Source organism: Equus asinus, chromosome 4 (assembly GCF_041296235.1).
Source record: "Equus asinus isolate D_3611 breed Donkey chromosome 4, EquAss-T2T_v2, whole genome shotgun sequence".
Lineage (NCBI taxonomy): Eukaryota > Metazoa > Chordata > Mammalia > Perissodactyla > Equidae > Equus > Equus asinus.
This window is the reverse complement of record NC_091793.1, coordinates 112,618,678-112,679,625: the sequence shown is the minus strand read 5'-3', so window position 1 is coordinate 112,679,625 and position 60,948 is coordinate 112,618,678. Positions and strand designations below refer to the sequence as shown.

Genomic DNA, 60,948 nt, shown 5'->3' with positions numbered 1-60,948 from the left:
TTAACAAAAGTTAATACTTTGTTCTGTTAATCTGTCTTTTGTTGGTGTAAGTCACAGGCCCTAGGCACTGAACCTAAGTGGGTACAAGAAAATTTTTTCTCCCCAACATGGTACATGTGATTCAGTTCATGGTCCCCAGGAAAATCTTCTCCTGCTTTGGTAGCACCTGTCTTCTCTCTCCCCTGCCCCTGCCACTGCCTTAACCCAGACTCTCACCAGCTCATTCAACTATAAATGCAGGAGTTTCCCAATGGCTCAGTGTCCCCGCCCTCAGGCCCTTTTCCTTTGATCCACTCTCCACACTGCTGCCAGGGAGCTTGCCAGAAGGCAGGTCTGAGCGTGCTGAGCCGCCAGTCTCCTCTGTGAAGCCCTTCAGCGGCTCTTCCCATCAATGGGAGAAAGTCCCCATACCTGTCCCACTCTTACCAGACTTCCTTTCTCGGAACGTTCTGGGCTCCTTTGACACATGCTTTCTCTCCTGTCCAGATTTTCCTCTCTCAAACTTGGCCATCTTCACAGATGATCTATTGAACTCACCTTTCCAGGCTCGTGTTGAACAGTACTTCTTCTGTGAGACGTCTCCCAGGGTGAGTTAGTCACTTCCTGCCCTGTGCTCCTTGTCTGTGACTCTCCCAGAGCCCTTGCGACATTGCATTTTAATGATCTGTTTACACGCCTGTCTCTCCCGGCACCCCAGCCTGTGTGCTTCTTGAGGACAAGGACCACAATGTACTCATCTGTGCCCCTGACACCCAGCCCAGAGGGCGGGAAGGAGCCATGCAAACATTTAATAAACAAGAGGCTGACAACTGGCTTTACTCTAAGTGATAAAAATATTGGCTCTTTTTGTCCCAATCCAGCTAACTTATTTTCTCTTAGAATTATAATATTTTAGAACTGGAAAACACCTTAAAGTTTATTTACCCCAATCCTATCATTTTTATAGCCAAGGAAAGGAAGGCCCAGAGGAGTGAAGTCACTCGCCTGAGGTCATGGCTATCCTCCAGCTCCTCTGGGTCTGTGTCATTTGGTTGTGGTGTCCAACACTGAATGGAAGAGCCCTTTATACTGGCTCCTGGTATTGCCCAATGATGTCTGTGTGATGAAGGAAATAGCCATTTCCACTAATAACACGTTTACGGTACTTTCATTTAGTGCCTGGGCACTGCTGACATTGCTGAATTAGAACAATTCTAGAGCATTTATTTTTATGTGGGAAGGTCATTAACGGCTCTCTAAAATTATTAACGTAGCCTATTATAAATGACGAGAAAAAGAACCCTTCAATGTTTTGTTTTACTTCCAGAAAGACCTACTTGAATATCAAAGAATGCTAGAAATGGAAAAAAAAGTCACGTGATGTCACTATAGAAGTATTCCTTTTTAATTGGGAAAAGCTAAAAATGTACTATATCAATTTATTTTTTCAAGATTTATTGAGGTATAATTGACAAATAAAAACTGTATATATTTAATGTGTACAACATGATGTTTTGATATACGTATACATTGTGAAATGATTACCACAACCAAGCTAATTAACATGTCCATCCCCTCACATGGTTACCTTTTTTTTTTTTTGTGGTGAGGACATTTAACAACATTTAGCAAATTTCAAGTATAGAATGCAATATTATTAACTAGTCACCATGCCGCACCTTAGATCTCCAGCACTTAGTCGTAATTGAAACTGCATAATTAAAACTTTGTATCCGTTGACCAACATCTCCTTATTCCCCCTGCGCCCCAGCATTATTCCTTTTCATGTTACATCACTATTAATGATTCATACGATTACAATTTTATTTTGGAGGAAACAAGGGCTTTGATATAAAATAATTTACCTTGATCTCTGGCACTTTAAATGTCAACCAAGGCAAAAATCTTACCTGGCAAAGACTGTGGAGTCTTTACCATAATTGCCCCCTAAATGGGGTGAGCAGTTATTATTTTTTTGCTTAGTACTCCTTCTTCCTTCTGAGACTGTATTTCGGGAAGGTGCTGGTCTAATAAATGATTCGAAAGGGAGTTGCATTTTTTTTATTTGACCTCAACTCCCTGGCATTGTGCTTGTCACTGGGCGAGAAGTTGGCACGAGCTGGGCGAACGAACCGCAGTGCCATATTCCCTGGCAACAATGATTGGTCTGAGAATGGGCGTGTCCTAAATTAGACCAATCAGCATCTTTCCTGGGCATTTACAAAAACAGAGGTTAGGAGGAGAGAAGGAGAGTTTCTTTACTCTCTTGCCTTGATGCTGGGAAGATGCAAATAGATGAACCGTAAGTAGCTCTGGTTATAGCCGGTAGATAAAGGCGATCTTCGAGAATAAAGCCCGCCGGCAGAGAGGAGAGAGGAGGAGAGGGGAAAGAGAGGGAGGAGAGAGAGGCGTGACAGCGTTAAAGCCCTGGTTCAGTTGGGCATGAGGCGCCCCTCTTCCTGTGGTCTGGTATCAGCCAATGATAAATATTTTTTTCTTTTTTTTGCTGGTTTGTATTTTGAAGCTTTGCAACGAATCATTCAAAAACTTCGAAGACATGCAGATTTTGTTTTGCTTTGTTAGATGAACAAGTTAAGCAAATATGCCTCTCTTGCCTAGAATGCAGATCATATCATCTGTATGAGACAGACATTTACAAGCATGCTATCGTATTTTTTCCTAAGTTCTCTCCTACTTCAACATCTACTCTATATCCTTTATGTAATAGGAAATGAGAAAAATAAAGTTCCAGAAATGTGTCTAGCCACCTGGCTAAGCTCATCGAACTGCCAGGTGGACTTTAATCTGAAAAATTTCTTTTCAAATTAATCAGTTTGATACAAAACTTTTTCTTGCAATGCTTTATAGATCAGAGAAGAGCTGGCTGTCTTGAGAAGCAGCCTATTTATAGCAGTTAATGCCTTTGAAAAAAGTTTGTCTAGAGCATATGCTCAAAAGTGGTAATAAAACACTTGATAGGTACATTAATCAAATAAAATATTTTACATTTTGTATTAAGTTCCAGAAATTTGAAAGTAGGACAGATGAAATGGGTTTCACTCAGCATGGTGTAAATCATAGGGTTCTTGATGCGGGGGGATTAAAAATAAAATCTCCATGGCTTTGTTTTCTTTGGGATTTTTCTGCAGGGAGAGTCAGGGCCTGGTGAATGGGCAAAAGAAAATGAAAAGAAAAAAAGTCATTGCAAGAGTCACACGCTGGCACAATGTGCATGGACACCTGAGAAGGAGAGGGGCAAGGAAAACCACTCTTTCTCAAAAAACTGTCTACCAGCTTTTGAATTTCTTCTTGCCTGAAGTGTTCTTTCTTTCTTTCTTTTTTTGGTGAGGAAGACTGGTCCTGAGCTAACATCTGTTGCCAATCCTCCTCTTTTTGCTTGAGGAAGATTGTCGCTGAGCTAATATCCGTGCCAGTCTTCCTCCATTTTTTTATATGTGGGACACCGCCACAGCATGGCTTGACGAGCAGTGCGTAGGTCTGAACCCAGGAACCCCCCGCAGCTGACTTGGAATGTGCAGTCTTAACTACTACACTGCTGGGCTGGCCCCCTGTAGTCTTCTTCCTATAGGCAAAAGGAAAAACAGCAGAAAATGAGACACTTTCTATCAAGTTCTGCAGAGCCAAGGACAAACCAGTACTTAGATCCCCTGACTCTCACACATAAGACTTTGTTCCGAATGCATTAGTGTTTAGAAAGTTTATACAGTTTGGAAGGTAAACAGGGGTGGAGACGTACACTGAATTTAAACTCTCCTGTTGGCAACCCTTCCCTCGCCTGGAATCCAACAGATGCCTGATGGGATCGCTGGCAGGAGGCTTGGATGAAGTCACTGGGGGAGCTGTTTGGCTAGTGACTCATGATTTAAGCTTGTTTAATTGTTTTGGCAAAGTCCATATGTTGCTCATGTGTAGAAATAAAAATAATGAGGATAATTGGGTTGATGCCATTTCTGATTTTCTGAAGGAGCTGCAGGAGGATTTTTGGTCTTAAATAAATCGAACGGAGGTTGGGACCCAGTGAAAGAAGACCCTGCGTGACGACATCCGTTGCTTAACTGGAGGTTTTAATAAAACTGGAGTCCTCCGGGAAAAGAAATGGAATCCCCTGGAAAACAATCTTGTAGGGGAAAGGGCAGGCTTTTTGATAACTGTTTCATTTGTGAATATTAAAACTACTTTGTAACAGGACATTGTTTTGTGAATAGAAAGATAATTTTCTTGATAACAATTCCTATTTATATATGTGTGTGTCTCTGTTCATGGTGACACTAGTTTACCAATATTTCTCATTATCTACAACTTCACCGAGACCCAAAAAAGTGAGGAAAAAATGGCTGAACTAAATGCCCCCAAGTCCATTAACTTGTACTTTATCCATAGCTGTTGTGGTGTTTTTCTTCTAGTGTTTTCTCTCTTGAGTGAAACAACGAGAGCTTCACTGTCCACCCTCTTGCATCAATCAGACTCCTAGGAACCATCCTAGGCACCTTCCTTCATCCTAGCACACTCATCTAGGTCAAGCCGCATTGACCTTCTAAATAGTTCTCTTTTTCACCCCCAGGGATGCTTAACTTACTTTGTGCAGTGGAAAACTTTGGCAGTCTGGTCAAGCCTATGGGCCCCTTTTCAGAAGAAGACTCAAATTTATTAAATAAAATACATAGGATTACAAAGGAAACCAATTATGTTAAGACACAGTTATCAAAATATTTAAAAAATTGAGTTATAACAATATATGTGCTTCTTTATTAACACATTGTGTAGTTTGATACAGTGGCAGGCCTAACGATAGTAATTTTCAAGCCGTGATGAACATCAGTGATCTTGATGTACCTGCAGCTACTGTAATGTCAGCTGAAGACTCTTGTGACTCCTCTTGGTTGCAAAGTTGCAGGTGCCGCAGATACTACTGTGGTTTGTTACATTCATCATGGAAGGAAATACTAAATTTCAATCAGAAGTTGGTGAAAATAAAGACGTGCTTGTTTTTCCACCCAAGTTCTGTGAGTTGGGAACTCCTACCTTAGCCCAAGACACCCTCATTTCTTGCTGGATTTATCACCACACTCTCCTATTGGATGTACACACTTGCCATGTCCAAACCATCCTCCATCTTGCATCCAAGATGATGTTTTCAAAGTGCAAAATTTGTCGTCACCTCTCCCCCACCCACTCATACTTCAACCTTCTTCCATTGCTCTTAGAATAGAGACCAAAAGGCCTGGGTCTCAGCCGTGGGAGTCCTATGTCACGGGTTCTCTTCTCTCTCTTCAACCACAGGGCATTTGCACGTGTGTTTCCCTCTCCTGTGAATACTCTCCATGCCCCTCCTCACCGAGTTACCTCTTTAGGATTTCAACTCAACCACCACTTGCTCAAGGAAGCCTTCTCTGGCCTCTCCAGTCAGTTCCAGGTTCTCGATTGCGCTGTAGTGTCTCATTTGTCAGAGCTGATGCGACATTTCTTTGTGTGATTCTTTGACTAAGATCTACCTGCACCCACTGACTGTGGGTTCCACGAGAACAGGTTGTATGCTATCCCCAGGACAGTGTCTGGCACATAGGAGTGGCTTATTAGATACTTGTAGAGTGAGTAAATGAGTGACCGAATAGTTCTAATGAGCCCTTTAGAAGCAGAAAATCCAGATGTGGTGGGGGTTTGGCGTGGAGGAAAGAAGAGCGTTAGAGGCAGACCCGTGACAGCAGGGAGAAGTGATAATCTCTCGTTCTCTTGTTTGAGGAGACAGACATTCTCCAACAAGCCAAGAAGTAATCAAAAACAGACACCTTCTCTCCCCCCAAATTGAAGTCTTTCAGTCTAAGTAGAAAGAGAGTTCTACGCACAATGACAGGCCCCAAGGGCATTGCTGTATTTCAGGAGAGGACATTAACTTGCATTTCTAAGGTCAACCCTAAATATTAAGAAAAGGTTATTGTATTCACATATTGAAAAAGAAGTGTCATAAAAATGATGAAAATCAGAATTTGCTCTTGAAGAGAAATGATTATTTGGAAAATAAACTAATATATGAGGTCAGATGACTATACCGTATCTATCTATGTGTGTATGACATCTCTCTATCTATAGGTATGCGTATACATATATATTGATTTATTTTTTTGGAAATATATACTTTGATGCTACATTTAGATGTTTAATTTCCTTGTTAGATCTAAAACATATTCTTTCAACAAAATAACTGAGAAGTAGAATATTCAGTGCTTTGATGATACCAGTGGAGAATGGTATCAATGAGGCCAAATTATGCGTAATTTTCTCACAAACTGAGTGATGATATTTGTGTTTTGGAACGTAATTTTCACTCCCACTTCCAGCTAGATGTGGTGTAACTGCAGGCCTAGGGGATTGGATAAAGTGCGTGGATGGATGGTGTAGATCCGCCCTCGATAGTTAACCCAAGGTTGACTTAAGTAACATAATTTTGAGTATCCACCATGTTCAAGGCTTGACAGTAGGTACTGGGATGTGTGGCGATACCATAATAGCATTGGGTCTATTTTCCTATATGAATGGATGCATTATTACCGAAGCTGACTGTTGTATGGGAAAAGATGAACAAATATTAGTCCTTGGCTGGCAAAAGGCAGAACATTTTTCTTCTGAACCCCCACAGCACCTGCACACCTTGGCCATGTGAGCAAAGCTTGGAGCAGTAACTCCTGAGACGCTGCTCCCTCTATGCTGTTGCAGGGAGACTTCCTGTCCTTTGGGGAGCATCTCACAAACATTGCCTGGGATTTGGATTCAAACAAAAAGTTAACTGGTAGGCTTGTTTCCCTATCAGTGGCTCATCATTTACTTAAAGCAAAGCTACATAAAATCCTTCGTCTTGTGGATGAGGTTGGTGAGCCCAATCTGGAGAAGTGATGGACTGTGGCGGCTGGAGCAAAGGGCCTGGGCTACAGCCATCAGTAACTCCTTGGGCCTATATGGTTCCCTCTCTTCCGGTGAGTTTGGACTCAGCAGTCTGAAACAATGCCTATGAAGCTGTCACACTCTATTGTGTCAAAGCGACTCAAGTACCTTTGGGCTGGGACCATTGAAATGATGGACTGTTATGGTCTTCCCTCTTAATGCCCGTTTAATGCCTATTCAGGGAGCACTTCATTTACGAATCATTTACATGCTAGACTTATGCAATTTTGGGTGAAAATTCTGTATTGTTCTTGCACGGAAGCCATGTTTTTATTTAAGTAAGATGAGTCACTGGTACCCTAAGCGCACCCCTGCACATGTATTTCTAAACTATTTGCAGTAAGACATATCATGGAATTATGTTACATTTTTTAATGAAAATAGTTCTCAGGTTTTAAAGGGGGAGAAATAGGTTGAAACAAGAAAACATTCCTATTTTGCTTATGGTAATTCTTAAGAAGAAATCAGAAGAATTACATTCTTGTGTAATCAGCTTTAGCCTAGAGCTTTATTACCTTATCTATGTCTTAGGTTTGATGGATGGTAGGAATACAAATGCCAATATGATACAAACCTTGGAGCAGTCAATCACGTCATTACGTACTGTACTTACTGGGCAACTTCAGAGGTTATTTATAAATATTATTTCTGATTTCTGTGTCGGAGAATTGAAAAGCTTAGAAGATGGCTTTATGCATATACAAGAATAATCCAAATTTAAGATAAAAAAATATAGAAAAGAATAATAATGGTCCATGGAGATCTCATCATACTGAAGTATTGAAACAGAAGAAAATTCTTTTTCAAGTCAGAGTTCTATTATGTTGAAGAAATGATTAGGGAATGAACCAGGTCTCTTTCCTTAGGAGTTAAATAAATAGAGACACATATTTCACTTATTTATGGTGATTATAAATGACCAGGAGAGAATTTTAAAAGTCATTACCACAAGGATAATATTAATCACTTTTAGTCCATTTCTGCTTTTTAATGGGTGTGTAAAGCAACAGAACATGCAATTCTTAGACAGTTCTTTAATTAAAATTGGAAATGAAAGAGTTATTTGGGAGATGTTTCTCTGAATGAAGAATATTGATATTTTTAATTGAATTCTGGATTGAGTTTCCAATAAATTGAAATGCAGGGATTTCTCTCCAACTACGTGGAATATTTTGGCAGATTAATGACTGAACGTTTCAAGAGTCAAAAGGACTTGAACCAGCTTTTGATCTAAGAAAATGCACGACTCTGTTTCCATTTTAAGAGTTTATTCAGCTGTGGTTTGAGATACATTAACAACAAATAGATAAATTTCGAAATTAGAGTGTTGCTATTACTAATTTATAATGGATGCTGTGGTTGGCGATTATTTAGCCTGTGTCACAGCTCCTCCGTCCTATGCCAACCTCAGTTCCACTTCTACGGTTTAGTATCGCTGTTTCCCCTCTGTAATTACAAAGCTGGAAATGACTCTTTGCACCTGGTTCACAGCTTTTTTACCTTTCACAGTCTTCCATGAATATAAAGCCCTGGGGTTTGGACGATTCAAGTGAGTGTTTTATTTCTGGTCTACACATCTCAAGATAGCAGGTGGAAATGGGCCTCCATTTTATAAAGATGACTGAAGCTGTGAGGGATTTGTGGTCCCTGTAGAAAAGGTATTATAAAGCAGCAGAAGAAAAATGGAAAATACGAAAACCAAAAGAAAATTCCCCAAACGGCACAACAAAAAGATTTTCTGTAGCCACGGAGAGCCCTTCAGCACCCCAATCCCACCTGAATGAGGGTGTTCATATGCCTCATGAATCGCGCGTACAGAGCTGGCTCTCATTGAAGTGATGACGCAGGTCTCTGACTTGTCTTTTCCTTGTTTAGCTCCCAGGTCAGCACTGTTTGTTTGTTTGTTTGTTTTTTCCAGGAGCATAACTTCCACTTCGGGCCTCAGCATCTCTTTTGCTCTTTTTATCCTCCTTTAGATAGCAAAGTCTGCTCTCTGGACCCAGGAGCACAGAACCCAGAGCCGTTATTGCTCAGCTGGGAGATGCAGCAGAATCTGTAGAATTTCAGCAGACTCTATAAGGTCACCTAGTCAGTTATGTACTTTCCTCCTTTAGGCTATAATTTCAAACACACCCTTTCACCTCACAGAAAGCAAAAGAAATGATGGCTGGAGTTTGGAGATATGCAGACTGAGGCCATGAAGAAGGAAGCAGAGATAAAACTCTCACTTGTATTTTCCTGCTTGCTCATCTTTTTAAAAAATTGATTTCACAAAGAGTTTCCTTGTTTAATCTTATCATAGAACCAAGCCTTGGCTTTGTTGATTGTCTCTATTTTATTGCTGTTTTCTATTTCATCCATTTCTGCATTTATATTTTTGTCATCTTTGTTTTTTTCTAACATCTTAAATTGGATGCTTAGCTCAATTTTTAGTTCTTCATAATCTAACGTACGCATTTAAGTATATACATTTCTCTCTATGTACTATTTTCACTACATCCACAAGGTTTGAGATGTGGTATTTTCATTATCACTAATTTCTGAGTATATCTAAATTTCTATGATTTTTTCTTTATTAGAAGTCTGTTTTTAAAATTTCTAAATATATGGGTTCCCCTATTTTTTTGTTATTGACTTCTAATCCTCCCCAGTTTAATTGTTTTGTGGTTAGAGGACAGATTCTATTTGACATGGATTTTAAAAAATTTGCTGAGACTTGCTTGGTGGCCTACAATTGTGGGGAGTTTTTGTAACTGTCCCATGTGTATGCTCGGGCAGAATGTATATTCTTTAATTGTTGGATCCAGGGTTCTACTTTCATCCAGAAAACTAAATCTGTAAAGGACGTTGCTCAGACCAGCTGCATCTGTGCTGGGTCTTCTCCTGTTGCCCCTCCCGATTTACTTTCTGAGTTTCCTCACCCTGCTTTGAACTTTGGGAGGCTGATTTGTACAAACTCTATCAAGGACTCCCTACCTCTGGCTTCCTTGAGCTCAGCCAGTGGGAAATATGGGTAGGAGATTGGAAAGAGGTAGAGAGAGAGAGGTCAGAGTATTGGCTCATCCAGCTCCCTTTTGCTGGGCCATTTTGGCAAAGACTGCAATCCTCTGTCAAAGGTGATAGAGCTTGTCAGCACCCTGAGAGAAAAGTATAATTATTGCTCCCGTTTTATACATGGGATAGCTAAGGCTAGAACTATCTTTCAAAGTACAGTGAACTGGAAGAAGCGTTGAAGCTAGAATTAGTTCATTACATACAACACCCGGGACAAATGTGATTATTTTTTATATTGTATAACGAAATGTGTCAACATTTAGAAGATCTGTATAGCTCAGTGAACCAATACTTTCCAAATGACCAATGAATAACATAAAATCATGATGAGTAAGAGATCCAGTCCAATTACAAGATAGATCAATGGATTTTAACATAAAAGAATATGAAAAGTTCATTGATCTGTTTTTAGATTTCATGTTATAACTAACCTTTAAGGAACCACCACTTGTTGAGTTTTAACATAATATCAGAGATGAATATCCATGATTATCTGAAAAGGCTATTACAATGCTGCTTCCTTTTTGAATTACATATCTGTGTGAAGCTGGATTTTTTCGTATACTTCAAGCTCACCCAAAACAACATTTCCCAACAGATTAGATGCAGAAACAGATATGAGAATCCAGTTGTCTTCCAATAAATCAAACAGTAAAGATTTACAAACATATTAAGCAATGCATTGGAAAGTATTGCTTCACTGAGCTATACAGATCTTCTAAATGTTGACACATTTCATTATACAATATAAAAAATAATCACATTTGTCCCGGGTGTTGTATGTAATGAACTAATTCTAGCTTCAACGCTTCTTCCAGTTCACTGTACTTTGAAAGATAGTTCTAGCCTTAGCTTTCCCATGTGTAAAATGGGAGAAATAATTATACTTTTCTCTCAGGGCATCTTGGAGGAAGAAATGAGATAATGGCGGTAAATGCATTTTGTGAATGCTCAGATGCAGTTTAAACAGGTGTAAGGATTGAAAGATTAGAAAATTGTGTCCTTATTGCCTCTTCTCAAAAATGTCCAGATATTAACATTTTACTAGAGTAAAAGCAATGTTTATATTATCATTCATGTTTCTATTAATAAAATAATTGACATAATATTCACTTTTTGCCATGGGGATCAATAAAGTAATTTTCATTTTGAGCGAACAAAGGAACGCATTTGGCCCATTGACATGTTTATTCTTCTTGAACTGACCCTTACCAAGAAAGGTTGCTTTCTCTGATCAGGTTTAACATTTTCATTGTATGGATATGGTAGCTGAGAACCAAAGAAGTTCCGTGACTTGCCCAAGGCCATATATCATGTGAAAGGCAGGCTCAAAGGAAGAGTCAGTCTTCATTTTCTGAAGCCAATCTTTGCTTCATCACACTCTTTCTCAATGCTTCATTGGTGACATTTTGAGTGTTTTCAGAGGGAGGAAGAGAATGTATACATATTACTTTGATTTTTTAATTTCCTTTTCTTTTTTTTTTGAGGAAGATTAGCCCTGAGCTAACATCTGCTGCCAATCCTCCTCTTTTTGCTGAGGAAGACTAGCCCTGAGCTAACATCCGTGCCCATCTTCCTCTACTTTATACGTGGGACACCTACCACAGCATGGCTTTTGCCAAGCAATGCCATGTCCGCAGCTGGGATCCGAACTGGCGAACCTCGGGCCCCCCAAGTGGAATGTGCACACTTAACCGCTGTGCCACTGGGTCAGCCCCAGATTTTTTAATTTCTAAGTTTCTCAAATCATATCATCTGTTTCACTGATTCTTTCTGAATTCATGGCAACCTTTTGAATATTTGAATTTTTTGGCAGCACATTTGAAAGTCAATACATCTTGAAAGGAAAAAAAGTAGGAAAACTGAAAAAAGTTTTCAACAGTCTTCACATTGCTGATTTGCTGACTGTTTCAGCACCAAATGCTGTGTGCAGAGAGTTGTTAACTGGCCTGGCTACACTATCTCGTAAATTCATAAGGGCAAAGGTCCAGTGAGTTGCACTGAACGTGGACCCTCTCTTCCAGGCTGGCTTGACATTACACTATACCTGTCTCCTTCTATTGGCAGGTACTTGGACCAGACCCCAGGTTGCACACTGTGACCCATTCAGCTCAAAATTTTATCTGGCAGACACTGCCAGTATGTGTTCTCAGTTATAGCAAAAATGCAGTTTACACATTGATCAAACTTTGATGGCATCCCAGGCGGGGTTCAAGGTTCGCCAGGGTACCATGCACACGGAGGAGAAAGAGCAGGATGCAAGCAGTTGCCGTAGTGAAAGCTCTAAGGATGTCAGGCCCTGCCTTGCGGCCTCTGCCTCCCCCAGCTTCTTTCTGAGGGATCATGAACTCCTTATAGAATCTGGCCTGCCCTATCTCCTGAACCAACCAGGAAATACAGCCAAGGTTCAATATCCCACCCCCCCTCACCCCCCTTGCCTATTCAGTGGAGCTTAGAATTAATTTGCTCCCTCCTTGTCCCAAGATCCAGTGGCTCAGATGCAATCAATCAGTCCCTCATTTGTTCTTAAGGCACATTCACTATCAGTCAATCCCGTGGCCCAAAGAAAGGGCCCCCAGGGATCTGAGTTGCTTTTGGACTATTTTCTCCCATACTCCTCCCCCACCTCCTCCCCAGCCCCTTTCCATGACTCTGTTGGCCTCCTCTGAACCCCAGTGTGTTATGTAAGGGCCTGAGTTCTGCCTTAATTTTGCTGATGCTCCTCTCTAGAGCTAGAATCTTCACCTTGACCACAGGGCGGGGCAAGGGCATGGGGTTGGGTGGGGTGGGGGGAATGGAATTGAGAACTTATCCTCAAATGTTGATTTATTTATAGAGAAGATGTTGAAACCCATATTTCAGGCCCAATGAAAAATTCTCTAGGGCTGGCCCGGTGGTGCAGCGGTTAAATGCGCATGTTCTGCTTCGCTGGTTCAGATCCTGGGTGCGGACATGGCACTACGTGGCAAGCCATGCTGTGGCAGACATCCCACATATAAAGTGGAGGAAGATGGGCATGGATGTTAGCTCAGGGCCAGTCTTCCTCAGCAAAAAGAGGAGGATTGGCAGCAGTTAGCCCAGGGCTAATCTTCCTCAAAAAAAAAAAAAAAAAAGAAAGAAAGAAAGAAAAATTCTCCAGAATCATTCCCAGGACACACACACACACACACACACATTGTTGAAGGGGCAGGCTCTTTAAAGGTATCAAGGTTATAACTTGGAGTAAAAGAACACATTCTAAACTCTACCCTTCAGGCTTTACCCAAAATTAACATCTCTTCCCCCTAAAAGAGTAAACAAACAAACAAAAAGTCCCCCCCAAACAACAAATCAACAAAACAGACTCACAAACAACACAACTAGACTCATTCTGCAGGTAATGATACAAATATCAGACAAATCTGACTGAATCTCGAGCCACCCACCTAGATGCAGGGTGCCATCTACAGTGTGAGAGAAACTGAAGATAAAATAGCCACCACATTATTCGGGGAGAAAATGAGCCAAATGGCCAATGAAACAAACAAAAAAATATGGATGGAAAAGAAATGGCCGAATACACTGAGTTATGTAAGAGTCTAAGAAAGAATTCAAAGGGTTTCTGAAAACACAATTTCATCAAGAGCTGAAGGAAAATGAAAAGGAAGACAGCAGGCGTAATTGCCGTGAGCAATCGTTTCCTGCTGAGACACAAGAGTTTTACCATCAGCTCCCTAAGAATACATCCAGGCAAATACAGAAAACATGGAAATAAATACTTCTCATAAAATCAGGATGGGAGGACAAAGGGGCACCCAGAGACGTGCCATGTGTAGCAGATAAGACAGTGGGCAAAGGCCAGATGAGGTGATAATAGAAAAAGAGAAGTGAGAAAATGACATCTCTGTGGGCACCATTAGGGTGAAGGAACGCAGGCAAATAGAGACGCTTAAAATGTAACAGAGCAAAGCATCCAGAACACCACAGGGCAAATCTCATTAGAGCAAACAGTGTCACAAAGAAAATCTCTTCATAACAAAAAGGGGAGGAGTGTAAGTGTAGGCGGAAAGTAGCAGCTGTAAGTCAAGAGAACTGGATCGTAATTCTGGTTCTTGACCACCTGGCTCTGTTTCCTTGGGTACACTTGCTAACTTTTCTGGGTCAGAACTTTCTGGTCTGTGACATCAAGGACTTAGCCCATGGTAGTGATCTGTAACTTTTTGGCAGCATGATCCTTTTAAGAATCTGATGAAATTTGTAAATCTTCTTCCCAGGAAAGTTTACATGGCTTATACTAGATTTTTCTTACCATTTCCAGAGGGTGATATATATTTTGAAAGGAGACATTGGACCTATTTAGATCTAGAACTGTCACCTTGACTGGTCTCTGATATCACTTCTAGCTTGGAAAACCTATGATTCTATGATTTTGAGGTGGTGAAGTGTCTATTATCTGAAATAATATTTAATTCAACACCACTCCAGTACAAGGCTACTTGTTGGAGCTTGTGTAAAAGGTGCTCTACTATTTAGTAGTGAAATGTATAAGAGAAAGGCGGTGAGGGGATTGTGAAACTGGTTCACAGTGCTTCCCCCTTTCTTTTCTGGCAGCACTGGGTTTTTTATCCACTCAATATTTCAGTGGAATTTAACCTAATCTGTGTCAGGTCCTGTCTTGGCTCAAGTCTTTTTATTTTGATTATCTCATGTTCTTTGCCTTGCCCCATCCTCTCTCTGATCTTCTCTCCTCTTCCTCCTTTCTCCTACTTTTTTATGAAGCGATGAAGGATAGTGCCTTAAAGGTGGATGACTTTAGAAAGAATTTCCACGTGCCACAGGTGGTACCAGGAGAGAGAGAACAATAAAGAAATATGAGACACAATCTCTGCTCTCAAGGAATTTATAATGTAGTTGGGAAGACAAGATATGAACACATGAAAAGTGAAATAATCATAAAGGATTAGATTAGAAGAGAAGATTATAGTAGAAGAAGTGTTTTCAAAGAGTATGTCTGTCATGTGGATGAACCTCATAGGTCATTAATGCTGTAGGTTTAAAGGAAGATGAGTCAGTAGCCTGGGAAGGCTTCGTGGAAGAGACGCATCTTGGTGCTGGGCAAGCTCCGGTCCTGGAAGAATGTCTAGGATGTGAATGGTTGGGAAAGTTCAAGGGAGAAGGAGGTGAGAGGACACTTGTCTGAGTCTGTTTGGGCTCCTATAACAGAATACCATAGACGGGGTGTCTCATAAACAACAGAAATTTATTTTTCACAGTTCTGGAGGCTGGGAAGTCCAAAATCATGGCCCCAGCAGATTCAGTGTCTGGTGAGAAGCTGCTTCCGGGTTCATAGACACTGTCTTTTTGCTGTGTCCTCACATAGTGGAAGGAGTGAGGTACTTCTCTGGGGTCTCTTTTATAATGCCATTAATCCCACTCATGAGGGCTTTGTTCTCATGACCTAATCACCTCCCAAAAGTCCAAATATCATCACATTGGTGATTAGGTTTCAACATATGAATTTTGAGGGGACACAAATATTCAGTCTATTGCAACATTCTTATTCAAATTCCTCTTGATTCTCCCCTTTCCCTACCTGGGCCCCGACAGAAGCACAGCCTCACAATCTGTAACTCAAATTACTATTTAGAAGACAATCAACATGGTGGCCCACATAAAATGGAGCCAATCTTTGGACTAAGGAAAAGAACACCTCTTCTCCATCTATCAGGAAATGAAAGAAACGTTGGAGTGCCTATATTTTAGGAAAACTCATTCACTCATTCATTTAATAAACACTTATTGGGCACCTACTATGTGTCAGGCACTGTGCTATACTGTGGGGATACAGCAGTAAACAAGACATAGGCGGCCTTGACCTCTTGGGGCTTAGTGAAGGAAAGCCAGACACCAACTTCCACTGAGCACCAAAGGATCCATACACAGAGGACGACTGACTGTAGCACTGTTGCCCTTCCTGATTTCAGGTTGGTTTAGAAGTCTGATACAACCCACCTTCATTCTATCAAGGCCTGTTCTATTATTCAGTTGGGGCCATCTATTATCATTTGGTGGGGGCCACCATGAGCAGCAACTTATCCAGGAGCAGAATCTCTGATTCTGGAAAATGACAAACACACTGAGAGAACATAGAAATCAAAACAGTAAGTGGGATTTCAGCATTCGGTTACAGATTAATGAAGCTAGCAGTGTGGCAAGAGCTCAAGGTAGAAATCTTCCCGAAGGTTTGGAGAGCTACATTATAGCGATTGACGGTTTTACCAAGAATACAAATAGCAGGTAGGAACAAGTAGGGCTTTTGAAAAAATGCCAAAAACTAGGCAGTACAACAGAGATAAATAAAATACACAGTAAAGAGGCAAAATAATAAAATACTGTAATTTGCCCTCCCAGCATGAAGGAGGGAAGCTGAGACAAGAAGAATGGATTAGAATTCATGAGTCATTTGTTTGGTTTTGAACTGATGGAGCCTGGCTGGTTGGAGAGGCTGGTGCAAGCCGGTTGTTCTTCCTTCCAACTCTGAGGTCCCTGGAGAATGGACTGCTCTCTCATTCTTTCTCCTGAGAGGCTAACCATTGTTTTAAGCAACAGTTTTGGGCCTGGCGCTGTGCTAGGTGTTAATGTGCATTACATTTCATCTTCACAAAGCCCTGCAAGGAGTATACGAGGAAACGGGCTCAGAGATGCGGCGTGACCTCCTCTAAGGTAACTCAGCAGTATGGAGGCCACAGCGAATCCCAGTCTTTCTGACTCTGTTATTGGTGCCCCTCCTACTATAGTCTAGTGTTTCTCGTGTCCTGGGGCTTCCTGTGCCCTTTGGCACTTGACAAATGACCTCCTTTGAGAAGCAAAGCAAAAGCCTCATGAAAGTGGGCACCAGGGAGCCGAACAGTTTAGAAATATCCCTTTCCACAGGTAAATGGCAGGGACATCCTTTTAATTACCCACTTCCGGGGCCACCTCAAATCAAGTTCTGCTAAGGGCACAATTCAAGAAACAGTTTGCATCTTGTAGTGCCAGAGAGTAGAAAAATGCTTAAAACCAAACAAAACCAAACCCTACATTGATTGGGTGTATGTCAAAGGGAGGGAGGAATCAAGTGAAAGGGCTCTCGATGGCCAAAGCTGGAGCAGCTGGAGCAAGAAAATAAAGCAGTGTTGTATTCTAACCCAAAGTATAAAATAGACATCCAAGAGTCCATACTGCTATAAATAGACGATGGAGTAAATAAATAAGTGGAGAAGAGACAAATATCCTGTGCAGAAGAATTCCAAATAATTTACGTGGATACCTCACCCTCAAGGAGGCGGGACATAACTCCTGACTCCTTAAATGTGGGCTGTGGAGAGTGACCTCGTTCCAAAGAGTACAATGTGGAAAGAGGGGAAAAACAAGTAATCTCAGAGTGGAGAAATCTGATGCATACTACCAAGGTCGACACCAACAGTGATAAGTCACGTTGATAGGATGTGCTCTTGATGTCATGTGATGAAAACGACACTTTGCCTCTCTGTGGTCTTCCTCCCAAACCCTCATAATCCCAGTAGAGGAGCAGTCTACAGAATAACTGCCCAGAACTCCTGAAAACTGCAAAAGTCATCGAAAACAAAGAAAGTCTGAAAAATTGCCACAGCCACGAGGAGACTAAGAAGACCTGATGACTAAATGTAATGTCGTGTCTTGGATGGGATCCTGGACCACAAAAGGGACATTGGGTTAAAGCTAAGGAAATCCAAATAAAATATGGACTTTAATTAAAAATACCCTATCGGGACTGGCCCCATGGCTTAGTGGTTAAGTGCAGCGCATTCTGCTTTGGTCACCCGGGTTCCATTCCCAGGCGCAGACCTACACCACGTGTCAGTGGCCACGCCGTGGTCGTGACCCACATACAAAATAAGGGAGGATTGGCACAGATGTTAGCTCAGGGTGAATCTTCCTCGGCAAAAACAACAACAAAAATCCAAAAACATATCAATGCTGGTTCGTTAATTGTAACAAACGTACCATATTTGTGTAAAATGTTAATAGGGAAAACTAGGTATGGGGTATATGGGAACTCTCTTATCAATTTTCTGTAAACCTGAAACTTCTAGAAAAAGTAAAGTCTATTAAAAAAAAGATTAAATTCTATTAGCAAGATATTTTGAACATGAATTTAAAATGCCTACTGTGGACAGGGGATGTTGCCCTCTGTGATGTTGTTTATTGCAACTCCAATCCTTCAGCTCATGCCAAGGGCTGTCTGGGCAGTCATTCTGGCCTTTGGAAAGGTTTGGTGGAGGGAGCTGGCCCCTGGGAAGCCAGTGGGCTCAGGGAACTAAGCCTTGTACCTTCTTTCTGCCTGAGATTCTTGCAGGTGAGGGGCATGTGCTATACGTAGAGGAGAAGAGTGTGGGGGCTTGAGAATTGGCTGGGGCAGGGCTAGGCTGGGAGAGGGGGCATTGAGAGCAGCCTCAGGACTCAGGCCGGGTTCCTGGCCCCCCACACACTCACAGGCCCACTTTCATGCCTGCAGTGTCCCTTCCTAGAATACCCTTGTGCATTTTTGCCAAAAATCCTATCTTTTGTTTCTCCCTTCACTCTTTTAAACACATTTTCATGGAGCACTAATTATGTGCCTTGCATTATGCTGGGTGCTGGGTCTGTAACACTTACATTCTGTAGGAAACACAGATGATAAAAGTAAACTGATGGATGATTACAAATTATGACAAGCCTTGAAGGAAACAGAGGGAAATGATAGACAATAAGGGGAGGGTCCTGATTTAGACAGGATAGTTAGCAAAGGCCTTACTGAAGGGAGGACATTCAAGCTGAGGCCTGAAAAAAAGATGTCATGCAAAATGTGGAGTTCTTCTAGAGGGAAGAGCACGTGTGAGGGCTCAGAGGTGGGAGTGACTTTTGCACGTGTGAGGAACTGAGAGAAGGCCAGAGTGGCTGAATGTGGTGAGAAAAATAGATGGGCATAGGATGAGAATGTGGAAATAAGCAATTATTTGATGGCTAATGAACACCTTGCCCTTAACCCATCTAGACAGACTTATTTGTTCTCTCACCGAGGCCTGGCCTATCTCAGTAAGTGGCACCACAATCCACAAATCTAGGGGTATCTTTGCTTCTTCTCTTTCTCTTGACTCCACATCTACTCCTTCAGTTCCTCCTATTGGCTCCACCCCAGAATACGTCCTTCTCACCATCTCCACGGCTACAGCCATCCGTGGCCTAAGCCACCGCCTTGTCTCAGCCCTTCTTCCCCACCCTGTCCCATTAGGCTTCAGCTTTCTCTGTCCCTCGACTGTGCCGAGCTGGTCTCCGTGACACCCTACGTCTTCCACGCTGACTCTCCTCATTGTTCAGGTCTTAATTCTCACCTCCTCAAGAGGCCCTCCTCCCTCACATCTTCAACCCTAGTTATTCTCTGCTACATTAGTCTATTTTATTCTTCGTACTGCTTATCAGAAATGGAAATTATCTGACTTCTTTGCCAGTTGATTGTCTATTTCCCCCATGAGAATGTTAACTGCGTGAGGGCAGATGCTCTGTCTGGTTTGGCTTCCAGTGTCTGCTATTGCCTCCCTCTCAGGTCTCAATAGACACCCGGCCCTGGTGGACTGGGGGCCCCATGAGGGCCACCTCCTACCTGTCAGTGACAGGCCTGGAAGGCTGGAGACCCCAGATGGCCATGAGGGTCTCCGTAAACTTGGACAACTTACTCCTTATGCCTCAATTTTCTTTTCCGTAAAACAACGAGTTTGAACTTGATGACTTCCAAGTGCAAAGAGGCTATGATTGATCACTACTTATGAATACCAGCTCGTATAAAAGATTTGCCTGAAGAAGTTAAAACTATTAAAAAAAAAAACACCCTGAATTGGGTTGCCTTTTATTTGTTTATGCCCGTGGCTGGTGGAAAAGAAAAAGCACAGAAGAGTATTCATTCCTTTAGGCTAAATAAACGCTTTCCCAGTGAGCCCATCCTTCTGTAAAACTCTAAAACTGGAAGGGTCTGAACTTGAGTTCTTGCCCAATTAAAGACCTGCCTATGGAGCTTATGCATCTCTTCTAAAATCAGGCTTTTAAAAAATTTAGAAAACAATTTTCACGTTTTATAAGTATATTTGCCCCTAGAATTTCCAATTATCTTAATGGTAAATAATGTTAATGCTTATATTTTCTTCCGCCAGAACACAGATTAAAGGAAATATAAATTATAATCTACACTTTGAGCAGCAACCCAAGTTGAAACCTCACTCTCTTTGGCTTTTTGACCCCTCAAGGAGAGAAAAGAATGGTTTATACATTCTTTTGAGTATTTCCAATCATACCTTCCCCGCTAATACAATCAAGATTGTTTTCCCATTCAACAGACATTTGGAGAACCTGCTATGTAAGAGCCACTGTGCTAAGTGCTGGGCCTGCCTTCTTGTAGCTGGAGGAGAGACACAGCAACAAAGAAATCACATAATTTATAATTTACACTGATAAGTGCTATGGAGGAAAGGAGGCAGGGAAAAGAGATGAGAGAGAATATCCATAAGAGGTCCTATTTTAGCTGGGAGGCTAAGGAAGACCTCTTGCTAGAGACCTGATAGTGAAGTGGAGCCAGCTATGCAGGGGTCCAGGCAGAGGGAGAGCAAGCAGAAAGGACCAGAAGCTGACTTGCTTCTTGAGACACAGTAAGGGGGGCCAGACAGGCTGAAGAATGAGGAGTGAAGAAGTCTTTGTGCAGTGGATGTAAGAAAAGGTGTCTACGTGGGACAGCCGTGTGGGGTAGCATATTAACAAATAAAAGTGATCGTAACAATAGCTACCAATTGTAGAACATTTATCATATTCTCTAATGGTTTCTGTCTTTAAGAAAAAGGTATCTTGTTCTTGTTTCATGGCTACAATATCTTCTTTCTTTCTGAGGATTAAAGAAAAAATCTTTTGGTTCCTGGTTTGTTTCTCCGTCTAACTCCTTTCCCCCATTTGTTTGCTTGGTTCTCTGTATTCCTGCTGGAGGCTGCATATTCCTGAGGTTTCTGGTGACCTTTGGTTCTCCATTCATATTAAAAGGTGAGGCACTAACAAGCTGGTAGGAACCTCTGAATGAATATATAGGCTTGACAACCGTTTCTTTTTTCTTCACTGCAGATTGATTGGGAGGCTAGCTGGCTTTTTTGTTGGGGAACCCCAAGGGTAGGATTCCCCTTTTTTCCCCAGTTTTGTCAAGATATAAATGACACACAGCACTGTATACGTTTAAAGTGTAGAGAGTAATGACTTGACATACATACATTGCAAGATGACAACCACAATACCTTTAGTTAACATCCATCTAATAGTAGTTGCAAAATAGCAGTTACATTCACCTCATATAGTTACAAAAAATTTTTTCCTTGTGGTGAGAACTCTTCGGATCTACTCTCTTAGCAACTTTCAAATGTACCATACAGCAGCGTTAACTATCGTCATCGTGTTGTCCATCATGTCTCCAGCACCTGTTTATTTTATAACTGGAAGTTTTTACCTTTTGATCACCTTCACTCATTTCCCCCACCCCTTGCCTCTGGTAACCACATATTTGATCTCTTTTCCGTGAGTTTGGTGTTTTAGATACCACATATAAGTGGGATCACACAATATCTGTCTTTGTCTGACTTATTTCACTGTAAGATTACTTGAAGCTCTTCTGTTTCTCTAAAAATGAGTCCTTCAGCCTTCTCTGGGGCAGGATTGGGGCTGGAGGAAGGCTGGCGGAAGTACGTGCCTGGCTGTCAGCATCTGGGAGCAGGCCAGGGGAACGAGCCAGGGGTCTCGTCATTCAGCAGGCAGACTTTCATGGAATCCCCATTTTTGGTCCAATAGCTCCCTCCCATCCTGCTTCATGCCTCCCTGCCTTAATTCTCCAGGGATCATAGCTTAGTACCCTCCGGAGATGAGAGAATGGTAGTTGGCTGCTGCTTGGGGTCAGGAGGGAATCTGGGGTCCACCCACTCTGCCTCCACTCACTTCCGCTGTTTCCCTCGCATGCCTCACCCACAGCTTCCTAGCTCCTGGGGCCTCAGCCCCTCAACCCCCTTTCTGAGGTTCCGTGGGAGCAATTCAGTTTGCTTCTCATTTTTATTCCTCTCTGAATAAACTCTGCTGAGTCAGTTACCCTCCCTCCCTCCACTTTCTATCTCCCTAAAATTTGTTGACATTTTTTGTCCATTATTGTTTCCTCACTCACACTCCTCATCCTCATGAGTTCATATCTAGGTTCATTTCTTTTATAAAGGAAACGGATAAGTGCATGTGTTCAGTCTGAGTGTCTCACTGACAGTCTCTAAGCATTAGCTCCAAGACTCTCTCTTATTTCTCATAGCGATCCTATGAAGTAGCTCACTTTATGGGCGAGGCATCTAAGGCAAGGGGAGAGCCAGCCTGAAGTCTGACATCTTGGAAGGAGAGCTAGAGTCCACAGGCGGAGTTTTCTGATCCGAAGCGTAGACCTTTTGTTAACCTTCTGTTAACCTGGGGTCCAGTTTGCTTTCAGCTTAGCCTAATGTGTTACGTTCTTTTTTTTTTTTTAAAGATTTTATTTCTTTTCCTTTTTCTCCCCAAAGCCCCCCAGTACATTGTTGTATATTCTTCATTGTGGGTCCTTCTAGTTGTGGCCTAATGTCTTACGTTCTTATATAGAAAACAATATGTTTCTTTCCCCAGGCAGGCTGATGGTGGTAAAGCTTTGTTTGTGGCTGGGTGGAGAAATACAGTCAACTTCAAAAATCATTTCCTGTAGAACATTAACAATTTTTCTGTTTGAGCCACGTTATTAAGATGGAAACTTATATAAGAATATGTTTATCATTAAAGAAACTTTCTGGTTAGAGTCAGCATAGAACTTTTTTCCTTTTTCCCCAAGAGGACAATCACTGCCCGGGGATGCTTTTTGCTTGGCCCAGAGTAGACCCTGGGTGTTTGTTGATTTGCTGTTTTGGTTTGCCTGGGCATGACTCTCAGGTTTGCACACAAGGTGTTACAGCCTCATCTTTGGTTGGTTTGGGGAAGGCCACCCAGCTCTCACTGAAACCTGTGCTTGTTCTGACGCTTTCACTATTTGATCAGGAAACTGGTCTCAAGCAAGTCAGTGTTAATAGAGAGAAATGGACAATTTTTTTTTTTTTTGCAGGGGAGGATTCGGGGGCAATGCTTTTTAACGTTTCTATTGCACCATAAGCATTTTGGAAATGTGAACTCAAAGTCACCCATAAAACAATTTTAAATGGCTGGTGTTTCTTACACAAAAACGATCACTTTTGATGCTAAACAAACACAACATATTTTATGTCTTATTTCATTTAGTCCTTTTTTTTTACATCTTGTTCCAGAGACTGAAATAGATAACTTTGGTACAATTGTCATTCTTTGTAAAACATTGCTTTTGACCTTTGCTGAATCAACAGAAGCCATAAAGGCTGACTTCAATGTGTCGTTTAGATGCAGCTGGACAGATTTTTCTTTTCTGTGTTTTCCTGTCTATCGTTTGGGATCCTCCTTATCTGGTGGGGGCAGAGTCTGTTCACCATCAGTCCTGCAGCCATGCTGTGGGAGGTGATTGGTATCAACAGTAGAGAAGTCTGTCTTGACGCTCCGCTCTGATGACCGTGACATCCTCGGCCTGCTTCTGCCGAGGGTTGCAAGGAGAACTAGGGGCCTCTACCCATAACCTCAGAGGTCTTGAACTGGGTCCATTTGCCCCCAGTGGGGATGTCTTGTCTCCTCACCTGTTCTTTAGCCTTCAGGTACCCTGAGGCGTCATGAGGGAGGTCGTCCCGGTGGTGCAGGCCAATGGGTCTGCACAAAGACATGGGCTCTGAGTCTCTCCCGAGGGAGGATCTGAGAATGGCAGGTTGATGCTGATCAAGTGCATGCTCGCTGGTGCTGAAGGAGCATTAACGGGCGTGAGCTCTGGTGCCAGACAGGGCGGGTCTTGCCCTGCCTGGTTGGGGGTGACCCATCCTCTGTGGGCTCCCCTTGTGGGTAGCTCTCCCAGGGTCAGCCCTCACACTCCTAGGTCATCCCCTCTTACCAGACCCCAGTTCCGATCTCTTAGTCTCGAAGAGACCAGAGATCCTCCTCATTTTCTTCATGTCTCCCTCAGAGGGACAGAAACAGAGAGAGGATGGAGACCCCCCACAGGTGACTCTGTAGACTATGAGCTGACTTGGTGGGAAGAGTGAAGAATGGATTTAGACCTCGCCCGGGGCTCCAGTGTGCTTGTGGTCAGCCAGTGGCACTCGGTTACTGTTGCTTTCTGGTGCTAAACTTTATCTGCAGGCCCTTCCAGGCCTTGCGATGTCACCAAGGGGTTACATTAAGAGTGTGGGAACACAAGCCCTTCTTCTAGCTACCCCACATCCATCTCTGCAGCCTCAACAGGCTCCCACATATTTCCTTCTTTTATCCTCTAGGCCCTTGGGATTTGGCCTGCTTGTCTGTCAGTGCCAAACGCTCCCCCTCCTGGAGCTGCCTTCAGAACAGGCTGCAACTTTTCCATCATCTTACTTTCTTGCTCTCACTGAAATAAGTGCACAACGTTTTTCTTTTTTGAGGGTTTTTTACTTTAGTCTCTCCAGGGAGATGACACAGTAACAAACATTCGGATAGGAACAGAGACTCCAGAAACAGCTGTTAAACACTGTTCTGAGTTTTACCCCGAGCTACAGATGGCCTGGGCTTCTTCTGATCTTCCCTTCTCTAAACCCTCCTTCTGGGTGGCTTTGTGACAATTCCTGTGGGATTCGCCTGTGCTGATCGTTCTGTCCGGCCTTCTCCGGGTTGGGTGCTGAACTAAACTTCTTAGGTTTTAGGGACTGTTAGGTCGGTGTCACTCCCAGGTTGCCAGTCACATTTTCTGACAGCAACAGGCTGTCAGAAGGCACCTCCTGGGGCTCCCTTAGGCCTCTTCCCTGGATCTGGCAGCCCCCGCTGGTGTCTCTTGGCGGTCCCTGTGGGGTCACCCTCTGGATGTCCTCCCCTGGTCCCCGGCCCTCTTCTATCCTCCCAGTTTGGTTTGCATCTAACTTAGCCATGGGCAGGTTGTTGGTGCTTGTTCCAGTCGCAGATGAATAAGGCCGGCTCCTTCAGCTATTGCTTTATAACATTTTTGGGGTCTTTTGAATAATCATTGTTGCCAAATGACCCCCAAACAGAAGAAAGAGGGCCTAATTAATGACTGGGCTCTGGAGTCCGGTTGCCTGACTGGCAGCTGGGCTCCACCGCTTAGCAGCTGTGTGACTTTTAGAAATTTACTTAGGTCCTTAAAGTGGGGAAAGGAATATATCCGTATTTATGGTTGTCGGGAAGATTAAATGGAGAGCTCTCAGAACAGGGTCTAGCTTGTGGAAGGTGCTTGATCAATGTTAGCTTTAGAGTGGGGAAACAGACCTGGGGAAGTCAGGGTACCTACCCAAGGTCACCAGGCTGGGAAATGGAGGAGCTGAGTTCCAAACCCAAGGCGGGCCTCCTGCAGAGCCCTCCCTCTGAGCCACTGTGCAGTGCCAGCTGATGGCAAGCTCTGTCTTCGCCCAAGGCCAGACCTACATTAACTACCTCTGATGGCTCCCACATGGCCTTCTAGCTTTGTCGCATGTCCTCTGGTTCTCTTCCCAGCATATTGATCAGACTTTAGGGCAACTGGTGTCCAGCTCGCCTGAATAGCAGAGTCCACTGGGCGTCCAGCTCCTTCTGCCTAATCACCCCCTCCACAGCTTCCTTTGTTCTCTGTGATCCATTGTGCAGGTACATCTCTTGCCCGCAGGGGAATGCTCTTGAATAACACCAAAAAATTAAAGCACACAGAACAATAACCATACTATTTCCACCAAGGGAAGGGAGGTTCCCTTGCACAGGCGTGGGCAAACCAGTTCAGGTGCAAAAGAAAGTCGTTTTGGGCTTTCATCCAAAACTCAAACGGAACACACAGGCACTCAATTATTTTTAGGTTTCAAACTGTTCAGGAAACAACGCTTCAGTTTTCCTTAGCCTTGATCATTCAGGTTTTGTCCAGGTTCATAAGGAAATGTTTTGAAACATCACAAGAAAGTCCGAGAGGGGGGAGAGGGCGCCGAGAAGAAGGAGTTGGGGAGGTACCTTTTCTTTCTGATGGCTAGCAGGAAGGATGGAAGATCTTGGAATCGAGCAGGGTCTTGCCATATTTCTGGCCCCATCATAAAGCCTGAGGTGGTTTGGCTAAACATCAGACTGCAGGGGAGTTTCTTTGAATCAAGCTTTACTGCACAGGGAACGTATCAGAGAGTTTCCATTTTGATGAATTTCAAGAGTGTGATCTTTTCTTCTTTTTGACTAGAGAGTTCTAGCATTTTGCTAGAAAGGCAGGATGGAAAAAGTAGGAGCAGTGACTGGAGGCGGAAAACCTGGGTTCCTGTGTGGGCAAGTCCCTGAAGGGCCCTGTGTTTCTCTTACAGAGTGGGGTAGTCTGGGCATGTGCCTCATAAACCGGGTGTGGCAGCCACACCCGAAGTAGCAGCCTTCTTATTACGTATCTTGTTACTGGGAAGACCATGTCAGGAACCAGTCAGGTATAATTTAATAACCTGGAATTCCTTACTGATGCTTCATAAAGAGAAACGCTTTATAGTGAGAATGGGAACTGGGCCTTCTCCCTTTTTAGGCACAACGTTAGTTAAATGAATTTGATGGGCGAGCACAATCCCTACTTTGATCTTTGAAATGGGAACTTGTTACTATAATGGACATAAAAGTTAAAAATGTATTGTTTGTTACTTTAAAAAAAGTTTTTCAATACAGTATTTTATCACACTTACAAAACAGAAATTAAGAGAAAGCTTTAAGAAAAGAATATGCAGTTCAGTATGACTTTTTCATTTCTGAAATGTTTTTATTATGGAAATTTCAAAGATATACACATAAGTAGAGAAAATAGTGAACCGAGCTCCTGCTGTGGATGGAATGTTTTCGGAGCCCGGGATTCATTTGTTGAAACTAATCCCCAGCGTGATGGGATTTGGAGGTGGGGCCTTTGGGAGGTGATTATGTCCCGTGGGTGGAGCCTCATGATGCGATTAGTGCCCTAAGCGGAGAGACAGGAGAGCTTGCTTCCTCTCTCTCTACCACGTGAGGACACAGCGACAAGAGAAGATGGTGGGTATATGCAAACGAGGAAGAGGGCTCTCCCCAAACACCCCATCTGTCAGCACCTTGATCTTGGACTTTGCAGCCTCCAGACTGTGAGAAATAAATGTTTGTTGTTCAAGCCCCCCAGTCCATGGCAGTTTGTGATAACAGCTTGAACTAAGACAACCCCATGTATCCGTTACCCGTTTCAACAGTTAAGATCTCTTGGCCAGTCTGTTTCCTCTATTCTCCCTCATACCTGTTCCTCCATAGTATTTTGAAGCAAGTCCAAGACACTGTATAATTTTATCCATAAATATTTCAATATATATCTATAAAAGATAAGGAATCTTTTTCCCCAATATTTTATTAGGAAAAATTTCAAGCAGAGGATAAAGTTGAAATCGTATCTCAACACTTTAGATTCTACTGTTGACATTTTACTATCTGTGCCTTGTCGCATATCTGTCCATCTCTCCCACTATCCATCCATCAAGCCATCTTGGTTTGGTTTTGATGCATTTCTTCTTTTTTTTTGGTGAGAAAGATTGACCCTGAGCTAACATCTGTTGCCAATCTTCCTCTTTTTGCTTGAGGAATTGACCCTGAGCTAAGATCTGTGCTCGTCTTCTTCTATTTTGTATGTGGGATGCTGCCACAGCATGGCTTGATAAGCAGCGTGTAGGTCCACACCTGGGATCCGAACCTGTGAACCCCAGGCTGCCGGCCAAAGCAGAGCACTGGAACTTAACTTCTATGCCACCGGCCAGCCCTGGCTTTGATGCATTTCAAAGTAGCTTGCAGACATCTGTATACTTCCCCTTAAATACTTCAATATGCATAACATTAGCTAGAGTTCAGTATTTGTTTATAATTTTTTACCCATTGGATACAACATTTTCATCAATGAAATATATATATCCGAAGTTCACATTTGCTGCATTTTGGCAAATGTAACCCAACCCATAATCAAGATACAGAAAATTATTATCACTCCAGAAATTTCTCTCATGCCCCTTCCTGGTCAATCCCTACCAACACCCCTCCCCCATCTCTGATAATTTTCCACCATAGATTACTCAAAACAGTATTTTTGAGGATTCAGTTTGTCTGTCGTAATTGAAAACTAACACAATATAAATTTTCTCAGGAAAGATTGATTTGGCTTTTCCCCCCCAAATATCTTCGGTTTTTAAAGCATGCATCCCAGGTTTTGGTTAGGGAGCTTTATATTTTCAGCCTCATTCCCCTGTGTGGTCTAAGATTTTGTCTGGGCAAAGGGTTCTATTACTAAAGGGAGTTGGAAAATCCCAGCACCAAGTTCATGTGCATTTGCCAATGTTTTGGCTCCAGGGTTCCCTGGGCAGTTGTCCACCGAGTAGTGCCCAGAGTTACCTTGGTCCCAGGAGCCGCCTGCCTGATCTTTCCCTTGCAGAGGAGTCCGAGGGCTTTGAAGCTCCTTTGGAAGTGTGGCCAGGAGGAATTCTGATCAAATGATCTCATTCCCATTTCCAGCCAATAAAACTCCAAAGAGAAATCCTCCCCCAAATAACAATTGAAAAGATGTTTTACACCCTGTCTTTCCTCAAAGTACCAGATTACCTTGTAATCCAGATGTCAGGGACATTCCCCATCCCCTGAAACTCAAATGAAATTGGATTGAATGCCAGCCCAAGTGGGGGAACCACCTCTGGCCCTGCCTACCTCTCTGGGCATCCTGGGGTGTGGCTTGTTTTCCTTGTCAGCTCTGTCCCTGCCTACCTCTCTGGGCATCCTGGGGTGTGGCTTGTTTTCCTTGTCATCTCTGGCCTACTGAACTCTTCTGTGTCTGGATCACCTCACTCTCCAACGCGTGTTCTTTTGGGTCCCATACCAACCCTGAAATGACGTTTCAGCCCCTTTACTTAGATTTCTACCAAAACCTACTTCCACAAGAAATTTTGTGTGTATAGCAGGCATTTCTAAAAGTTTAGAAATCTGGAAATTAACCTTTCTGACTCTTACATTAAAGAAATGCAAACATCTTTAAAAATTTGAATTCTAGAGATTTCTATTGCTAAAGTACCTTTTATCTACTTGCTCCTATTGCTCAGCTGTGCACTCGCTTCTCTCCCCTCTTCCTAAAACTCCTATTTGTTTTTCACGCAGAACAGTTTTATTTTCTCCCTTTTTCCTTGCCTTCTTCCAAGCCGCCCTCACTCAGCAGGCTTCTCAAGACTATTTTCCTGGTTACTGCTTAATAAAAGTGTAGTGCCAGCATTAAGATTTTATATACATATATAATCTTGGCTTTAGCTTTAGGCGAGGCAATTAACCTTTCTGACTCTGTATTCTCATTTGTAAAATGGAAATGGAGACGATGCCAGCCTTGTGAGGATCAAATGGGATAATGTATGTGAAAGCATCTTGTAAAATAAAAAGTGTTTGTGCAAACAACCTAAATGTGCATGGATGGAACAATAAATAAAGAAAATGTGGTGGATACATAAAACAGAATGTTACTCAGCCGTAAGAGAGAAAAGGATTTTACCAATATCTTAAAATAGATGGCAGATGCTCAGTAGGTGTTTGCTGAATCTGAATTATTACCTCTGCTCAGTAGATTGATTGACAAGCAGCTATTGACTTACAAATCAATCCAGTAAATTTCTTGCTCAAATTTGATTGATATTCTCTATACAACTGAATTAAGTTAAATTAGAAAGTTGTAGGAAATAATCTCGTTATTAAGATGGGTTCTAAGCAAAAGTTTGTGAAGATGATAATAATCACGATAGTGACCACTACTTTCCAACATTTACTAACTTCCCAGGACTGGCTGATATTTTATACATATCACCTCATTTAATCCTCAACGTAATTCTGCAAAGTAGGTATAATTATGCCTATTTTCTGGATAAAGAAACTGAAGTTCAGAGAGGTTAAACACTTTGCCCAATGCCATACAGTTAGTGGCAGAGCTGGAATTTGAACTAAGCTTTAGGTCTCAAACCCTGTGTCAACCATTTAGGGTGACGCAAGGCAATCCATGTTAGTGTTGACTCTTCTCCCCTCTCGGGCTCCCTGTGCTGTGTACCACTAGTCTAGGGGGACAATGCCCCAACATATATTCTAGCTTCACTGCTGCACTCTTAATTCTTACCTTGTGGCTGCAATGGGCTTGCAGTTGCCACACCTGTCAGTGGTCTTCCCCCTAGTCCATTACACAGGGCCTGGCTCTTCATTTACTGCTTTGCCGTAGCCATCTTGAAGTTCTTAGAAATGTTTTTACAAGGGGCCTTGCATTTTTGTTTTGCATTGTCCCTGGTCCTGCCTGAGGGTGGAGTGGGTAATGGGGCAGAACGACCTGGGCATGTCTTGTCGAAACACAAATCATCCAGCACACAGAATCATTTTCTAATGCAGCCAGTTGATAAACCATGAACTAGAGGAGATTGCAGAATTCTCTTTCTTTGAAGAGGTTTAAAAATGGTATAAAGCTTTACTCTTCTGTGATGTGTAAATGTGTTGTTCTGCCTAATGGCAGGGACGTGAGCATTCTTCTTCTTCTTCTTTTTTTTGGTGAGGAAGATTGGGCCTGAGCTAACATCTGTGCCAGTCTTCCTCTGTTTTGTATGTGGGACGCTGCCACAGCATGGCTTGACGAGCAGTGTGTAGGTCCATGCCCAGGATCTGAACCCGCAATTCCTGAGCTGCCAAAGTGGAGCGTTCAAATTTAACTGCTACACCCCTGGGCTGGCCTCATGAGCACTATTCTTGAGGGACCTGCCTGCCTGTCTACAAATCCTTTGTGAGTTCAGAGAGCTTCAAGGAGGGTCAGGGTATCTGTGTGGCACTGGATTTTGTCTTTTCTAGTTGTTACATAAAAGTTTTGTGAAGAGACCATTTTTCCCTTTTTAAAGAATGCATTAAACTTCACACTAACTTGTTAGTGAGAGCCTGAAATGATCCCAGGAGATGCAGGAGAGTCTTCCCGCCCCAGCTCACCTTGCCTGTTCTTTCAGGGCTGCTGTAGACGGTTGTCCCGGAGAGGCTGAGAGAATTCCTGGGGACGGGCTCACACTGCATATTTAAAAAGAAATTCACAATGAGGTCGATTCTGCCCTTCAAGAAGCGTCTGAGTGAAAGAAAACCATCTGGTTTTCCAAGCATATTTGAAATGGTTGTTTGTTTGCAATGATGAGGAGAGATATAATACAGTCCTTCTAGAAACAGAAGTCCTAGTTGTTTCTGCAGATTGCATTTCAAGCAACCAATTCTGGGAGTCACGGGTGTGGGTCGTATGATGCTAACTTTAGTTCAGAGCTGGGGTGGATCAGTGGTTCAGTATATTGCCATTCATGATATTTTAGAAACTTTCCTCTCCCCGTTGAAAAGGATGGGGGATGCAGAAGAGTGAAGGGACTTTTGTAAGTGTGTGCTCACACTAGGCTGGGTCTTTTGGTGGCCAATGAAATAAGCATTTACTGAATTTCTTACCTTTACTGATACTTTCTTCCATGTTACATCGTTTGGTGCGTATTACATGTGCAGGTACTTCTTATTTTTCTATTAGTTGTTTTTTGGTGGGGATGATTGGTCGATGTTTTTATTTCCCCTCATCTAGGCAGATTTGAAGGACATACCATGATGGGAGAAAAATTACTAGACCGAGATTCACGCGAAGCAGCTACAGACAATTATAGAAATCACGTTAGGAAAAAAAATTCATCTTCGAGAAACTCCACCTTTTATCTGGGTGGAGAAACAATTAGAGAACAATGCGAGACAGTATATAATCAAGTGCTAAATTGTGTGGCACAGATAATGAGTGCTATAGGGATTCAGAGAAAGGAAGCGTAAGACGATGAAACAATTCACAGGGTTTTGTGCCGACAATCCCACTGCTGGGGAGAGATGTCTGCCTTTTCTGTGAGAGTTGATTGTGAGGCTCGTCTGGCCCACTCTGTGAATCTGTCGTTAATGGGCAAGATCAGGTCTTTTGTGTGTTCGATTGCATATCGGTTATGATGGAGCCTGCATGAATGGGGTGTGGAAACCAGTAACTTAGAGCGAGTCCTCCTGTCCTGCGAGCGGGCCGACAAGATGAAGCACCCGCTTTAGTCTCCCTGACAACAATTTCTGCCGAGTTGAAAGCCATTAAGGGGTGGATCTCTACAGTGATAGCCTACATTTTCCAAGGGATAAATCTTTTTCTGCTACAGAAGTTGGCAGCTGAATTTCGGTTCCCCTTGCCCCCTCCTTCACACTTTTCACAGAGCAGCTCAAAGGCTAGCAGCAGCTGATGGGGATGGTAAATATTTCTCGTAGAGTGTGAGACGGTGGGGGGTAATCTCTCCCGATTTATAACAAGACATCACCTTCTCAGTGTGAAGGGTTAAAATCAGTCAGGCTGCGATGTTTGTGGGTCTCAGCTCTTCCCCAGGAAGTGCAATACCTAGACGGTTTGAGAGATCCTGACATACCTGAAGTTTTGACATACTTACAGCCTAAAAGAGAAATTCTCCACGAGGTAAATATGGACTGTTTTCTCTGACGGATGTGGGTGAGAACAAAAACTGCAGGGGAGGCGAACCAGCCTGAGCAATCAGTTTGAATCCATATTCAACTCAAGCTCCAGTCAAAGACTGTTGATGAATTAAGATCTGTTTAGCCTGTCTGCCAGAAGGATTGTTAAACTGTACCTTATTGCCTGTCATAGATACCAATTTGGTTGGATGTGTTTGTTAATCATGGTTGCAGTGGACATGACCTCAAAAGAGGTCCCCCCTTTAACTTTGGTTTTTGTTCTTTTCTTTACTAAGTGTGGGAACAGGAAGAAGCACACGGATGCCCAGGAGGCATTACTACAATCAGATTCTAATGTACTTAAAAAATACATATATATATTTTTTTTTGGTGAGGAAGAATGGCCCTGAGCTAACATCTGTTGCCAATCTTCCTCTTTTTGCTTGAGGAAGATTGTCAGTGAGCTGACATCTGTGCCAATGTTCCTCTATTTTATGTGGCAAGCTGCCACAGCATGCCTCGATGAGCAGTGCTAGGGTTGCACCCAGGATCCGAACCTGTGAACCCTGGGCCGCTGAAGCAGAGCACATGAACTTAAGCACTATGCCACCAGGCTGGCCCCTAGAAAAAATTAAGTTCTTTATGTAAACAGTTATTTTCTACCTCAATGGGGAAAAAAATGTGATTGAAACAAGGATATTTCATGTTTACTGTCCACAAAACATTTCCATTTTTATATCAGGACCCGAATTTCAATACATCACTGAGTGGAATGGGGCTGTGAAAGAGCATCTTGCAACCAGGATCTTCCTGCCCCACCCCTTCGGGTAACCAAAGTGGCAACTGATAATAATAATGATAGCTAATATTTCTTGAGACCTTACCATGTTCAGCTACTACGGTTTCTCATAAACCTCACAAACATATGCTCCTCATTTTACAGATGCAGAAACAAGACACAAAGGATGGTAACTTCCCCCAATTAGAGTGGCTAGAGAGTAGCAGAGCGGGGCTCTTTCCCATGCGATTGAAAGCCAAATCCATGCCCTTGACCATCATGCTGTTCCATACAACATGGTGTGGTTTGGCAGGTTTTGATGCAGTACGGAAAAGATCTCTTGTAAACATGAACACAGTTGAGAGAATGGACAACGGGCTCCAGAAATCCAAGGGCAATGGGGAGCTGCTTCTGTGAGAGTGATGCCAATTAAGCAATGCTCTCTTTTTCTTGAGATGGATATACTAGGTCGCCTGCTTGCCTCGATAGTGAAGAATGCGTGGTCTGAGTTCTCCATCCCGAAGAATCTGAGGAGCTTATAGTTGGTTCAGATGGCAGTCCCCTAAAGTTTTGCACTCACCATAGGACTGAACTTGGATCAAGGGACCTCTCTATGAGTGAGAAAAGGCAAAGTTGGATATTTTTCCAAAGGAGTTGCTTAAATATAAGTGTAGGCTGGATAACTACTTCTAATCATTATTCAGGGCCAGTGAAGTCACTTGTTTGATCCTGTTTACACAGCCAAAGAAGGTTATTCACAGGTCAGCCAATCAAGGCCCACCACATGCTTGAACAACACTGTCATTATGATAAAAGTCATATTTGCCCGGTTATTATCTGACTTGCTAAATTTGCATTGGTTCTTCCCACATACGCTCAAAACACGTCATCTTCCCTGTAAACATGTGCAGCAACTTTTCCTGCTTTTCATACTTGCTAAGCAAAAATCATTAAGTATTGATTTTCCTTCAGTGAAGGTACCACAGAGACTTCCCTTAAGGATTCAAGTGAAAACAGTCAAAGTATTTCAATACGTCATATTTCTGGAGAGGTTACTACTAGTTTTTATTAGATTACACAGGTTGAATTCCTTTAAGCCTCTTTCTATTCTTCTTACAGGACTAGATCTGTTTGGTGTGTACTTTCATGGCCTTTAAGGGACTTGGATGGCATGGCAGGAATGGATGTGAAACTCATTTCCAAAGAACTTATCTTAACACTTGTGTAATCTAGCTGCACCCTGGGAAGATTTACGGTCTAGGCAGTTTTGTAATAGCTGAAGTGAAAAACTAGTTTAGAAGAAAGCCAAAACTCCTTTACAAATGAAGTGGCCAATTAGCTGGGGTGAAAAGGAAAAGTTTTTCTAAGTGCTCATTTCACTAACTTATCATTTTCAAGTCATTATCAGGACCGCAGAACTGACTGCAGTCTGATTTTGATGAATGGGAGTCATCATTGCAATTCCTTGGTTTATGTGGGTTGTCCAGGACCCTTGAGGGTTTGTATAGTATCATTAGACCCAGCATCGGCTGGAACACTTCAAGACTAGCTCTAAATCCATCCCCTTATTTGAGGTGCCACTTGTCCTGAATGACAATGAGATGACTTTCCAGACTTGTTGGAACCATGCTGTCAATAGAAATGTCCCTAGCAGGAAAGACCATCTCATCAAGACTTAGTGTCGCCTCATTTGTAAAGGGATTTGCTGACCACCTTGGAAAAGACCTCTATCAGGTACTGCTCTTCTTTCAACAAAAGAGAGCTCTCCCTGGGGCATTTTCCCGCAACTGCCTTTTGCCTCCTTCATCCAAGACTTGTCAAGGAAGCTTATATTTAGGCAATAACTCACTCTAGTCTCACTTTGTTTTCTTGTCTCTAGGACTGAAGGGAGTAATCAGCTTGAATCTTGGAGAAATTCCCAGTTAACAGCAAAAAGCTATCAACCAATCCACACTTTTGGTGAAGTACAGGAAATGGAAAGAATGGTGGTTAACTTTCTTCCCTCATGTTTTGGAATAAACTCCGCTCTTATTCACCTAATGTAGAATCAGATCTTGTGCCCCAAATCTGCACATTCACTTTTGAAGCCCTTCTCCTCCACTCAGTATCCCTTCCCATTATGTTATTCTTCAGCGTCTAGAACTGAACCAAAACGTGAACCATTCAGTAAACAGTTATAGGACACTGATCCAGTGCAAGGCACCATGAGGATTAAAGAGGGCTGCAAATCCTTTTACGTACCTTCCGTGGAGAAATGGGATCTTAGCTCCCATCCCTTAAACCTGGGCAGGCTTTGGGACTGCTTTGACCAATAGAATATGGCAGAAGCATTGCCGTGCCAGTGTCAGGGCCCAGACCTCAAGAAAGTGGCAACTTCCACTTCTTATCTCTTGGAACACCCTCCCTGGGAGCTCTGAGCTGCCATTAAGAAGTCCTACTGCTCTAGCACTGCCCTTCTAGAAAGGTTGCAAGTAGATGCTCTAGTTCACCGTTGCAGCTGAGTCCAGGTTCCAGATATGTGAGTGGAGCCATGTTGAAGACTTCAGACGAGTTCATTCAACAGCTAAATACATCACTATGTGGAGAAAAGGCTCGCCCAGCTGAGCCCGGCCCCAAATTCCAATCCACAAAATCATGAGATATAGTGATTGCTGTTTTAAGCCACCTAATAACCCAATGTTAGAACAAATATTTTGCTAAAATCTGAACTCTAATGCTGCTTTGAAAAATTGAAGTGGCAAATGAGCTAAGGTGGGTCAAGAGCTGGCACATAGTAAACCCTTCGCAAAAGGTAGTTTTTGTGTTACTGTAATATCCCAACTATTTTCCCTGTTCTTAGCTTTTGGCCCTTTGTTCCATCATCCACATCATTGCCAGAATCAACTTCCCAAAGCAGAGTCCTATGTTTCACACGGCAGATAGTGCTAGTTGTCCCTCCAAAGACAAAGCCTGTCTTCTTCCTCAGTAACAGAACCTTTGAAGACTACTTGGATATATGGAGGCACAGACTAAAGACTACATTTCCTAGACCCCTATGCAGCTGGGTCGGGCCACACAACTAAATTTTGGCCAACGAGAGGTAAGCAGAAGTGGTTGTGTAACTTCCAGAAGTGTCTGTCAAGGGAGAGCCATGCTCCTCTCCTCCTTTGTGTTACCTAGAGTGTAAATATGTTGCCTGCAGCCCATCTGCCATCTTAGACAAGGCTAGCAATGGTCACATTCTTAGTGTAGCAGGGGATAAAGCTGGAAGGAGTGTGGAATCCTGACTCATCTGTGCAACTGCCTTAGCAGCTCTGGATTTTTTACGTGAGAGAAAAAAGCCTTACAGATTTAAGCTCCTCTTTTTTTTTGGTCAAATGTAGCTTTACCTAATTTTTGCTAAAACATCTGCTACATATTAGGAGCAGACTATTAAAATGAATAGAATGAGGCTCCTGCTCTTCTGGAGTTCAGTCTTTGTATCTTGGGAAGACACAAATGAATAGAATAATAAAAGGAACAAATGAATGGAACAAATATTATTTCTCATTTTCTGTGTACCAGGGACATCCTTTCATTCATCGTCTCACCTTGTCTTCACAATGATCCTGTGAAATAATGATTGTTGAATCCATTTTAGAGAAGAGGAAAAAGAGTCAGAAAGTTTAGGTCTTTTGCTGAGGGTCATGCTAGTAAGAGGTGAACCCCAAATCTACACCTTTCTCTTCTGGCTCCTGTCCCTCACTATTTCTGCCACATCATGTTGCAATAAGGAGGACATTATTGAGGCTCAATCATTGAGATGAGTTTTACACTCGACTTTGAAAAATTGGTAGATATTTGAAAGACACAGATGGGGGAAGAGAATTCCAGAAGGAAGGGACAGCACAGGCAGAAGTGTTACGGCACAGACATGGCTTGTTGGGGACATGGCAAGTCTTATGGGGCTGCTGGAAAACTGGGTGGGGTCTGATTATCAAGGACTCTGAACTTGGACTTTCTCTGCCTTTGTACCATGTTTTCCTACTTTCTCATATTGTTGCATGCTCTTCCCTCTGTGAACTTGGTTTTTCTCCAATGTAAAGTGAAGGTTGTGTAACTCTCTTTATCAGTCAGGGCACTTCTTGCTAGCTGCCATAACAAACACGCCCCAAATCCTGATTGCTTGACACGATAAAGGTTTATTTCCTGCTCTTGCAAAGCCTGAAGCACTTGTTGGGGGAGGAAGGGTGTGTGTGTAGTGACGAGGGGAATTCTACTATCAGCAGTGACTCAGGTTTCCTTGAGTACATTTCCTTTGTGGGGCCAAAATATTCTGAGGCCTCCCTGGAGTTCTCTGCTGGATGCTTCGCATTCAGCAGGCTGGTGAGTAATGAAAAAGTGTGGAGGATTACACGGCATTTGGTGACTAGGCCTGAAAGTGTCATCCTTCACTTCTGTCCACAGCCCATTGACCAGTCCAAGAAACACGGTTCCAACCCAACTGCAAGGGCAAAAAAGGGATTGGGGGCCTCTCGCCAGTCTCAGCCATGCTGCTCAAACTTCTTCGTGGAGGCGAGGTCAGTGTTTATTGAAATATGTATGAAAGTACTCTACAAAGCTCTTGGGGTATAATTTACATCCAGGTTTATATTCCTTCAAGTTCACATGTACGAATCCTACCCATTTTTCAAATGTCATCTTCTCCATGAAACCATCTTGAATTTGAAGGAGAGCAGAATATGCCATCCCAAAATAGGCCACTTTGCATATTGATGATTTTGAATTAAAGGTACTTGAGAAAAAGCTGGTGCCAGAAGGACTCTCTGAACCTTCTTTGTCCCCCAGAAAAGATGAATCTTCCACATGAAAGTTACCTACTCTGTACTGGGAGGGTAGGAGGCGTCCTTATCACAAGAAATAGGAAATTTAGGAGTGAGAAGCCTGTATAAACAAACCTTCTTATGTCTTCACTAATTTACTACCTAAAGCCCAAATCCCTTCGTCTTGTCAATTCTTTAAGAATTTACTGTTTCTTTGTCCAAAAGCTATGAAAGTTTCCTGCTTTGGTCACTTTTTTGAATCTCTTACTTTTATGGGGCCCCCGTTTGTTCGAAATTAAACTTGTTTTTCTCCTGTTAATCCATCTTCTGTTAATTTAATTATCAGGCCCATCAAAGAACCTCAACGGGAAGAAGGGAAAATTTTTCCACCCTACAACTTCCATCCTCTTTCTCTCTTCCCACACCTGACTAGTTGAAGGCTATCTCTGTCTTCTAACACTTCCCTGCCCTATTTGAATCTTTCTAATTTGCTTTATATATCTTTTATCTCTAAAGAGTCTGGCACAGTGTCTTGCAAGTTTTGAATAAATTGTTGATATATTGGAATAAAAAGAATACTAAAGAGGATTCAACCTCTAGGGTAACATGCTTGAGTCTCTCATCACTTTTTTCCCCCAATTTGCTTTGTAATGTGGACATAATATTGAACCAAGCATAAAAATGGAAGCCAAAACTATAAAACTTGACCATAAATATTGCTTGGGTTAGCATGTAGCTAGCTAAGAGAGGTAGTAGGGATCGTAAGGCGTTGATGCCCACAGTCAACACTGGACAATCTCCTCTCATTTGCCTTCATCTTCCTAATGATACCAGTCCTCTGCTGCTTGAGGACCGAGGAGGAAGATCTGAGTTGCTTACAGTAAGGACATTAGGGAGCTTTGGAAGTAAGTGGCAGTTGGGGTTTGCTTGCCCAACTTGAGCTCCCAAGGTGGTAAGGAGATGATGCTGTCAGACGCTTTTCCTTTCTGTCTACCACTCTGTTGATGTCTAATTACGGTGGTTTATGAATGTTCATGGTGAGAACATTTACTTCCTACTTATACAGAGACAAAGTTGCGTATTTTTCTGGTCTTAAGAAATTCAACATAGCTTCTGGTGTGCCCATATTATTCTATTTCCATGTGGAAGACAAATTAAGTGGGTAATTTTTCCCTTTCCAAAAGAATTTTTTACTTTAACAAATGATTTATGAGATATTTCCTTAAATAACAAGATCCTCTATTGTAGCTAGAGTCTGATTCTCTTTCCAAAAATTCAGTCAACATACAGCATTTTAAGAACTCTTGTCTAATGTAAACTCTTGTACTTACTTGGTGGGGTACTGGTTGGGCTCTGGAAGGTAGCAAGTCTGGTTTCTAGTCCATCTCTAATTCTTGCTGGTTTTAAATAAAATCATTGGCCCCACTTACTTTTTTCAATTTTATTTTCCCATTAGGAAAGAACATGGCTCGGATGGATGTGCTGGAGGAAATGCACCAGGAAATCCCGAGCAGGGTGCAATCAGTCAGCATTAATGCCCACAAGTATCAAAGCTACTTGAAGAAATACAGCTACTTATGGATGGGCGATAAAATTGAATTCATGAAGCAGCTCCTTCTCCATGGGCAATTTCTTGGTGCTGAAGAACTAGAATTGCATGCAGACTAAGAGTGTCAGAACTCCACACTGCAGTCAGCACACTTTGAAGAACAGGCATTGAATTTTAGCCGAGTCTAGCATTATCTTTTTCGATTCCGAGGACAGCTATTAAATCATAAAATATTTTGTGATATAAAGCTCTTGCTTCTGAGAGATCTTTCCTTTCTTCCCTTTAAGATCAACATCTATGAAATATTATGTGAATGAGTTGACAGCTTTAAAAATCAGAGGATATTTAGTGGCTAGCTTCAAGTTGATAGTAAACCTTTTAAAAACCAATGATGAATGTTACAAAAAATGGGGTTTGATGTTTAAGAAGCATCTGCTTAACGATGTAACCTGCAGGGAAAGTAATTTGAATCTGGTTGATTGTGAAAGGAAATTAAAATAACACAAATCATTTGATGAAACCATCCTCATAGAATTCTAATTTAACTCAAATAATAAGTATTTTAATGGTTCTCCTGTGTGCTTATTTTTAGTCTCGTATTCTGTAAGTTACAAGAGAGTTGCTTTCATGCATGTGAAATGCAATTCTCTTCCTGTAAAAACTTGACACAATGCTTATCCATCTGATTTGATTGCATTTGTGTGTTCATTAATATAATTGAAACATGTAGTTTCCCCCAAGTTTTCACAGGCTCATCCCTAATTAACTGTTGGCATTTCCTCACATTACATGTTAGTATAACTGAGTTCGGCCAATTTATTGGTGAAATAGGAAAAAGTTGAGCAGAGGAAGGGAAGCAAAGGTTCAGCTATTCAGTATTGATTGGGGGCCGAAGGAGAAGGCTATGGGCAGCCTTTGAAATCTCTACTATTTTAGCTGCTGAATTCAAGCTTCCAGAAGAGATTTATACAGAATCAAGTGATATGGACTCAAGAAACAGGGTTACCTCCCAGAGATCATAGATATGGCTCTTCACCAACTGGGCCCCAAACTGCAAATCAAAGGAGATTTTTGGTCTCCTAAGTCTAAGAATGTTTTGTGTATTTCCTGAGTATTTTTAAAGATTGGTAGTGGCGATGAAGAAGAAAGATCTATGAACTTGGAAGGAGAAAACAGAGGTTCTAATTCTTACTTGGCCACTTCTGAGTGTTGTGATCTTACAGGAGTGAGTTAATCTGAGTATATTTCATCACTGGGCTGTTGTAGGTGTTTAAATGTAAGAATCACGCAGTCAATCAGTAGATGCTTGTTGAAATACATGTCTTTTTGGAGGGGGCACACATCAAAGGTAGGAAATAAAATGCATAAGATGGTGGTCAATAAAGTAGACAAAGGAAATTTAAATAGAGATAGCTTTTCAAATCAAATCAAATATTTTAAATCCTATTTTTTGTCCTTTACAAATTAATGTGAGACAATCTGACTGAAAAGAATGAAAGAATTCCCACTCTTATTTTTGCTTCTTGCATATTCTCATTTCCCCACATGATAGAACTGGATTGGTAATATTAACAAACCAATGAGATAAATTCATAGCAATCAGGGAAATTTTCATTTTAAAAATGCCACTTTTTATTTTAATGATATTAAATGAAAAGAATTTGGTTGACCGATTTGCTAGGCACCCATTTTTGGTGATAGCTGTATTCCTTTTTATCCTCTATTGCTGTCCCAAGATATGCTTATATTCTTTTGGAAGCGGTCAACTTATACAACTAGTAAAACCTAAGATCTCTCAGCCGCCATCCATACAGAGGAAAGATCTATCAGGGCTGCTGAAAAGCAGGTGCAATCAGGGGAGAGACAGGGCACAGAGATTCTCAGGTCAAGGAGGAAATGATGCCACATGTCGGGACTGGGCCTGTTCAAGGAAAACCATCAACATCACAAGGACAGTTTCCTTGGTGAAAACTGCTTTCTCCTGAACAGTGAGTAACCACATCCTGATGCCTATCTGAAGTTGCTGAAAGTCTGTACCGGAATTAGCAGATGTCTTTAGAGGAACCACATTCACCCAGGAGGGATCGCCACTACTTGTGAAATGATAAGGCGAAAAAGTTGAGCTTTCTATCACGTGGTATCACCCCTATCCTGGAAGCCTTCGCTAGACTAACACCTTTTCCACACAGATAACTTATGGATAAAAAAAATGAAGTGTTGAATTCAGCTAAGTCATCTGTTTTGGGTCTACACAATACTAAATGATCTGTTTGTTTCGTATTTTACTGTTTTGGTATCTTACAGACATGGTATAAACTAGGTAATTCCTCACTACATGTGTAAGTAGATCACAAACAAGCCAATCTCTCCTTATGCTCAAGATCAATTAGAATATAATACTTCAAGGTGTTTTTTGAGACCTGCACCTGAACTGTGGCATAGAGCATTTTAAGGAAGTCCAGTGGGACGAGCGAAACACTTGGGGTTTGAGAAGGAGGTTTGCTAAAATTTGTAGGGGGAACTGTGGTATTTACACAAGACCTTCTAAAATAATTAAGAGCAGAACATCTGCTTCACATTGTTGGCCCCACTACCCACCATCATATTTTTCCTCACTTCATTTGTCTCAAATAACAGTTCCAAGTACATTACACTGAAGTAAATATCCTGGAGAAAAATGCCCAGAGGAAGGTAGAGGTTAATAGTAGACACAGAGTAATAAGCCAAGTTGCCAGAATATCATGGATCGTTCAGGAATTCAAACTTGGTTCTTGAACCTGGAAATTGTTTGTAGGAGCTGCTTTTTTTTTTTCTTTCAATATATTTTATTTTATTTGCTAAGTTTTTTGGGCTCTATTCACAGAAGCAGAAGCCGTGGAATTACAGAACATTGAAGCTGGTAGTTGTCAATTATTGTTTCACGTGAGATGAGGTGTGTGAATGAGTTTGGATTACCAAGAAACAGGACTATAATGAAGACTTAGGGTGGGGAAAAAAGGACACAAAAATCATGGGCCCCTGAGTATCAGAAATTTTAACAAAGCTAATGTGGGACACTGAGGGAAGCATGGAAAAGAAAGAGATTAAAAAGGCTGGTATAAAAATGAAAAATAAGACATCCTATTCAGAAAGAAGCTGGGCTGATTGTTTCAAGGAATTCCAACGTGGAAACTTGGGTGGGAGAAGACTCTGCAAGAGCCCCATGGAAGGAAAATGGAGCGCACTTATCTTCAGCTGCAGATCTCAATCTCTCTGCAGGGTCCCCTGCGTCCTGTGGGTAGGAGGGAGTGAGGGGTGTGTGGGACTCCCGTTGGCTCTAAGATGGAAGTCTGCATTCAAATGGGAGCTTGCAGCTGAGTCAATTTAAAGACAACTGGAACATCTACATCTCAGACCAGCTGTATTAGTCAGGGCTCTCCAGAGAAACAGAACCAACAGGAGATATATATATATATATACACCAGGAGATTTATCACAGGAATTGGGTAATGCTGTTGTGGAGGCTGAGAAGTCCCATGATGTGCCATCTGCAAGTTGGAGAACCAGGAAGGCCACTGGTGTATGTCTTAGAGTCTGAAGGCCTGGGGAGGAGAAGATGGATATCCCAATTCAAGAAGAGAGAGAGAAAATTCGCCTTTCTTCTGCCTTTTTGTTCTATTTGGGCCCTCAAGGATTGGATGGTGATCATCCATGATGGCGAGGGCAGATCTTCTTCACTTAGTCTACTAATGCTAACCCTTCTGTAAAGACCCTCATAGACACACTCAGAAATAATGTTGTACCAACTATCTGAGCACCCCTTAGCCCAGTCAAGTTGGCACATAAAATTAACCATCACACCAGTGAAGGATTGAAAGTTTGAGGAAATAACGTAAAATGCTTTGGAAAATAAGAGAGCTGGTGGATGTAAGAGGTAAGAAGTCTCCTGCAGCAGAAAGAGCTTGTGAGCCCTTTGGTCCTGGGTTGGGAGGGCCAAAGACAGACCCCGAATGCACAGAAACAATTCTTTCATGAGCTTGACACAGCCTGGCATTCCAACCATTTATTTCTGAAGCGTTGGAAATAAAAAGCACTGTTTTGGGAGGATGGGTGTTAGAGTTGGAAGGATCTGGTATTGAAAGTTGGTTAACTCTAACCTTGAGTAAGTTTCCACCTGTGATCTTGGTTTCTGCTTTGGAAAGTGGGGACACTAACAACCTCATTGTAGGGTTGTTGAGTGGCTTAAAAGAGAATATGTAGGTAAAGCACATAGTTAGTGCTTAATTGTAGCTATTAGTAAAACACAATAATTAGTAGAATAGTAAAAGCTTTATTCTTGCTCTGGCCTGACTCTGTCAAGCACCAGCTGTGGGTCGTTAGGCCAGTGAGCTTCTCTCTTTGGCTCTTGATTTTCCTCATCAGGAAAGTAGATCAGGTTGGTTTACTCTAGACTGTTGAACGGGGCGCCTCAAACTTCCACGTGCAGAGGAATCTCTTGGGGATCTAGTTTAAAGGCAGATCCTGATTCATATGTCTGCTCTCAAGCTGGGGAGCTGAGTCTTACTGGGTTAGAGGAGACTGCAGATCCAAAGAGCTCCCAGGTGTTGCTGATGCTGCTGGTCCACGCGCCTCGCTTTCCCCAGCCGGAGTCATCATCTGTAACGTTGAACCTGCTGTGAGTCTAGAAAAAAGCAAACCAAAGTTGAAGCCCTGAGGCTCTGAGAAACTCAGATGGTATTTTTTTCAATGGATGGAGAACATGGCAGAGAGAAGCTGAGGGAGTCTGGAAGGTGGACGATTTAGGCCCAGGGAGACGGGAGTAAGTGACTGATTCCTATCCAAAGGGGAGGTGGTAGGTATGGAGTCGGGGGTGGGGGTAGAACAAAACCAGAGGGTTGTGCATGACAAACTGCATCTAATTCCCTACTGTGTTTAGTCCCTAATGGGACTCAGCAGAACACATATTCTTTAATACTTTTCAAGAGGAGCCACTGTAAAACTTCACTCTGTCTGAATTTAATCCCTTACAAGTTCCTATACTTAATGAAATTACAACAATTCAGCAAACGATATAATTGCCCTAAATACTGCTTTTAATATAATTACATATAGTTCACTGGAATGTGCTATTGCATTCTATAAAATAATTATGACGTATAATGTTATGATAAAATTCTTCATCAAATGCATGCAACTAATGAAGTTTACATATTTCTCTGATGTTGGTGTTTCCATCTGACAATGTCCAGATTCTTAAAAATGATAGGAATGTAAATATATTTTCAGACAGGAGTGGTGGATGGGTCTAAAGTGAGAAGATCAAGGTCAGTGTTTCTTTTTTTAAAATTTTAAATTTATTTTATTATGTTTTTTATTGCAGTAACATTGGTTTATAACACTATATAAATTTCAGGTGTACATCATTATGTTTCGATTTCTGTGTAGATTGCATCATGCTCACCACCCCAGGACTAATTAGCATCCATCACCAGACACATGTGCCTAATCACCCCTTTCGTCTTCCTCCCTCCCCCTTTCCCTGCTGGTAACCACCAATCCAATCTCGGTCTTTATGTGTTTGTTTGTTGTTATTTTTGTCTTCTATTTATGAGTGAGATCATATGGTATTTGACTTTCTTCCTCTGACTTAATACCCTTAAGGTCCATCCATGTTGTCACAAATGGTGAGATTTCATCGTCTTTTATGGCTATTATTCCGTTGTGTATATATATATATACCACATCTTCCTTATCCATTCATCCTTTGATGGGCACCTAGCTTGCTTCCAAGTCTTGACTATTGTGAATAATGCTGCAATGCATATATCTTTATGCATTCGTGTGTTCATGTTCTTTGGATAAATACCCAGCTGTGGAATAGCTAGATTATATGGTAGTTCTATTCTTAATTTTTTGAGGAATCTCCATACTGTTTTCCATAGCGGCTGCACCAGTTTGCACTCTGACCACCAGTGTGTGAAGGTTCCCTTTTCTCCACATCCTCTCCAACACTTGTTATTTCCTGTTTTGTTAATTATAGCCATTCTGATGGGCATGAGGTGATATCTCATTGTAGTTTTGATTTGCATTTCCCTGATAATTAGTGATGTTGAACAACTTTTCATGTGCCTATTGGCCATATGTATATCTTCTTTGGAGAAATGTCTATTCAGATCTTTTGCCTGTTTTTAAAATGAGTTGTTAGGTTTTTTTGTTGTTGAGATATATGAGTTCTTTGTATATTTTGGATATTAACCCCTTATCAGATATGTGGTTTGCAAATATTTTCTCCCAATTGTTAGATTGTCTTTTCATTCTATTGATGGTTTCCTTTGCTTTGCAGAAGGTTTTTAGTTTGATGTAGCCCTATTTGTTTATATTTTCAATGTTTCCCTTGCCCGGTCAGACATGGTACTTGAAAATATGCTGCTAAGACCAATGTTGACTACCTATGTTTTCTTCTAGGAGATTCACAGTTTCAGGTCTTAGATTCAAGTCTTTAATCCATTTTGAGTTAATTTTTGTGTATAGTGTAAGATAATGGTCTACTTTCATTTTTTTGCATGTGGCTGTCCAGTTTTCCCAAACATCATTTATTGATGAGACTTTCCTTTCTCCATTGTATGTTCTTGGCTCCCTTGTTGAAAATTAGCTGTCCGTAGATGTGTGGGTTTATTTCTGGGCTCTCAATTCTGTTCCATTGATCTGTGTGTCTGTTTTTTGTGCCAGTAACATGTTGTTTTGATTACTATAGCTTTGTAGTGTATTTTGAAATCAGGAAGTGTGATACCTCCAGTTTTGTTCTTTTTTCTCAGAATTCCTTTGGCTATTCGGGGTCTTTTGTTGTTCCATATAAATTTTAGGATTCTTTGTTCTATTTCTGTGAAAAATGTCATTGGAACTTTGACAGGGATTGCATTAAATCTGTAGCTTGCTCTAAGAAGTATGGACATTTCAACTATGTTAATTCTTCCAATCCAAGAGTATGGAATGTCTCTCCATTTCTTTGCGCCTTCTTCTATTTCTTTCAACAATGTTTTATAGCTTTCAGAGTACAGGGCTTTCATCTCTTTGGTTAAGTTTATTCCTAGGTATTTTATTCTTTTTGTTGCATTTGTAAATGGGATTTTATTCTTAATTTATCTTTCTTCTTCTTCATTGTTAGTGTATAGAAATGCAACTGATTTTTTGTATGTTGATTTTGTATCTTGTAAATTTACCATATTCATTCATTATTTCTAAAAGTTTTTTGGTGGATTCTTTAGGGTTTTCTATATATAAAATCATGTCATCTGCAAATAGTGACAGTTTCATTTCTTCCTTTCCGATTTGGATCGCTTTTATTTCTTTTTCCTGCCTGATTGCTCTGGTTAGGTCTTCCAATACGGTGTTAAATAAGAGTGGTGAAAGTGGGCATCCTTGTCTTGTTCCTGTTCTTAGAGGGATAACTTTCAGTTTCTCTTTTTCTTTTTTTTTTTGAGCAAGATTAGCCCTGAGTTAACTGCTGCCAGTCCTCCTCTTTTTGTTGAGGAAGGCTGGCCCTGAGCTGACATGCCCATCTTCCTCTACTTTATATGTGGGACGCCTACCACAGCATGGCATGCCAAGTGGTGCCATGTCTGCACCCAGGATCCGAACCAGTGAACCCTGGGCAACCAAAGTGGAATGTGCGCACTTAACTGCTGCGCCACTGGGCCGGCTCCTCAGTTTTTCTCCATTGAGAATGATATTAGCTGTGAGTTTGTCATGTATGGCCTTTATCATGTTGAGGTACTTTTCTTCTATACCTGCTTTATTCAGAGTTCTTATCATAAATGGATGCTGTATCTTGTCAAATGCTTTCTCTGCATCTATTGAGATGATCATGTGATTTTTATTCCTCATTTTGTTAATGTAGTGTATCATGGTGATTGATTTGTGTATGTTGAACCATCTCTGTATCCCTGGAATAAATCCCACTTGATCATGGTGTATGATCTTTTTAATGTGCTGTTGTATTCAATTTGCTAGTATTTTGTTGAGTATGTTTGCACTGATGTTCATCAGTGATATTGGCCTGTAATTTTCTCTTTTTGTGTTGTCCCTGTCTGGTTTTGATATCAGGGTAACATTGGCTTCATAGAATGAGTTAGGAAGCTTCTCCTCCTCTTCAATTTTTTGGAAGAGTTTGAGAAGGATAGGTACTCAGTCTTCTTTGAACATTTGGTAGAATTCACCAGGGAAGCTGTCTGGTCCTGGACTTTTTATTTTTTGGGGAGGTTTTGATTACTGTTTCAATCTCCTTGCTGTGGTTGGTCTATTCAAATTCTCTATTTCTTCCTGATTCAGTTTTGGAAAGTTATATGATTCTAAGAATTTGTCAATTTCTTCTAGATTATCCAATTTGTTGGTGTATAGCTTTTTGTAGTATTCTCTTATAATCTTTTGTATTTCTGAGGTGTCTGTTGTAATTTCTCCTCTTTCATTTCTGATTTCATTTATTCGAGGCTTCTCTTTGTTCTTGGTAAGTCTAGCTAAAGGTTTGCCAATTTGGTTTATCTTTTCAAAGAACCAGCTCTTGGTTTCATTGATTTTTTCCTGTTTTTTTTTTTTAAGTCTCTATTTCATTTATTTCTGCTCTGATTTTTATTATTTCCTTCTTTTTACTGATTTGGGGCTTTGTTCTTTTTTCCAGTCCCTTTAGGTGTAATGTTAGATTGTTTATTTGAAATTATTCTTGTTTGTTGAAGTAGGCTTGTATTGCTAAAACTTCTCTCTTAGAACCACTTTTGCTGTATCCCATAAATTTTGGCATGTCATATTTTCATTTTCATTTGTCTCTAGGTAGTTTTTGATTTCCCCTTTGATTTCTTCATTGACCCAATTGTTGTTCAGTAGCATTTTGTTTAATCTCCACATTTTTGTGGCTTTTCCAATTTTCTTCCTGTAGTTGATTTCTAGTTTCATACCTTTGTGGTCAGAAAAGATGCTTGGTCTTATTTTGATCTTCTTAAATTTATTGAGACTTGTTTTGTGGTCTAATATGTGATCTATCCTGGAGAATGTTATATGTGCATTTGGAAAGAATGTGTATTCTGTGGTTCTTGGATGGAATGTTCTATACATATCTACTAAGTCCATCTGGTCTAATGTGTCATTTAAAGTCAATGTTTCCTTATTGATCTTCTGTTTGAATGATCTGTCCATTGGTATAAATGGAGTGTTAAAGTCCCCTACTATTATTGTGTTGCTGTCTACTTCTCCTTTTATGTCTGTTAATAATTGCTTTATATATTTAGGTGCTCCTGTGTTGGGTGCATAGATATTTACTAGTGTCATATCCTCTTGTTTGATTGTTCCCTTTATCATTATGTAGTGCCCTTCTTTGTCTCTTGTTACAGTTTTTGTTTTAAAGTCTATTTTGTCTGATATAAGTATTGCTACCCCATCTTTTCATTGTCATTTGCATGGAGCATCTTTTTCCATCCCTTCACTTTCAGTTTGTAAGTGTTTTTAGGTCTGAAGTGTGTCTCTTGTATGTAGCATATTTAGGGGTCTTTTTTTTTTATCCAATTGGCCACCCTATGTCTTTTGATTGGAGCATTTAGTCCATGGACATTTAAAGTAATTGTTGATAAGAATGTACTTATTGACATTTTGCTACTTTTTTCCTGGGTGTTTTAGTAGTTCTTCTCTGTTCTTTTCTTCTCTTTCTCTCTTCCCTTGTGGTTTGATGGCTTTCTTTAGTATTATGTTTGGATTGCTTTCTCTTAATTTTTTGTGTATTTATTATAGGGTTCTGGTTTGTGATTACCATGAGGTTCATATATAATAACCTACATATATAGCAATGTATATTAAGCTAATGATCTTTTTAGTTTGACCTCTGGCTGAAAGATCTGCACTTTTACTTCCTTCCTCCCGCGTTTAATGTTTTTGATAGCATATCTAACCATTTATTTTGTGGGTGTGTTTCTATTACTCTCTTATCATGGAAATACATAATTTTAGTACTTTTGTCTTTTGACCTTCATTTATCTTCATAGGTGGTTGATCTGCTACCTTTACTGTATATTTGCTTTTGCCAGTGGTTTTATTCCTTTTTTTTTTTTCTTGGTAATTTGTTATTCCTATTGGTGGTCCTTTCTTTTCCACTTAAATAACACCCATTAGCATTTCTTGTAAGGCTGGTTTCTTGGTGATAAAGTCCTTTAGTTTTTGCTTGTTTGGGAAACTCTTTATCTCTCCTTCCATTCTGAATGATATCCTCACTGGGTAGAGTATTCTTGGCTGTAGGTTTTTTCCTTTTGGCACTTTAAATATATTGTGTCACTCCCTTCTAGCCTGTAAGGTTTTTGCTGAGAAGTCAGCTGATAACCTTATGGGGTTTCCTTTGTATGTATCTTGTTGACTTTTTCTTGCAGCTTTTAGGATTCTCTCTTTATCTTTAATTCTTGCCATTTTAATTATAATGTGTCTTGGTGTGAGCCTCTTTGGGTTTTTATATTTTTTCTTTCTTTTTTTTTTTTTTTTGCTGAGGAAGATTCACCCTGAGCTAACATCTGTGCCAAACCTCCTCTATGTTTTTGTATGTGGGACACCTCCACAGTGTGGCCAGTGAGTGGAGTAGGTCCATGCCCAGGACCTGAACCCATGAACCTGGGCTGCTGTAGTGGAGCATATGGAACTTTAACCATTCTGCCAGGGGATGGGACCTGGTATTATCTTGTTTAGTGCTCTCTGTGCTTCCTGTACTTAGATGTCTGTTTCCTTCCTTAGGTTAGGAAAGTTTTCAGGTATTATTTCTTCAAATAGATTCTCTGCCCCTTTGCCTCTCTCTTCTCCTTCTAGGACACCTATAATACAGCTGTTAGTGCACCTGATCTTGTCCCAGAGGTCCCTTAGACTGTCCTCATTCTTTTTAATTCTCTTTTATTTGTTCAGCTTGAGTGATTGCCTCTAGTCTTTTGTCCAGCTCACTGATCTGTTCTTCTGTATCATCTACTCTGCTATTGAGTCTCTCTAGTGAATTTTTCATTTCTAGTATTGTATTCTTCATTTCTGATTGGTTCTTTTTTATATTTTCCAATTATTTGTTGAACTTCTCAGAGTTCATCCATTCTTCTCCCAAGGTCAGTGAGCATCCTTATGATTTTTTGTTTGAGTTCTTTGTCAGGTAGATTGTTTATCTCTATTTTGTTTAGTTATTTTTCTGGGGTTTTGTCCTTTTCCCTTACTTGGAACATATTCCTTTATCTCCTCATTTTGCCTCTTTCTCTGTACTTATATGTAAGTATTAACGAGGTCAACTACTTCTCCTGATCTTGGAGAGGTGGCCTCGTGTAAGAAATGCCTTATAAGGCCCAGCAGTGTGCTTCCCTCTCATCACCAGTCCAAATGTTCCAGGAGTATCCCCTGTGTGGGCTACATGTGTCCTTCTATTGTGGCAGGGTTGCTCTTGCTGCAGGTGCCTGGGGAGGCTAAGTTGTCTCCCTGGCTAGCCCATTGTAATGCTCAGCTGCATGGCTGCTATGGACCCATTAGTCACTTTATCAGGTATGGGGAGCCCCAGCACAGTTGGCTGTAAGGTCTAATAGCACATTCCTGTTGCAGTTTTTCTCTTAAGTGAGTAGGCCCCCAGCATGGTTGGTTGCTAGGCTCAGGGGCTTACAATTGCTGTAGGCCTCTGGCCTGCAAGGCTCTTGTCTGCTCTCTCAGGATTGCAGCTGAGTGGAGCTGGTCCGAGGCATGGGAGCACCCAATTGTTTCAGGCTTTGGAAGGTGGAGCTGATCCCCTATGTAGCTGTTTGAGAAACACAAATCTGCTGCAGCTGACAAGCCCTACTGCCCACAGGGCCATACACACTGTCAACACAGTCTTTCCCTGTGTGCACATCCCAACCCACTGAAGCAAACCAAGTCACCCCACTGCAGAGGCCCCACTCACTCCACCAATACAGGCCTTCCCCTTGTGCATGCCCTGCCCCACAGAGATGGACCCACTCACTCAGCTGTAGAGGTTCTAGGCACCCCACCTGTGTGGGCCCACAAGTTGACTGAGGGCTTGCTGTTGGGTGGAGCCAGTCTTTAGGGCAGGGGGACTGTCCTTGCTGAGCTGGATCAAATCAGCGCTCTAGTGGGTGGGGTAGACCCCTGCACTAACAGGCCAGGGGAAGAACTCCAATGGCGTCTGCAGCACCTCTGTCAGGACTCCTGAACTAGGTCACAGTAATGACTCCTGCCAATGTCTCAGTCCCTGGGGAGGTCTCACCTCTCACCAAGATGCACCCAGAGCCTATCAAGTGAGTCTTTTCACCAAAGGACTGTGCACCTTTCTTTCTGGTGATTTTAAGTTGCTTTCTTAAATGGGTGAATTTGTGTGTGGGCTCTTTAAGAACCAGCTTTTTTCCCCTTATGTCCAATAGCTTTTCTGAGGGTATTCCCATTGTTGTTAATAGCCAGCAAAGCCAGATATTATGACACTTGTCTTGATTGTGCTGAGTCCAAAAGCTGCTTATTGTGGTTATGCTCCCCTGCTCAGATGCCCTACTCCTCCATGGAAGGCTTCATACCTTAAGATTGCTCTTGGCCGGCTGTGAAGCACCATGGATAAAAGGCTGCTTTTTTCTCTCCAGAAAGGAGTTTCTGCCTCTTCCACCTCAGGCAGCACTGTCCCTTGTTGTGGGGGTTCTTTTGATCCAGTTTTCAGTTCTCTCTCAGGTGTAATTCTTCCAAGGGTAGTTGTAAACTTGTTGTGTCCATGGGACAAGATGAGCTTGGAGTCTGTCTACACTGCCATCTTGACACCATCCTCAAGGTCAGTGTTTCTTAAAGTAAGGCCTGCAGATCACCTGCATCAGAATCCTCTGGACACTAGTTAAAATGCAGATTCCTGGTCACCCTGCAGCTCTCACTGAAATCAGAATCAGCAAGGCAGGAAATCTAGACTTTTTAGTAAGCATGGCTGGGGCATTCTTCTGTACCTCAAAGTTTGAGACTTTCTGACGTGGATGTTTCCCCTCTACAGACATCATCTAGAACCAAGGCAAGGGTAAGTCTGGTTGGGCAGAAGGAACCCTTATGATGTCTGTACCCAGATGGCTACCAGATGTCTGCATTTGTTTACCCCCTAGGGCCCTCTCATTCAGGATGTCCCATATCATATCTGTTTCACTGCCTCTCTCCCTCACTCAGGTTATGGTGCCACCAACTCATCCAGATGCCCAACTGAGAGACCTGGGAGTCATCCTATCTCTTCATTCTCAACATTTCATTGATTATTGAATCATCTGGTCAATATCACCTCCAAAGTAATTCTCAAAGTCTCCTCTTCACTGATTCCCTCTTCCATCACCTTAGATCATGACTTTTATCATTTCACCATTCATTTAACAAATATTTATCTACTAAGCACCTACTGTGTTGTTAGAAGATGATAAGTTCTCAGGGGACAAAGAGGCAAGGAAGAGGTAGAGAGTGTTGGGGAGTTTGGGGGAGAGGAGTGACAGGATTGCCAGGTTCTAAAGGATCCCTCTGGTTGCAGCACTGAAGGTAGACTGGGGAAGGGAGAGACAGAAGCAGGGAGAATGGGTAGGATTCTACTGCAATATTCCAGGCAAGAGATGATACTGGCTTCTACCAGAGTGGTAACAGTGGAAATGATGATAAGTCATTGGATTCTGGCTATAATCTGAAGGTAGAACCAACAAGAGCATTTGCTGATGGAAGGGAGGTGGGATTTGAGGATGAGTGAGCAGACAAGAAGTGACTGGAAGGGTCATTGTCACTAACCACTAACCAAGGTGGGGAAGGCTGCAGGAGGAATGAGTTGGTGGTGGGATGTGTGGGGAGGAGATGAGGAGCTCAGTTTTGGAACTATTTAGTTCATTATCTATTCCTGGACCACCCAATGGCCTCTTACTTGATTTCTGCGTTGAGTCTTATCCTTCATGGGGCTGCCAGAGTGTTCTGCATAAAATGCCAAAAAAAAAAAAAGTTCCCATTTCCCTGCATAAAACCCTTCAGTGGCTCTCTGCTATGTGCAAGTTAAAGTTTAATGGTCTGGGATGGGTCTGTCTCCTGCCTGCCTCTAGTTTTCTAGCTCGGCCGTAGCCTCTGATACTGATGTGTAGTGATTGCCCACAGGATGGGGCTATCACTCCTCTCTGCCTTTGCTTATGCTACACCCTCTGCTTAGAATGCTTATCCCTGTCTGCGCCTTGAGAGCAAGTGTGGTGTTTTAGTCATCACTTTATCTCCAGCAACTAGTACAGCAAACTGAATTAAAATCTCACTAGAGCTTTCTGGCGGAGGATAATCACAATTACCTCCATTTCACAGATGAAGAAATTGAGGTTCAGAAAAGTAAAGTAACTTGAACTGAACCTAAATTGATTATCTCAAAGTTGAACACAGACTTGTCATCCTCGAAAGCCATTTTGAGTATTCTACACCATACTAAACTACCTCTGTCTTTGCCTAGATTCAGATCTACCAGGCTCCTCTTTCTCCAGGGGGCCAAGTTGGCCACCATTTAACTGCCACATATACACTTACAAATCTCTTACAACTGAAATTCTTCCCCTGAGGGATTCTTTTGGGTTAATGGGCAAGCTCTGGCATGGCCATCCCCCGCACTATACCATAGTTTTACTAGTGCTATTGACATTATTTTTCTGGAACATTAAGATGTTGATCAAGCAATTCTTAAATAACATTTAATTAGAGACTGGTTATAAAATGTGGTTCCCCAAAATAAATCCCGAGGTTGGGGTTTCACCTCCACCTCTCAGTCTGAGGCAGGGCGGAAGCTACAATATTCACGTCAGGAATTTTGTTTTCCTCAAGTTTAGCTTCTGAGGAATTTGCAGACCTGTAAGAGATGAAAACCAGGAACCTTTCACAGGATGATTGCTTACTTTTCAAATCCCATCTTTCAAGTAGCCTAATACTTCTTGGGACAAATAGAGTTTACTATGGAAATATCTTCTTGTAAGATGCAATTTAAAGACAGATTTCTTGTACTTTCATTTACGAATGCATTGTCAAAAAATTGTGTGTATTTATTCAACTTGTCCAAATAAAAACCAGATAAGGCTCAAGAATAGATTTCTTGACAATTTGACTTTCTGAGGCAGAGAGTATAGTAAAGAGCTTGTGGATATATTCTCCTTGGTTAAAAATTAAGTCAAACAAAGGAGCATGAGGGAATATTGGGGGATGAGGAACGTGTTCATTTTCTCGATTGTGGTAATGGTTTCGTGGATATACGCATAGATTAAAATTGATTAAATTGTGCATTTTAAATAGGTGCAGTTTATTGTGAATCAATTATACCTCAATAAAGCTGTAAAATCAATAAACAAAAAATTGAATCAAGCTATGTGTCCATTTATCAAACTTGTTAAAAAAATTGACCTTTTTTCCAGAGTTATACAAAACTCGTCCAAAAAGGGCCCAAAGATGAACCTATTTGAAAACCATAAGTCACTTTAAATGAATCTTACTATTATCTTGGGGTAAACACTGCAGAACTTGAGAATCACATTCAGTTTTGTTGAAACTGAAAATGGAAGGGGAGGCAGACAGGCTGTGCTGCTAGATTTGAGCCCCCATTTCAAGCAAATTCTGTTTCTGCCTGCTATTGAGTCACACCTGACCTATATTTGCTGTGTAAAATCAGAATTAAGCAGAGATGCTGTAAAGTCAGAGACTCACTGAGTTATGGAAAAGGGAGCCCTATTAGAAGGCTATCTCCCTCATGGCCCTGTGTTTGGGAAAGTATATGTCTTTTGTGGTCATTCTGTTTATATTTCCATTCTCAAAGTTAAATATTACATTTAGCTCTTCTATAATGGTGAAAGGTGTTGGTCCAAAAAAATATTTGTTGAATCTGACTTTCTACTATGCAAAGCAAGACGTGTGAAAGGACAGCGTTCTGTGACCCACATGCACGCCTTCATTTGTGAGTGGCTCCCTCAAGACAAGAGCACTTTATTTCCAGGGATTAGAAGTGCCAGCAAAAATAGAGTCATAAGTTTCCTAGTACATGTACTAGGCTATTATTAATTCTTTGTCTTGATATAACTATCTTATACTCCTTTGGGTAGAGACATTTTGGTTCTACTCTTAAATCTCAGAAAAGGAGATCTGATTCTGGAAAAAGGGAGAAAGGAGTAAATATTTCTTGTGTGCCTTTTACTAGTGACCTCCTGATTTTACTAAGACCCCATAGTAATAATTAGAACTCAACTCATATGCCTACTGCTTAACCATTTTGTGACAAAATGAAATAACCTGTTCTTTTTATAACCAGATTATTACAACATGAGTTCCCATTGGTCTTCTTTCCCAAAGTGAAGGTCCCTGAAGTCATCTTCTCAGTTATCAGTGTGAATTGCCCAGTAATCTGGGTTCCTGATAACCATATGGAAATGGGAAATGTCGCTGAGAACAAGTCCCTTTAGTTTTTCTTTCTGTTCAGCCTTCTTATATTGATGCCAGGCTCTGTCCATACTACTGTTGACTCTCATGAAATAGCCACTTTGATGGGCTCACCTGCCTTTTTTCAGCCCACCTCCAGCATATGCCTACTCCAGCCTTGGGTGGGAACCACTGCCCTCCCTACTTCTCTGAGTAACTCTGGCCAGGCTTGGGGATAATGGACAACACAGAGTGGTTCATAACTGCTATCTGAGGGGCCATTCAAAGACCACCAACCAAAATCGTCCTTCCTAATCCCCATAGGCTTCTCAATATTGGGGGGAGCTCAACCCCTACCAATGGGAATTCCCACCCATTCATAACTGGAGTCGAATAAACTCCCAGTTCCAGAGAGAACCCGTCCTGCCCTCCTCCAGTATATGCCCACTCATTTCCAGCTTCTGGCAACTGACAGTGGGAGTGGATCCATTTCCTTCAGAAGGAATCTCCCGTGGCCTAGATGAGAGTTCACTGTACATTTCCCTAAGTCCAACATGTTTAGCCATAAGTAACATCCTGTTGGAGACATCTTCCATCCAGTCCAGGTTGGGCTGGTACCAATGCTGTAACCCAGGACTTTTGTTGTGTTCTCAGAGTCAGGCAAAGAGGGCATCTGATCTGCAAATTGCTGATGGCTCAGCCTCAGGCCCAGCCTCCCACAAGAAAATGTAGGCACAAAAGACAGGAGCATCTCCCAGGTGGGAGACGGTGGTCTAAATCTGGGTTTGGAGGATAGCCCTGCTGAGACTCCACAGAGGATAGTGCTGCCAAGGAGCCCCATTGACATTATAAATAGGATGCTCAACCTCTCAGCCAGAAGCCTTGGCCTTTGGGTTACTCCTCCACCTCAGGGTCTTCCTGAGAACAATGGGTGTGCTTTCACATTATATTTGCATGACTAAACAGCCTCATTACAATGGTCCCTCTCAACTAAATGAAGGGTCTTCCTTAAACACAAATTCCATTTTCTGCTCTCAAATGCAAAAACTACTTGCCACCCACAAAATAGCAAGTTGCTACCTTAAAAGAAATTCAGGTCCCCAGCTGCACTGGGAGTGTGGCCCCCTGATTAGTGTCAGTGATCTGTTCTCAGGTCGTAATCAACACTGCTCGGACTCTGATAAAAACTCAGAGGGCACATCCTAGTTGGGAGTGATTCTGCCGGCTGCCCGCAGATGAGTCTGTATCGCAGTCTCTCTTCCAGAGTTGTTTCAAATTTTGAAATTATTTTACTCTTTGACATATTCAAGAAGAGGAAATACGATACAAAAAAGATTAAAATGTTAAGAAAAATCAACCCTATGGAAATAAAGCGTCATGTGTTAGGCAACATGAGTTGGCTATGAGAGCAGGCGAGCTGGCTTGCAATTTTAAATGGGAGAGCAATTTTGAAGGGCAGAGGAAAATATCAGAAGGAGGTGAAGAGCGCTTAGGTCGATGCAATCAGAGGCGATAAAACGTGATGAGATGGCTTGTGAGGAGGAAAACTTCTATTTCCATGGATGTGTGATTGGCTGCAGCAAAGTTGTATGTCTAAAGAACTAAGTACGAGATTTGGCTAGAGCATTACTATTTTTTTCTACGCTGAAGAACAGACTCCTAGAGACATGAAAAAAATAATTCTTCAGGGAGAACAAAGGATATTTTGATTTTGCCAGGAAAAGAACGATGTATGGCTTCAGCATTCTGGAGAAGGGAAATGGTTAGCATCGGTGGTGAGCGATGAGAACTTAGTGAAACAGAAGCGTGAGTGATCCTTGAAGAATACGATTTGCCAAGGAAACTGTTCTCCCAGCATTTACCGCCTTTTACCAGAGACTTTTATAATCAGTCATGCATATAAGATAGATGAAGAAAAAAATTTCAGACAAATGACCCTAATTTACATGCAGTCCCAAAGTTGACAGAGCCATCAAGAATCCTATCACGGCCACAAGATTCACCAGGCATGGAAGAAGGTAAACTTTCCAAACTCACTGTATTGTACAAAGTCCCCTGGGTTCAGCTCAGCTGGAAAACTCTCTGAAAAGGAGGGGCTGGGATAGAAATTTTATGTCTGAGTTTGTTTTGAAAAATCATCTGTCATGTAAACTCTTACCGTAAAACGTTTGTGTTTTATTTTTGTTTCATTATCGTTTTGATAATTTTATTATTCAAAGTGCATTTGAGGAACACAACCCCAATTTCTAACATTGTGTGGGCAGGACGTAAAGTTTTAGGTTCTAAGTTAGCGTTTACACAGTATGAAGGTTTTTAACAATGTGACTTCATTTTAACCTCGCGGCAGCCCTGGAGGGAGGGATCCAGGTCCAGTTATTTGCCTGGGGTCGGTCAAGGAGCATTAGTATTTAAATGCAGATCTGCCTGACTCTCAAATCTATTTTCTTTCCTCTCCTAGAAGGCTGCCTTCTAGGAATTACCTCATTAAAAAGGACTTTCTGGCTTTCACCGTGACTGACTTTCCTAATAACACGCGCACCCACACACGCTCGCTGCACACACCTACTCCTGCGCATGTGCAGACTAACTCTTATGTCTTGAAGACGCTCCCTGATTTAAATCTCGATTGTCAAATTTAAATTATTTGGAAATCACAAAGCACTTCAAGGTTTTTCCCCAGTTAAAAAATGCTCCCAACGAGCAAAGTAACACGGAAAACAAAAGAACGTGCTTTGGAGAAAGAGCTGAGGCACGTTAAAGTACAGATGGGAGATGGCAAAATCAAAGCCATATAATCATTAATCACTTAATTCCACCAATACTTATTAAGTCCTACCATGGGTCTAATGCTTGCCTCAGAGCAGATTCCCCCAAATCGTTAGCTCCTTTTTGAAACTTGGCAGAATGAAAACAAATAAGACGAGAGAGAGAAAAAGAGACAAAAAGAGAGACAAAGTATATTTCTACTTGCTTGTAAAAATTGTTGCTTTCCTACACTGGAAACTTTCGGATTAAAAGCTAAAGTTCAAGATTTGGCTTAACCAAAAGGGTTCTGATCTTTCCGTGAGCTAGCTGGACCCTAAATTTTTCCAAAATAATTGTATCTCCTCTCGTTTCTCCTTTCCTTATTTTTGTCTTTAGAAAACTTGAGATTTGATGCTCTATAAGAGAAATTATATGTCTTATGTTGAAAATGAGTAAAAATATATTTAATGAGAAGAAACTAACAGATAGGTTCATGCTTTGTAACTCCTTTTTTTTGTTTTTTGAGGAAGCTCAGCCCTGAGCTAACATCTGCTGCCAATCCTTCTCTTTTTGCTGAGGAAGACTGGCCCTGAGCTAACATCCATGCCCATCTTCCTCTACTTTATACATGGGACGCCTGCCACAGCATGGCGTGCCCACCGGTGCCATGTCTGCACCTGGGATCCAAACTGGCAAACCCCAGGCCGCCGAAGCGGAGTGTGTGCACTTAACTGCTGCGCCACCAGGCCAGCCCCTGTAACTCACTTCTTAATGTAATTATTTTTCTGGTCCTCTTAAATTCAGATTTTTGTCCCAAAGTCTGATTTTTGTTTGTAAGAACAAACAAAACCCCCAAAACATGGCATGCTATTGTACTCAAACAATTTGTTTAACTTTCACTAATTAAATTTAGCAAATTTGCTTTGCGTAGTGAGTTCAGCTCCATTACTAATGAGAAAGATGGAAGGAGTCTGGCAAAGCCAAGATATGTGTGTGTGTGTGTGTGCGTGCACATATGCATGAGTGTGACTGCGTGGGTGTGAGTGTGTGTGGGTGAAGTGTGGGATGTTTAATTAAAGGATGGGGGCGGGGCTTGGCAGGGAGTCCTCTTGCTGAACAAGGCCTGTTTGCAGCCTCCTCAGGAATTACCTGGGAAGTGCAAGGACCTGAAAAGGTTGTGCATGAAGTAGCCCCTTGGCTGTCCCCTGAAGTGTCTGTTATCAGGAGGAAATGTGTACTTTTTGAGGTGAGATCAGTTCTGTGCTCTGAACCGAATGATTTTTCGTTTTTTGTTCTGATAACAAGCTGGTGGTAAGCTTCACTGAACTGAGAAATTGTAAACTCTTAGAAAAGGCTGTCTAAAGATAACAATTCAATGTTTCTCGGTAATGTATTCTGGATGAATCTGATAATTTAAAGCCCACTTCACCAAAATGGGAGTGGTGCTTGCGTCCTCTTTATCTTCAATTATGTCTAATCTGTTTCTAATTCAAACACTGTGCTGCTGTTGTCAGATCAAATATAGATTTTAAATGTTTTATGCTTCTCCGCTGGGAAGGTTTAAAATGTATGCAGGCTGTCTGTCAGGACTGTGCCGGTTGAATCTAATAAAGTTTTAGATAAATTTAAAGGAAATAAAAGAGTACTTAAAAATGAAATGATTCATGGTTCATGAGATGGAACATGTTTAATGAATGGCAGTTGGGGAAAAGTTATGGCGGTGTCTCCGTGGATGGCCTGCTTCACCTCTACTGGCTCTCCTTGAATAAATACATTGTGTCTTTCAGCTTGTAAGACAGGAGTTCAGAAACCGATTTAAAAATCAAGTCATCTTCCGGTTTGATGTGAACAGGACCTCATAAGCATGTGGGCACGGGACTATAATCCGTGTTTTTTCATTCCACATGATGACACTCCATCATGGCCAGCAGATTGGAAAACTGTTGCAGTTTTCAATCACCGAATAGGATGCAGCTGCTATTGTTATTAGAATTCTTTTTTTCCTGCTGATTTATGCAGATGCACTCCAGGTATCTGAGTGCTGTGGAATATCAAAGCAGAAACGTGTTCCAGGATCATATGGAGCACTGTTA

General features: G+C 41.7%; 1 long non-coding RNA gene across 1 annotated transcript; it reads left to right on the top strand.

Moving 5' to 3' along the window:
- The first annotated feature begins 281 nt into the window (after positions 1-281).
- On the top strand, positions 282-36,479 carry LOC139045122 (uncharacterized). Its single transcript, XR_011502867.1, has 3 exons — positions 282-587; positions 35,280-35,385; positions 36,366-36,479. It is a non-coding gene; the product is annotated as an uncharacterized lncRNA (long non-coding RNA).
- Positions 36,480-60,948: the final 24,469 nt, after the last annotated feature.